At 44.0% G+C, this 72,089-nt stretch overlaps 2 protein-coding genes and 1 long non-coding RNA gene across 3 annotated transcripts; all 3 read right to left on the bottom strand.

The window, feature by feature from the left end:
- Positions 1 to 41,299: 41,299 nt before the first annotated feature.
- On the bottom strand, positions 41,300 to 43,967 carry LOC130374343 (zinc finger MYM-type protein 1-like). Its single transcript, XM_056581064.1, has 2 exons — positions 42,050 to 43,967; positions 41,300 to 41,865 (listed from the first exon to the last, which is right to left on the bottom strand). Exon 1 carries the CDS (start codon positions 43,962 to 43,964, stop codon positions 42,051 to 42,053), a length of 1,914 nt encoding a protein of 637 aa, XP_056437039.1. The 5' UTR covers positions 43,965 to 43,967; the 3' UTR covers positions 41,300 to 41,865; position 42,050.
- Positions 43,968 to 54,551: 10,584 nt separating this feature from the next.
- LOC130374352 (E3 SUMO-protein ligase ZBED1-like) lies at positions 54,552 to 58,811 on the bottom strand. Its single transcript, XM_056581074.1, has 2 exons — positions 55,784 to 58,811; positions 54,552 to 55,476 (listed from the first exon to the last, which is right to left on the bottom strand). Exons 1-2 carry the CDS (start codon positions 56,768 to 56,770, stop codon positions 54,595 to 54,597), a joined length of 1,869 nt encoding a protein of 622 aa, XP_056437049.1. The 5' UTR covers positions 56,771 to 58,811; the 3' UTR covers positions 54,552 to 54,594.
- A 2,757-nt stretch (positions 58,812 to 61,568) lies between these two features.
- LOC130374679 (uncharacterized) lies at positions 61,569 to 66,653 on the bottom strand. The gene is made up of 3 exons (XR_008893645.1): positions 64,805 to 66,653; positions 64,491 to 64,563; positions 61,569 to 64,389 (listed from the first exon to the last, which is right to left on the bottom strand). It is a non-coding gene; the product is annotated as an uncharacterized LOC130374679 (long non-coding RNA).
- Positions 66,654 to 72,089: the final 5,436 nt, after the last annotated feature.

The following is a 72,089-nucleotide window of genomic DNA, read 5'->3' as shown; positions in this document are numbered from 1 at the left end:
ATTATTTGTAACATATCACCTCTAATCCTTAGGTTGAAGATGTACTGTGACGTTAAATGTGACGTTTATATATTTATTTATAATATTTATTAACGGCGCCCGGCCGGTAGGTTATTGACACGTCATTTGATTCACGTCATCTGAGGTGGTTAAGTAAGAACGGTCTTCCGAACGTCGATTACTCAAATGGATTACTCAATCATTATTTAAGGATTCGAGTAGTAAGCCAAGTATTGAGTAGGTAGTAATTAGTAAGTCATTTCGAACAGACCCTGGGTGTTTCTGCTATTGTTTCAGGCCAGAGACAATGCGGTCCTTACAAAAGACAAGATGGCGTCTACCGACCTACAGAACAGAGTCAGAGGCACTCAAACCACAAGATGGCACTGGTGCTTTAAACACCGAAACCACGTGTTTCACCCTATGCCCACGAAACAAAACGAAGTACGTTGCAAATTGACCTAGATATTAGTCGGGCAAACGCACTGTATTGGATCCCAGTAGGAAGTATGAGATGCCGGGCAGTGTCTGTTTCCACGGCGGGTCAGTGAAGCATGCAAAGCAGTTGGGTTAAAACTGCGCAAGGCCGCCTCTACGGAAGGGAGATTACTTTAGAAAAAGATGCACAATGGTGTTACATCTACCGTGCTGGAGGGAACTGATCTCATTCGAACCCCCACCGCTTATTATAACTTGCGGTATCGCCTCTGGGGAAACAAAGCCCAAGCCAACGGGAGAATATGCAACCGATTACTAATTAACAAGACTATCCGACCAGTTGCACTGCTCCGTAACGGCGATCAACCCAAATAGTCGGTTATAAATAATACAATAGTGAGTAATCCGTCCCCTCACTATTTAATAAATAAACAAATAAACCGCTGTAATATGTCTCCAGTCGGTACAAACATTAGACCTGGCCAAGGCCTATATGGGATGGATACCGTCTATCAACATTCCCATTAATACAATTCCAGCCCTTAGCTTCTTCAATATGATTATTCGAATTACCGTATTGGTCAGAATATAAGACGACCCTGATTATAAGACGACCCCCGTTTTTCAACACAAACATTTAGAAAAAAAGATTTGCAGACCACATTTGCAGAACAAATAACTTCATTTTTTTTCTTAATAACAATATTAAAAACATAGTGAATTAAACCCTTGTTGGATTAATGACAATAATAATAATGCCAGTAAAGGCCACGGCACTTTCAAGGCAAAATATGTACAGTATGCTTCAAAATGAATATCAAGCAATAATCAAGCAACATTGTGAATATTTTTAAATAATAGAGAAAATGCAGGCCACATATTTAACTGAACTTAACTAAAATTCGCCAAATTTCTCCTCCGATGTCTCTCTATCCCTCACACACATCCTCTGCCCCGCTGTGTTCGCTCTCGCTGTCATCGCTCCCCAGCTGCTCCGCTTCCAGCGGCTCCTCCCAAAGCACGTTTTCTCTGACGTTTTCAAAAACTCTCCGGTCAACCTCACTGAAACGACCACTTTGAGGACCACGGTAGGATTTGCGCTGACTGTTGGCATCTTTGAGACGTTGTTTTGGTGCTCGCCATCTTCTTACGTTACACTCCGTGACCCCGAACTTCTTGGCAGCTTGGCAGTTGTTACTTGACTCTGCCGTAGGGCCGTTACATAGTCGACGCGAGCAACGCGCGTAAACGACGCGAGCAATGCGAGCGACGCGTGTCCTTTCATAGTCTACACAGCATACGCGAACGTCGCGGGCAATGCATGACATGCAATACACCACTCACGCCATGGGTGGCAGCAGAGTCACCGGTGTTTTCGCGGGTGACGTTCCAGGTGACGTTCCGATCAAAGTGGCTACGGAAGAAGAGTGATGAAGCGCAGAGATAGGCGGTGGTAATGGTATGTGCGCCCTTTAAATACCACACGAGATCAGGATGGGGAATTTGTTTCTCTGGTGCTTCCAATGCGAAGCATGGACGAGGAGAGGCATTTCGAGTATTTTCGGATGTCTGCGCCAAAGTTTGATGATCTCCTTTCGCGAGTCATCCGATATCTTCCCGACTCACCAAAACCGGCCCTTGTGAGGGAGCAGCTGGCAGATTATTATTGTCAGATGCTGGCGTGTTTCCCCACCAGTACAATGTGCTACGATTGGGTATGCGCACTGACCAATAAATGTATATACATTGGTCACTTGGAAACATGACTTTTGATTCATTAGTTATCATGTTACACAAGTTACCTAATTTGGTTTACGTCAAACTCATTAATTCATATCCATATAAAATGTTTATACAACGAGCTATTGCCTTGACAGACGAATATCGGGTGACAAGAAGATCATTAAAATGGCTCACAATCCCGCATCAGCTGTTTGATGTCGCGCATTAAAATAGCACTTTGTCCCTGTGGAAGGGTTCGCATAAATTGGCACAGATAATTAGTAAAAGAGACGTCAAGTAATTCTTATCATGTTCCCGCATCCTCTCATATGTTCTTCTGTAAATATAACCGATAGTGGAAATAATGTAAGATATTTGCAGTATCGCCCCCACCGACAACGCATGGTATTGCATGGATCCGCGCGTCGCAAAGATTTGAAGGACGCGTTTTGCTATGCGTCGACGCATAATGGCGGCCGAAGCGTCGCGTCGCGTTGCGTCGCGTAGCCTTTTGGACGCGTATGCGTAGCGATGCGTCGACTATGTAAGGGCCCTTATTGACGACCATTATTTAAATATTGGCATCATAGCTCCTCCGCTGTTGTTGATTGACCTGACCCACTTTTGAGCCACTTGTCTCTAAATGGCAGTCTTTAAACACCGGTAACGGTCTGGTTGTTAAGGACGCTGGACTACTTCTTCCCGGAACCAATTCCTGGCGCCACCTGCGGCCGCGAATGTGTATTGACATTTAAATGGAGAGGTGACGAAGAGAAACTGCGCTCTGAATACTTGACCCCGAATATAAGACGACCCGACTTTTTTGGACCTATTTCGAGGGGAAAAAAGGCTGTCTTATATTCGGACCAATACGGTAAATCTCCTTCAGAGTTCTCTGCGACCGTTACACGTCTTGTTATGCTTTTAAGTCGAGGTCTAGGCCTCCGGAGCATCACGACCGGACGGTGGCTAAAACAAACGTACACCTAAATGTTTCTACAACTAATCCTATTGCAGATTTAATCTTTAAGACGATGGGTTCTGCTTACCTCATACGTGTGTGGCCTGTGGAAGTTGTTTTAGTGTCACGACCCTCGGGAGTCTCGGGACTTTCTTCCAAACGTCGGGGTCTCCAATTATTGCGTTATTTCTGGAAGAAAGTGGTCCAATCCTTGGTCGCTTTTAACTCACTTTATTTGTTAAAGTAGGCATGTTTCGGTATGGTACCTATGAAGCTTAAAGGAGGGAATTGTATCTAACGCGTGTGAGGGACAATATCGTGAGCTTCAAGCCCCGGGCTTAAGCCCGGTTCTCTCCGCAGTTAGCTATAGTCTCTGTCCTCTCCACTTCGAATCACGCGCTATTGTCCGTCAAGTGGGCGTGGCCTATGTGAAGTGGGCGTTCCCCTTAATACCATACTGTGTCTTGGCAGTCTGATTCTTGGAAACTAATGAGCCGGAATGTTGATTGCCTGATGAACGTCAGGTGCTGCTCAATGTTGTGTTTCTTAAATGAGTTGCAATGACAGAATGTCATGGTCAGCATGCTCTAATCAGGATTGGAACTCTCAACCCAAGGATCACCCGTACACGGCATTATCCCGTTGAGCCACTGACATTCCTGAACTGCTTGAAGCCTCATTCACATCGTGAAGATGTTGATTGATAAGCACACATCAAGAAAACTCCAAGCACACATTTCACAAGAGAATCAAGGGCTTTCTTAAAATAGTACAGATCTTAAAATTTGCACTGTTAATGGTATCCATCTAATGATAGCCGTATGGTAGATATACAATAACAAAATGGGTTGAGACTGTGGATGTTTGGCTTTTCTATGAAATTGTGGGAAAAGTAAACATTTTGAGAGCAGAAGACCAGGGTGACAAAGATGCATCTGATTTTAGAGATTAATATGATGAAAGAATTTTGAGTCCAGGTCAATCAAGTAAGGAGAAACAAGGCTAGTTCATAATTTTTTTAAATAGCGCCGCTGTCATGCCAAATTTGTACCGGGCGCATCATCATCACCTACGTAATCCAGTCCAAACCTGCCTGGAAACAGATGATTGTGTCGATCGCGTCGTCCGTTGTCGGGCAGGTTTCAAGAAACATTCGCGCTCATGTTGCCAAAGACGAAATAACATAATATAGATCGCTAGATAACACTTGTTTTTACTTTATGTATTGCATTTAATTGTTTAATCGAATTTATCTAGTAAACTCAGTGTTTTAAAGCGTGTTTCAAAAAACATTCGCGCTCATGTTGCCAAAGACGAAATAACATAATACAGAAAACGGATCGCTAGATAACACTTGTTTTTACTTGTCTCATCTCATCTCATTTTCGTCCGCTTATCCGGGGTCGGGTCGCGGGGGGAGCAGCTCAAGCAGGGGGCCCCAGACTTCCCTTTCCCGGGCCACATTGACCAGCTCTGACGGGGGGATCCCGAGGCGTTCCCAGGCCAGTGTTGAGATATAATCTCTCCACCTCGTCCTGGGTCTTCCCCGAGGTCTCCTCCCCACTGGACGTGCCTGAAACACCTCCCAAGGAAGGCGCCCAGTGGGCATCCTTACCAGATGCCCGAACCACCTCAGCTGACTCCTTTCTGAGTAAAGGAGCAGCGGCTTTACTTGTATTGCATTTAATTGTTTAATCGAATTTGGCTTGTACACTGAGTGGGCATTTACTAACTGGTAAATGTAGGCCTGTTGGCCTATTTTTATTATTATTCATGTTATCCCCATAACATTTAGAGAAATACATTGATAATATAACTAAATACGTTTATAATATATGCATGGAAATGTAGATAACTTAAAATAATATCCTTAATATAGTGGATTTTTGTACTTAACCTTACCATTCATTCGAGTAGGGTAAAGTTGAAAATGAAAATAAAAACAGGCACAGTATGGGGAAATATATTTATTGAACTAAGTGGCAGATATTTTGTGATCTAAGAATAGGACATGTTTGTAATGAGGCTAGTTGTTATCCCATCTCAGGAGGAGTTAAAATCAATCAACACTGGGGCATAAATCATTTTCTGAACCTGTCTGTCTTCTCTATGTAGAATATATTAACACTGTTTGCACTATTGTCCACTGCACTAACACAACATACTGACACTACCTTACACATAGCATCACTTAACCCTTTCAATCTCAGTCTCATTTCAATTAATCTAACACCAGGCCACATATGAATAACATTAAATAATTTGCCTCAGATATACAACTAACATTGACAACAATCTTATATGTGATGATCATGCTTCAATATAAAATGAAAAAGGTGATAATGCAGTTTCTTGATGCCTGTCATTTATAAGCGCTGAGTGACAGGTCTAGCTTGTTCCAGGTTCAGGTTGATGCACCACACTTCCAGAAGATGCTGATTCTTGACGTCCCTGGTGTTCTTTGGCCCCTGCATGGTAAACTCTTCCTGTCACAATGTCTTTGAGATAAGGATAGACAAAGAAGGAAACAAATCCACAATGAAAAACAGAAATGGCATGGAAAAATGGTCTGTTTTAGTAGTAAGCCCACTCACCGACGTCAAGGTACAGACCTTTAGAGAGGGTTTTTCTTTTAGTTTTTTTTTTTTTAAGGCTGACGCAACTCAACTCAAATGTATTTATAGAACACATGTAAAAACAACAACGGTTGACCAAAGTGCTGTACAATCAAATAGCAAAAGTGTTGAACATATATTATTGATCCCAGAAATTAATAATTTATCAGGCTATATTATACTGTTTAGAAGATGCATTAAATATATACAATATCCACAACATACGAACAGCAATATTGACAGTAGAACTATTAAGGAAAATCTGAATATTAACAAGAACCAAATAACTCTCCAGCAAAGGGACTCATACCTACCAGTCCTACAAAGGAAAAAAACTGAGCAGAATAGTTAGAATATGATTTGACAATTTGGACAAATGTATTCATAAATATTCTGTACATGGGAAAGACAGGACTGGTGAAAGGGCCTATCACACCTCCTGCATGGGACCAGAGGTGCTTTTCCTTGCCTGATGGTCCGTCTGCAGAGGCAGTGCACATCTGTTGCACTTCTCCAGCCTGAAAACAGGAAAAGAGGTGACTGCGCATTTGTCCTTGATGGTATATGACTGCGGTGGGACCCTCACCGCTGCAGAGAGCAAAACTGTTGGCAATAGCAAACAGTCCACAATCTGAGCCACCTGCCTGCTGCTGTATGTCAGGCCACTGCAGTTGGACACTCTTCCCTGGAAAAGCAAGCAGACCTGTGACCTGTTCAATGAAGACCTCTGTCCTGGTGTGTCCTAGGGAGTCAAAAATGTTTACTGAACCTCCCTGGCAGCCAATGTCACTTACCGTAACCCAGTGATTTGCAGAAACATTGAGTATCTGTACAAACCCTTGCGCTGGCTCGGGCAAAGTGGACGGCAAGGCTAGGGAGGTGGTGGCGTAGAGCCCGTTGACGTTTGGATACTTAGCCTTAAGCAGGGCCTAAGCATGGTCCATAGCACGGTCATCCAACCAAGTACCTGGGTTGCTGAGCATGGCCCTGAAGCCCTCCACCCTATTGCTCAGTGAAGCTTGATAAGCCCGGCCTGGACACTAGTGATGACAACATCCAAGTCCTGAAACCAAAAAAACAAACATCTCACTCATTTAGCAACAATGTGAGCATGTAATAGAGCAACCAAAGTATTTATTAAGTGAAATTAAGACTGACTGAAATATTTACCTCTAGTGGGTCCTCCTCCAACTCTGAATCTGATGGCTCGGATAGATCGGACACAGTCTCCTTGGTGGGACAGGCAGCCTGGGATCCTAAAGGGGAAAGAAGCACCTTATCAAAAAGCTTCATAATCACTTCTCAGTATAGTCTAGATTTTAATAATTCAATTAACATACTTCTCTGCACAGGCTTCACTGAAGCATAGGGTGTCCTGGTCTTCAATGGCTTTCCATCCAAGTTCTCCAGCTGCACAAGGTTATTTTCCGTAACCTCAGTAACCCTGAAAATATCAAACATCAATGTGAGAGCTAGATTCTTTATTGGCAGGATAAGCCCCTTGAGGGGGTCCTCGAAACGTGATGCCTTTGATGTCTTAACCATTTTTGGGTATCTTAACGATTTACCTGTACACAGTTGGCCAATCTGGCTCCATGGTTTGACCATGCCTTCCACGCTTCCTCTCATTCTTCTTCAGGACCTCCATGCCTGTGTGATCCTGAACAATTGGTCCCCCTCTTGGTACTCCTCTTGTATGCCTCTTTCTGTATCTCCTGGGCCTTCGATATATGAATATTCTGCCCTCACAATTGCCTTTCTGTGCAAGGCAACTAGCTTAACTACTAGAGATGTCCTCAAATATAAAGCAAAAAACCATAAATACATAATGATAATAATATAAATAATGATTTGCTTCCCATTTATAAAACACTTGCCTTGTCATTGACCTTTCCATCGCTCTCAGCCCTTGCCTGGACGTACTTCTCGATGTCCTCGTTATCTGGAGAAGCAATGTCCACATCATCTGGAAGATCTCCAGTGGTCTTAAGTAACATAGGAAAGGCAAAGGACAAGCAATAAAAGTACGTTCAGCCTCATAGAAATTATTTTGACATATATACTTTTCATGTTGATTCCCCACTGTTAAGTCGTCTCCTTATACCATACAAAGTGTAACTTCCTCCCCGAAGAGTAACAATTTTGATTTAGAAATTGTTAATATGGTAACATGAAAAAGTCAACCACTACACACCTCTGAAAACAGACGTGGCTCCCGTCCATACAGACGATAGGGCGAATACCTGGAAGAGGCTTGGACACAACAGTTATTTGAAAAAACAATTTCTTTTAATTTGTCTTCCCACCTCTCCTGTTGTCCATCAAGGGTCTTGCCAATGGACCTCTTCAATGTTTGATTGGTCCTCTCATCCAGTCTGTTGGTCTGTAAAAAACAGCAAAGTACAAGCAAGGGGAATACAAATATGTATAAGTTAATAGTAACATTATTTAGAAGCTTATCGATCTTTCTTTTATGTCAATTATTTCTTTATTACACAGCTTTGTTGAAAATTCGATTCTGATTGGTCAATTAGGGCATTCTACTGTCTGTTATTTCTGTATAGCAGACCGCTGCTATGAATAACAGACTTTTGCTATGGATGCCGTTCTGATCATATCCCAGTCGGGGTCCTGCATCACCCTGTTGGGGTTAATTTCTCAATGATGACCTGTACATTATCCCATACATAATATAAACTTTACCTGAGGATGGTATGCTGATGTGATTTTGTGCTCGACACCAAACTCCTCAAACATGGACTTGTTAACCTGAATTAAGGAATTCAACAGTTATTAGGTTTCTTGTTTGCCAGTGTTAATCAATCACTGTTAAATGACACATCTATATGTGTAAATACTCCACCTTGTTCCAGAATTCACGACCCTGGTCTGTCAAGATGACCTCAGGAGCCTCATGGGAGTAGAAAATGTCCATCATAGCCTGTGGAACATCAAAAGAAGCTGAAATCATTCTCCATCCCCCCGCCAAACTTTTCTGTCAGTTGTAACAACATTCTGCATTCACAATATGTGGCTACGCTCCAAATGTTGCTATGATTTATACACCTGTGATGTGGCAATTGCAGTCTTGTCCTTGATGGGCCTGGCCTCCACCCACTTGGTGAAGAAGTCAGTTGCTGTCAGACAGAAGCGGTTCCCATTCTTTGAGGCTTTGAATGGTCCAATTAGGTCAACACCTAGAGTAGGGAGAGTAATAAACACATACCCACAGCCCATGACGTTAGAGAGGTAGAAATGGCAATACAGTACATTAAGAAAATAATACAAATTAAACTATGACTTTGAGAGGTTGTAGCCATTTCACAGAATCCAAAAGCAAGATATCTCACCAATCATATGCCATGGTGACTTTGGTTTGATGGGCTTCAACTCTGGTGCCTCCGTTTTCACTTGCTCAAACCTCTGGCATGACATACAGGTTTTCACCTTTACAACACAAGGAGATTAAACACAACAGATTTAATAATATGCTCTAGAGTAGAGGTGATGTTCTTTGCGTGTCACAGTAGTTTGAATGAACAATTACTTATATAAGGCAATCACTATAAATTATCATAGGGGTCATTTGACCCCTCTTGTGGCGCTAGCGTATCACAGGAAATATTAGAGCTGATCTGGATCAAACACAACTTGAACAAATTTATCACTTGCCCATTCCTGAACATCTCTGGTAATTCCCTTCCAGTAGAAGCGTTGGTTGATCTTGTCCAGCATCCTCTTGACTCCAAAGTGGCCAGCATGGATTTCTGTCAGCACCTCATCCTTCTCCTTCTCAGTGAGGATCACCCTCCTCATTGAAAGGCCATTCTCCCCAAGGTAGTACATACAATTCCCTAGAAAGGGGGAGAGAACATACATCAGCACTGCATCAGGTGTAGATTGCTTATAACTTAATTCAGAATGAATTATGATGGACTGCGTAAAATGTTAATTATTTAATTACAGAATACCTTTAAGAATGAATTTTTTTGCATCCCTCCGGATCTGCCGTTTCTCCGTGAGGGAGCGACCTGCTTCATACGACTGAGACGACAGATACAAGCACCATTTTCAATCAACAAGAATAACCTATAAACCTAAAATCTAATCCTAAAATCTATCAATCTATCTAAATTAAATGAACACAAGCTAGCTAGCTAGACTATGAGAACGTTAAACACGCAGTTTACTACACGTTAAACACGCAGTTTACTACACGTTAAACACTCAGTTTACTAGCTAAATACGATTAAACAATTTAATACAATACAAATATAAAGTTAGCAACGCTAATAAATGTAAATTGTAAGTGTAATCTGTCTTGTCACGGTCGATGTTATCGGTCTTGTCGCGGTCAATGAAAAATGGCGAATGAACGAGCTTGAAGGTTCGCGAATGTTCGTCAACCTTTCACGTCATTCAACGCGATCGTCTGTTGCCAGGCAACGGACGACACAATCATCTGTTTCCAGGCAGGTTTGGACTGGATTACGTATTGATGACGCGCCCGGTACAAATTTGGCAGCCGGTACAAATTTGGCATGACACCACCTTTGGGTGCAGTACAAGAATTTGGGTTTATGGGTAGTGCGGTGTATCGGTATCCACCCATTAATGGTTGTATGTTTTTTTACACAATAACAATGGTCATATAAGAAAAATTGGCAAACTGCTCCAACTTTTGTGGCAACTCGGCCGTTGCCAATTAAGAAGATGAGGAGTACCTGAGGAACCGGTGGAGAAGCAGCTTAAATAGCCTGCTTCTCCACTCATTCGGGGGCTCTCTCAGCCATGTGGCTCGTGCTGAGAGGGAGCGACGGTCGCGGGAGAAGCCGGGAGCGGGAGCCATGCTGACCTCACCGAGGGACCGGACCCGGAGATCCCTCACCCTTTTTACCCCATAAGTGGAAGAACTTTCGTTGTCTTTTGTTTTACCTTTTTTAAATGGTTATACGCAATAAAAACCGTTGACCCACACCCTATTTGGTCAGTCTCCTTCGGAAACCTCAGCCGCCGACGATCGGGGTTGCCACACTTTATTGGCCAATATTTCTCAAATGGAACCAAATAAAACAAATTTGGTTTGCTGATTTTTGTGAGGCTTGGTCTAAAGATTTTATGTGGCGATTTTGGTGAGCAGAAGACCAGGGGCCTCTACGAATAGTTAAATTTCCTAACCTTTATGCCTCCTTTCCTGGGGTCTCATTTATAAAACTGCGTGGGATTGTTACTAAAAATGTGCGTACGCCCAGAAGCCAAGTTTTGCGTGCGCCAAAAAATATTCAGATTTATAAAACACTGCGTACGCACACCTGTACGCAATCTTTGCGCGCAGCTGAATCAGCTTCACGTTCTGCCCTCTACACGCCCCTTTTTAACCATAAATGGTCAATGCAAATGACCTCATGAATGCGATCTGCATATAAAACAGACTCAGATGCCGGTATTATGTCTTGTTGGAAACAATGGCAGAAGTACTGAGAAAATCAAATAAGCAAATTTCACGGAGATTGAAGTGGAGACACTTGTGGGTGAGATGGAGGCCCGAAAGGTAGTTTTGTTCGGCGGTCACGGGATTGGAATCGCCAAGAACAAAAAGCAGAGTGAGTGGCAACATGTTGCTGCAGCAGTGAACTCTGTCAGTAGCACGGAGCGCACAGTCCCAGAATTAAAAAAGAAGTGGTCTGACATAGTTACATATTTTTATGTAGCCTACCAATAAATCGTTATGGTCCCTAAATACCCTCTCCCTCCGAATCCTGCATGGTCCGCCAGATGTGCCATATGGTGCAGCATTACCACGGCGCTCACCTCTGTATTTATAGGGTTACGGTAATAAGACTGACGAGAACGCCTTGGATAATCAGTTTGTAATTACCCACGTAAAATGTTCTTGAACATAACCCCTTTTTAATGCCTGATTTGTCATGAAAAGCATCAAGAGTAACGGACAAAGATTGTGATGAGTGTGGCTTGGTTTTTCACACTTGGGATTTAATTGACATTTGATCATGTGTTTACAGTGTCAGATAAAAATATTATGTTATTGACACATGTTGGACAGATGCTTTATTCCATGCAGTCGCGCCGGGATTAAATATAGAGAATTTATTTTTATTTCTATTCTAAGGAGATATTTCTGGAGTTATAACTGAGAAATAACGCAGTGGACTTAAATTATTCTGATTAGGATTTAACACATGATACGGGTTGAAATTAAATTGATGAAGGGCGATGATAAAACATAATCGTTCTTCTCACTCTGCAATTCTTCGGTCTGACTTCAGTTCACCACCACACCGTCTGTGTCGCCAATTCTCCTTTTCCTCCAAACCATGCGTACGCATGGGTCAGAGTTTGCTTAGGGCTGCGCACATTTTCCCGTCAAGTTGTTTTTTTATAGATCACAACCTTGGCGTGAAAAGTCACGTACGCAACTTTCAGCCCCGTTTTGTGCGTACGCAACGGTTATAAATGAGACCCCTGAACCTTTGAGGAAAACCTCATCGGGTGAAGGAGAGATGAAAGGTGCTTCCTTTCGAACATAGGGAAAGACAGCAATGTTTAAAATGAATTTGACTCCACTTTTTCTAACCAACGTCATTGCGCGACGGCAGGTATTGCCGACCTCTAGCGTCTCTAGTGTGAAACAAAAATTTTACGAAGATTGACTAAAACAAGCGCTCTTTGATCCATGCGTTCTTGTCGTATTGATTTCAATCAGGTTATCGCCAACAGTGAGAATCACTTGCGCCTCGTGCCGACTACCTCCGTCCGTTGACTGATCTCCATTGACTTTGATTGGGGACGGACGCGCAATGCATTGTGGATCCGTGCGCTGCAGGCTCCGTCAAAAAGTCGAAAAATGTTGAACTTCTTCGGCAGCGACGGATCCGTCATCCAATCAGATCACGTATGCAAATTTAAGCACTGACGCTGCTCGCGCTCTGACAACCCTGGAAACCTCCCCCATCCGTCAGCCACGCCTGATTGACGGTGCAGTGGGAACGAGGCATTAGGTCGGACTTGGCCAACGGGAATATTTTAGGCCACTTGAATTCCAATTCACATGTGAAAAAAGAAGAGGCTAAACTTTTTTTTTGTTGATGTTGAAATTAACTGCCCCCAGTAGTCTTTCTTAAATGTGAGTTGGCATTTTCTTTTCCTATGCTGTATTTTATGTGCTTACTAAGCAGCGATAAATGAATTAATTTATGTTCAAATAATTGTGTTTCTGGAATTGGTATCCATTATTATCAATTGTATTTTCTTCTCTTCTATTCTTCTGCCTTACCGCGTCTCTCATGCGTCTTTGCGTAGTGTCTGTAAACTTCATTGGTGGCATGTTGCTTTAAATATTGCCGCCACAAAGGATTATGGGATACCACTATCTCCTTTCTGTTCGCAAAGGAGGCTCAGGGGTAACCTATGCTAAAGGAGGGTTAAAGGAAGCATCGAGGCTCCTTTCCAAAGCATTTTTAGAATTCAAACCACCTTTCCTCAAAGCAATTCCGGCTCATCTCTATAGCAAAGGAAATTTCCTATGCAAAAGAGAATTTGTAGAGGCCCCAGGGTTTTATAGATGCATCTGATTCTAGAGATTAATATTATGAAATAATTTTGAGTCCAGGTCAATCTGGTGAGGAGAAATAAGACTAATTTATGATTTTTTACATAGCGCCACCTTTGGGTGCAGTACCATAAATTTCGGTTTAAGGGTAGCGGGGGTTATTGGTAAGCATATCTGAAAAAGAGTTTGACTTACGGTATAAGCTGCAGTATGACTTTTACAGAATTTGAGGGGAAAAAAAACGTTACAGAAACAATAGGGGACCAAGCAGCTTCGCTGCTCGGACATCAACTGTTCATCTTATTAATTTACTTATTCATTAGGGAAAACTTCAAGAAAATATGTTTTGTTTTTTTATATATATATATATATATATATGAACATTTTGCATATAGTACCCCATATCAGAAACAGTAGTCTTAATGGTAGAATAAATACTTAATTAATAACAATAAATGTAATAAATAACAATGTTTTCACATCAACATCTTTTCATCTTATTAATTTACTTATTCATTGATGGGGAACTTTAAAAAACGTTTTTATATATATATATGTACATTTTGCATAGTACCCCATATGAAATTGTCTATATATAAATATATATCAATTGTATTACATTTATAAATTGTAAACATACTGCACCAAACTATAGATACATAGATTGTATATATAAATTATAAAATATAATAATATATAGTATATTAAATGGTATTTATGTATGGATTGAATAGATATATAAATCTAAATATAGTATAGCAAAGTGTATATAGATTGTAACATAACTTATTTATGAAATAATTAGAATATGTTCATTGTTTTTCAATCTTTTCATGTTCCTTTGTATTTTTGATATGTTTGAATTTTATTGATATGTCTGAAATAAATGTAATCAATCACTTTGCACAACAACTTGTGGTCAGAAAATGGGCTGAATTTTGGAGCCTGGTGAGTTGTTTGGGAAAGCAAAGACCTGAGGCCCTCAAATAGCTGCCCTACCAAATGCTCGGTCAAACAAACACTTTCTTCCAAAAATCTAGACATGACCCTTTCCTCACGCTCTTCAGTCGCTGCGGTTTGTTCAAGCTTACCGGTGCGCTCCTCGCCGGTAAATTTGTCGTAGGTTTTATGATTGGTATCATAATGGCGTTTTATGTTGAAGTCCTTCAGCATTGCATTAACCTGCTTGCAGATCAGGCACATGACTTTATCCGACCCGTGAGGTACGGCAAAGTAAGCGATTGTCCACTTATCTTGAAACCGCCTTTTCTCATCGCCAAAGTTACGTTTTTTTCGCAAGGGGCCCGGCTCCCGCTCCGACTCCCGCTCCAACTCCATTATCCCAGCTGCAGTCACGGTGTGACTGAGGCGGGAAACGCCGTAACCATCGCAGTGGTGAAAAAAAACATTGCACCGTGGTCGTGGACCTCTGGGAGTGAGGTCTAAATCACGAAACTGAGGTTCATCCTTTCAAAGTAATGTACGGATTAAAACTAACAAATGTAACAGGATTTAATTGAAAGCTAGAGAGTCGACTTCTCTCCTTATATTTATTTATTTTTGTTTAAATTAATATAAAAAATATATATAATAAAAATATTTTTATTTCTTTACTTATATCTGCATGTCATTGCGGGCCGCCACTGGCCCGCGGGCCGCACTTTGAGAACCAATGCTCTATACCAAGCACGATACATACACCTGTATTGTATATGGACAAAGCAGGCTAATTAAACCACAAACTATACATTTTCTAAAAGACTTTGCCCTCTGCAGACAGGTAGTGCATCCCAAATCTTCAATGTTAACATTCAAATTCATGTTCAGCATGACCAGGGGTCTCATTTATAACCGTTGCGTACGCACAAAACGGGGCTGAAAGTTGCGTACGTGACCTTCCACGCCAAGGTTGTGATCTATAAAAAACTAACTTGGCGGGAGAATGTGCACAGCCCTAAGCAAACTCTGACCCATGCGTACTCATGGTTTGGAGGAAAAGGAGATTTGGCGACACAGATGGTGTGGCGGTGAACTGAAGTCAGACTGAAGAAATGTAGAGGGAGTAGAACGATTATGTTTTATCATCCCCCTTCATAAGTTTAATTTCAACCCGTATCATGCGTTAAATCTATGTAGGGCCTAATCAGAATAATTTAAGCCAACTGCGTTATTTCTCAGTTATAACTCCAGAAACATCTCCTTAGAATCGAAATTAAAATTAAAATTCTCTATATTTAATCCCGTCACTCCATACTGTCCACTCCCGGATTGCAGGAGGAGGAGAGGACGGCGCGACTGCATGGAATAAAGCATCCGTCCAACATGTGTCAATAACATAATATTTTTATGTGACACTGTAAACACATAATCAAATGTCAAGTGTGGAAAACCAAGCTACATCCTCATCACAATCGTTATATTATAGTCCGTTCCTCTTGATGCTTTTCATGACAAATCAGGCATTAAATAGGGGTTATGTTGAAGAACATTTTACGTGGTTGATTACAAACTGATTAACTAAGGTGTTCTCGAGAGGGTGAGAGGGAGAGGGTCTTCAGGGACCATAAAGATTTATTGGCCCATGATGATGACTGGCTAATGAGCCATTTTAGATTCCCTAGAGCTATACTCTTGGATCTATGTGCTGAACTGGGTCCAGCATTGGAAAGGGCAACACATAGGAACCACGCTATCCCCGTGCAGACGCAGGTCCTCACCACTTTGGGGTTCCTGACAACCGGCTGTTTCCAACGGGAATTGGCAGACAGGTAAGTGTTTCATATAGCTGCATCTTACAAGTGTTTTTTCACATTTAAGCATAATTGCCTCAATTTTGTTTGTTTTCCACCCTGTAGATCCGGTATATCACAGCCATCCCTCAGTGCCCTAATGCCCAGCGTTTTGAATGGCATGATACATATGGGCAGTCGATACATAAGGTTTCCCTACACAGTGGAAGAACAGGCCGAGATTAAAAGGCAATTTGCAGCAATGTCCGATTTCCCAAACGTAATCGGCGCAATTGACTGCACTCATATTGCTATACGGGCTCCGTCTGAACATGAGTTTGCTTACGTCAACCGAAAGCACATGCACACTATTAATGTTCAAGTTATATGTGATGCCCATATCAACTTAACAAACATAGTGGCACGTTGGCCTGGTGCAACACATGATTACTTTATTCTGACGCATAGTAGTGCAGGGAACAGACTACAGGCAGGCGTGGGGCGGGATGGCTGGCTTCTAGGTGAGTTTTTTTAAAGAGGAATGTAACATTGTGGTTCTTGACATAACTAATGATTTTCTGCATTGCAGGGGACAGTGGATACCCCCTGAGGCGCTGGCTCCTCACCCCGGTTTTGAACGCGCAAAGCGCAGAGGAACAAAGATACAATGAGGTCCATGGCCGTGCTCGTTCAGTGGTGGAGCGCGCCATCGGCCTCCTGAAGTGCCGGTGGCGCGCTCTAGATGCGTCGCGGGGGAGGCTTTTATACCAGCCTGCCAAAGTGTGCCGCATTATAAGGGCTTGCGGCGTGCTGCGCAATTTGTCCCAGAGGAACGGCATCCCTCTCCCCCCCAACCTCCCTCCCCCCGAGCTTGACCCGGAGGCCCAGCCCCCTTCGAGGCAAGTCGGAGTTCAACAGGGTGCAAGAGTACGTGCGGATATCATGCAGCGTTTATGTAATGAAGACGACTCAAGGTTCATTTTTTCACAGTATCTTTTAATATCGTGGCAATTTCGGTGATAACATTTCGAATCTGCCTCATCTCCTCAGTCAAGTTGTTGACTGCATCTATCGTTTCCCTCTTTAGCTGCAGAACTGCGTCTGTGAGCACCCGACCAGCGGACTGACGCTTGGTGCTGGGGGTGGGGGCAGCCGGATGACCTGCGGCCGAGGGCCCCCTCGCCGGCATCATCGTCCTCCTCCCCACCGACCGCTGACTCTGGAGGACGCACAAGCGAAATAGCTTGCACCAGGCCTATATGATCGATTATAATAAATCTATAAAAAACGGAAATCAGCTTCTGTGTTGTCAGTGTCTCCTTCCCTTTCGGACACGATGCCGCTCACGCTTGCGTTGCCTATTATGGATGTATGGATGAGTACTGAGTCCCCCTCCAGTTGCAGTCACGCTCTGGCGGTGTGAGGACAGCCTCTGCTTTGCACCCACCTGCAATTACTTATAAACATGTGCTGTGCGTGAGGAAATAAAAATATGTACCTTTATGTCAGACCACTTCTTTTTCAATTCTGGGACTGTGCGCTCCGTTCCACTGACAGAGTTCACTGCCGCAGCAACATGTTGCCACTCTGCTTTTTAATGTTGGTGATCCCAGTTCTGTGACCGCCGAACAAAATTTATTTTCGGGCCTCCACCTCACCCACAAGTGTCTCCACTTTAACCTCCGTGAAGTTTCGCTTTTTGGCTTTTCTCTGTCCTGCCATTGTTTCCAACAAGACATAATACCTGCATCTGAGTCTGTTTTATATGCAGATCGCATTCATGAGGTCATTTGCATTGACCATTTATGGTGAAAAAGGGGGCGTGTAGAGGGCGGAACGTGAAGCGGGCAGAACGTGAAACTTGGCTTCTGGGCGTACGCACATTTTTAGTAACGATCCCACACACAGTTTTATAATGAGACCCCAGACCTTTCACAGAGTTGGCTTTGTGTGTGTGTGTGTGTGTGTGTGGGGTGAGATGGGACTAGGCTCGTATCCTAGCTCACATCACCGTTAACTTTATCTACATCCCACATTTAACAGGAAGGGCAATGTTGGAGGTCTCCTCTGCTATTGACTCCTGAGCGTTGCCAACCGTGTCATTGCAGTCACTGTCATCATCTACCACAGAATACATACGTGTTAAGACCTAACGTGGGGGTATGTGATACTTGCAATAACATTAAGTAAGCTACTCTCATGTATTACCATCAGCCAACCTCAAACCATCGCTAAAAAGCAAGCAATAAGTTATGTGTACCCATGAATTTATCCTAAACCTTATAACAACCGTTCCATTCAAGTCCTCGTCCGTTCTAACACCAACATCAAGTCCATTTTCCTCCACATTGAATATTGGCCGTCCACCGATGGAACTGTTGATCTTTTCAAAGAATGAACAATTTGTTGGAGCCGCACCACTCCTGTCAACTGCTTGTTTGGCCTTGTTGTAAGATGCCTTCAATACCTTCCAACGGTTTTTCATTTGCTCAACTGAGCGACTACAGCCCGCATTCGTAAACTTTTCATGAACATCCTTTGAAAGGTCGCTATGTCTGACCTTTCTCTGGTCCATCCTTCGGAAGATATCTTGGAGGACAGTTGTCTCCTCAAAGGTCCAATTGCGAACTACTGCAGCTGCCATCTCTCCAAGTTAAAAAAGTAGCCTAGTTTAACGTTCAGCCTGCAAAAGTACTAGTATTAGTAGTACTCTTGCAAAGTTGTCTCGGACGCGTGCGGACACGACGATAGTGATAACAAATACATGAATCAGGCAATAAATCCACTTTCCCTGACAGCGGTCAAGTTCGTCGTACATAAAAGTACCAACGGAGTGGACCAATTGCAAACTACTGCAGCTGCTCTAAGTTAAACCCCAAACTAATTGTAATAAGTGTATACATGTTGATTATAGCAGACTAAACCACCTCTTCCATTCCGCATAGAATTCTATTCCGAACAGATAATTGTATTCTGATTGAGGCGTATACAGAGCTGCCAACATACACGATTTTGGCGTAGCAGATACGATTTCCAGACCCCAATTACGCTGCTACGCTTGACTTGAATATCCTACGCATTTCCCAACAAATCGATGTCAATCTTTTAGCAGGCAGCCACGTCCATGTGTTGACATCCAACCAGCCGTAAAGCTCACATATAAGCCCTCTTATGATTCGTTCATTGCGTCGGAAAAGAGTCAATACAATGGCCGTTTTTTTTTTTTGTTTTTTTTAATGCCGTCTCTATTTTTACCAAGATGCTATGCTGTTTGTAGTCTGAGGATTCCCGCTGTTGATGAGCATTTATATAATACAATTGGCATCTTGTACATTGACTACTGGTTGTTTTTCATATTTCATATCTGCATTCTTTACACACACATAGGTAAGGTACATACATTTGGCAGCTGCTAGCTTGTGATGAGAACTCTTGTTAATATCTGTGAATACAAACTCTTTCATACGAAGTTGCACAGGTACCCTGAGGGTTTCTATAAATGTAATCTCGGAGATTACAATTAAAATTTTTCGCCTCACTACGCTCGGCTTGCTACTATTTTATGAAACACAATGTTGGCAGCTGTGCGTATATATGATCCTTTTCTATTCCGATTGAGCTGTTCTTCAACATCTATTCAGATCTGATGTGTTCATGTAAACGTGGCTACTGTATTTCTACCCTGTAATGTATGCTTCATTTTTCTCAGACATCCAAACGGCGTGCTTTTTGGCGTGAGTCGCTTTTTTATCATACATTTTGGGGACCTGTGTGGTTCGTGTGCAGATCCGAGGAAATTTAGTGTGCACGCGTTGTGGTATCCCGGTGCTCGGTTGAGCCGGAATCCACGTTCAAAACTCGCTCGGCATTGGGGTTAAAGCCATTTCAGGCATTTATTTAACAATCAACTTAACTCAAACAATCAAAGAAGGAGACGTGGTCTCTAGGGCCTCCGTGGGCCTCTAGGCTCTCTCACTGCCACGAGCCCTTCCTTCCTGCTCCCGACCCGTGCCGTGCTGTGCTGGTCCTCCTCTTAAAATGGCTCCTCCGCTTTCGGCCAGGTGTCCCCCAATCACCCTGATTGGGGAGCCGAAAGGGCTGCTCTCCATCGCCGGCTGGTGGGTGGGGGTGGTATACCCAGTCCTTTACGGTACCCCGGGCCTGTCCAGGCCGAGGCTTCCGTGGCGGGATGCCACAGCGTGCAGGTGTCAATAATCCGTAATCTGACTCCGTAACCACGGAGACCCCTCGAGCCTTCGAAGTAAGGAAAAGTGATTCCGGAAATGATTTTGTTAGGGGACCCATCACAATTTTAGCCTGAATACATACGTAAAAGCACCAGACCCAGTTGCTAGTACCATGGACAGTATCAGAGCGATAACTTGTTGAACTAATTGGATGTGCTTGGGCGGCTACACCACGGGATGCATCTGCAGACCAGATAAATAAAGGTAAGGCGCAACCTTTTTGCTTAAGATTTGCTGGTGCTGTGGCGAGGTTTTTTCCAAAAACTATTTAATTCATCGTTCGGATCTACTTTATTTTATGATCATAATACTTAACAATATATAGTTTGTTTCCGTCGCCCTCAATCGCTCGTTTCAACAATACATTTTGGCACTTTTTATGACTCCTGGATAAGACCGCAGCAAAAGCCTTGGACTTTGCCAATCGCCAACATGCCTCTGTACTCAGATATCTCAGGCACGGAGACTGGCTGCACCAAACTGCGCAGACAGTGGCTTTATTTGAAACAAGATTAGCATCATTAGAAAATTGCAAAGGACTCCTACAGGATACAGTGTCGATGGGTGAGTTTGCTGAGCTAACTCAGAGAAATACACACCAAGATGATGAAAGCTACACTGTATCCTTCCCGAAGCTGGACAAGAGAGACATTTCCAGCTGCGTCTCACTGGCACAGAGTCGGCGCTAAGCCAAAACAACATACCAAAGTGAATCAAGAAGTTCACTCAACGCCAAATGCTAAGCTGCCAAAAGCTAAAGTTGCATGTATCAGCCGGATTAGCCCGTCACTGAAGTTAACCCTGCCGCTGAGGAACCAGTTCCTGCCACTTCAAGAGTCTACGAACACGCCTGCCACCCATGACCCCCGAGATGCGTCCAGACAAAAAGTGCGGACGGAGACCGACCATGATCCCGTCGCCAGAGAGGCGAGCAGTGCATGCGTCGGCCAACCGTGCACTCCTGAGCCCTGAGATGCGTCCGGACGGACGGTGCGGACAGAGACGGAACAAGAACCAGTCGCCATGGAGGCGAGCTGCGCATGCATCGGCCACCCGTGCAACCCTGAGCCCCAAAATGTGTCCAGAAACTACATGACCACAATCATATTGGAAAACCCTAAAATCCAACATATTATTGTGCATGCAGGACTTAATGATATTCAAAGAGAACAGTCAGAAATTCTGAAGAGGGATTACACTGATCAATTGGATACACTGGACAAAATACACATTGTCATTCATCAGTGGACCCATACCAGCACTTGACAGGGTAATAAACAGATTCAGTCGTCTACTTGCACTTAATACATGGCTTTCCATGGTATGCAATGAAAGAGGAAGGGGCTTTATTGACCATTTAAACTTATATTATATTTTAAACGCAAATATATTTTCAGAGCAGACGGCCTACACCCAAAACAGGTTAGGCTCAAAGCTGTTAAGGGACAATCTTCTCTTCTCGCTCTCCCACAAATCTACCCTGCCATGGTCTGATGCACAGGCCACAGTCAGAGCACAGGTTGAGAAGAAGTGAGACTACAGCCTCCCCCACACATCTACTCTGCCACTATCTGACACACAGATAGCAGACAGCCCACAGACCTTGAAGAGAGACAACAGCCTGCCCGACGCCATGGACACCGTGCCTTCCCCCATCGCTGATGCTGGCTTGGCGAGGAACGGCCGCCCCCCTCCTCTGCACTCCCCCATCGACGATGACCTCCAGCCTCATCTGTCCTATAGCCACAACAACAACTCCACTGTCTCCTCCCTTTGCGATTTTCCAGCTGAATTTAAGAAACTGGAATATGTTGGCATCAAACTTGCATCTGTGTCAATGATAGCATCGCCACGTCATCGCCACAGGCTGATAACACCCAAGTGGAGGGAGCCCCGCCCCCCCCGTACTGATAGTAGTCCTGAGTATTACTGAGACAAAAAAGGGTTCATCCGTAGACACTTTATAAATGAAGTTTCGCATAATCTGCTGAACCCAAGGTTGCCTATGTTAAAACATGGCCATTTTTTCATTCCTGCTGTAACCACTAAGAGTAAACAAAGGGAAACTTAGACACACTGCTATCCTCACAAATCTCATAACTATTGCTTCCAAACCAAAAACAACCTTAAAGCCTATCAACAACACCATCAGGATGGGTCTACTTAATGTTTGGTCTATTAATAACAAATAATTTTAAGTCAATGATTTTATAACCAGTTCTTAACTGGATATTATGTTTTTAACTGAAATATGGCTGGAATAAAAAATAACAGTGCAACAGTTCTGATAGAGACAGCTCCTCCCAACTATAACATTTTTGATGCATGTAGATCTGGAAAAAGAGGTGGAGGGGTTTCTGCTATATTTAAAAATGTATTTTCTGGGGAAACATGTTATTTGGTTATTTTCCATCACCATGTATTGAAATGCTCCTCCAGAGTTCTATCAATTATTTACAGGCCACCCACATCATTTTTTTCAATGACTTCACAGAATTATTGTCTAGCATCTCCACTTTGACTGTACTGATGATTTCAATGACAAGTGTGCAAAAAAACTTTTTACCATTTTGGACACATTTGAACCGTCTCAACATGTGAAAGAGGCTACTCGTTGTAAGGGGCATACTCTAGACCTGGTTATCACAAAAGGCCTCAATGTTTCTGATCTCTCTGTGACTGATCCTTCCTTGTCTGAAAATGTTTGTGTTTTCTTTAACATATTTTTTATTCCCGAACTACAGACAAAATCAAATACTGTCAAACGGTATATCAATGAAGATTCCAATGTACTTTTTAAAAAGGCCATCTCCTTGCTACCACCTCTCAACCCATGTTCTGCTGATGATGTTGTAGAAATCTTTAATTAGAAAAATTTGAAAGTCATAGCTATGACTTTCAAAATGTTCATGTGTTTTAGCTGAAACAATGCTTTATTGAAAAATGTGTTGTTTTTTTTGTTAATAGCTATGGAAAAATGAGTCATGGTGAAAAGCTTAAAATGTAGTATTTAATAATAATAATAATAATGCATTTTATTTAGAAAAGCGCCTTTCAGGTCACTCAAGGACACTGTACATCACACACAATAAAACACACAATGAAATATACAAAAAACGTGATAAAATAGACATAGAAAGGACAACATAATAAGTTAAAATACATAGGGCAGAATGGCAGGAAGCATGGAGGTTAGAGAGAGTAGGCAGTCCGAAACAGGTGGGTTTTTAGTTGTGCTTTGAAAATGGGGAGAGAGTCACAGTTTCGGAGGTCGGGTGGTAGAGAGTTCCAGAGCTGGGGAGCAGAGCGACTGAAGGCTCTGCCCCCCATAGTGCTGAGGCGGGCAGGGGGCACAGAGAGGTGGATGGAGGAGGAGGATCGAAGGGAACGGGTGGGGGGATGTTAATGTGCAGGAGATCAGAGAGGTAGGGAGGGGCGAGGTTATGGATGGCCATGAATGTAAACACTAGGAGTTTGTAGTTAATGCGGTGGGTTACGGGGAGCCAGTGGAGCTGCTGGAGGACAGGGGTGATGTGATGGTATGAGGGGGTCTTTGTGATGATGCGGGCGGCAGAGTTTTGGACCAGTTGTAGTTTGCGGAGGGACTTGTGGGGGAGGCCGAAGAGGAGAGAATTGCAGTAGTCCAGACGGGAGGTGACGAGGCTGTGAACAAGGATGGCGGTGGTGTGGGGGGTGAGGGAGGGGCGGAGTCTGTTGATGTTGCGGAGATGGAAATATGCAGTGCGGGTAATGGTGTTGATGTGAGAATGGAAGGAAAGTGTGCTATCGAGGATGACACCCAAGCTCTTAACCTGAGGGGAGGGGGAAACTGAGGAGCTGTCGATGGTGAGAGAAGGTATTGACTTTCGCTAGTGTGGATTTAGTGCCGAGGAGGAGCATTTCAGTTTTATTGCAGTTTAGTTTAAGGAAGTTTGAGGTGAACCAGGTTTTTATTTCGGAGAGACAGTCGGTGAGGGAGGGGGGTGGGAGTGAGGAATTGGGTTTGCAGGAAAGGTAGAGCTGGGTGTCATCCGCGAAGCAGTGGAACTGGATATTGTATTTGCGGGGGATGTGGCCGAGGGGGAGGAGATAGATGATGAATAGAAGAGGCCCCAGGACAGATCCCTGGGGCACACCAGTAGTGACTGGGGAGGGATTGGAGGTGAAGGATTTAAGCTGGATGAACTGGGTGCGGCCTGTGAGGTAGGAGTGGAACCAACTGAGGGGGGTGTGGGAGAGGCCAATCGAGGAGTGTCTACTGAGAAGGATGGGGTGTGAGATGGTGTCGAACGCTGCACTCAGATCGAGGAGGATGAGGATGGAGAAGGAACCAGAGTCAGCTGCAATGAGGAGATCGTTAGTGATTTTGATGAGGGCGGTCTCTGTGCTGTGACGGGGGCGGAAACCGGACTGGAAAGGCTCCTAGAGTGAGTGGAGGGATAAGTGGGAGTGAAGTTGGGAGGCGACAATCTTTTCTAGGGTTTTGGAAATGAATGGTAGGTTAGAGATGGGGCGGAGGTTACTGAAGTTGTTGGGGTCTGAACCGGGTTTCTTTAATATGGGGGTGACGGCGGCAGTTTTGAAAAGTGAGGGGACTATTCCAGATGAGAGTGAGGAGTGAATGATGGCGGTGATGAGAGGGAGGAGGGAGGGGAGGCAGGATTTGACTAGGGTTGTGGGGAGGGGATCAAGCTGGCAGGTGGTGGGCTTAGATTTGAGAATGAGAACGGAGAGGTCTGAGGCAGTGGGGAGAAGAAAACTGGCGAAGAGATGGCAAGTAGGGGGAAGTGCAGGTGGGGAGAGAGGGGGGGAATTGGGATGTAGGTGCTGATGAATGGTGTGGATTTTCAGATTGAAATAGTCCAAGATGGAATTGCAGGATTCAGTGGAGTACAAGTGGGGGGGGAGAGAATTGGGTGGGTGGAGGATTTTTTTGAGAACCGAGAAGAGGGTTTTTGAGTTACCTTCATTGGTTAAAATGAGGCCGGAGTAGTAGGTGGATTTGGTCAGGGATATGAGGTCCTTATATTGTGCAATGTGGGAGGTGTACATGTCATTGTGGATGGTGAGACCGGTTCGTTTATAAAGTCGCTCAAGTTGACGGTTTTTAGCTTTCATGGACCTGAGCTCGGGGGTAAACCAGGGGGCAGATGTGGAAAAGGAAACAGACTGGGTTTTTAGGGGGGCGATAGAGGTGAGAGTGTTTGTGAGGCAGGTGTTGTAAAGAGTGACGAGTTCATCAGGGTTTGAGGTAGAGTCGGTGGTCGGAAAACTGTCAATGAGGGAGCAGAGGGTGGCAATGTTAATGTTCTTGATATCGCGAAATGAAATGAGGCGGGGCAACTTGATTGTGGAGAGGCGGAGTACAGCTTTGAAAGTGAGGAGGGAGTGATCTGTGGCGGGGAAAACATCAGCAGTGGGCTTGGAGGGGGTGAGACCGGAGCAGCAGACTAGGTCAAGAGAGTGGCCTTTGATATGGGTGGGGAAATCAATCAGATTATGTAGTCCAAAGCTGTCAAGACAGGATGCAAAGTCTCTGGTGAGAGGCAGGTTGATATTGTCCATGTGAAAATTGAAGTCCCCCAGCAGAATTACGTTGGGTGAGAGAGTGGATACATGAGTGAGCAGAGTAGAGAATTCACTGATAAAATCACTGTGTGGCTTGGGGGGGCGGTAAAATGTAGCAATGATGGTAGGTGAGGGGACAGGAAGCTTAAAAACAAGGCATTCAAAAGAGCTGAATGCAGGCACAGAGACGGGCAGGACTTTCCACTTCTCACGGTGAATTACCGCGAGACCTCCCCCGCGGCCGTTGCCACGGGGACGGCAGATGTAAACAAAACCGGGAGGAGTGGAGTCGTTGAGTGTGGAAAAGTCATTGGGCTGTTGCCAAGTTTCAGTTAAAAAGAAAAAGTCAAGCTTACGGTCAGTGAGGACGTCTTGGATGAGATGACCTTTGCCGGTGAGAGAGCGGATGTTGAGGAGACCGAAGTTGACAGCGGAGGAGTCGAGTTTGACGGTAGCATTAGCCGACCTAGCTAGGCTGGGTAATACATGATGGTTGACGGTGCGGCCGGAGTTGATGGGAGAGCGACGAGAAGTGGACCAGGTGGAGTTGATTGTACTGGAGTTGTCGCTGGGCTGGACATGTCTGCGGGACCCGCGGTGGATGTAGCGCCGACGAGGGGGGGGTGATGGTGCAGCTCCGGAGGTGGGGGCTCCAATACATCCAAGCGGGTCGCGAGAGGGTCTGTGATGGAGTAGTGGAGTAGTCCTGCCACAGGATGATGGCAGAACAACAGGAATATCCAGACCAGTCCAAAGCAGGTGAGAGAGTTGTTGGGCCGCATGATGAGGCAGGAACCATGGAGGTAGCAGAGCTTGGCAGTAGGACCACACACATCGGATGGAGACTGGCGACATTGACGTGGTAAAACCTTGTGAAGATGCCCGGCGACGTCCATGATGCCGCGGCACAGATCGACTCTAGGGGTACACCTCTTAGTGCAGCCCACGATGTCGAAACGCTTCTGGTGGAGTGGCACCTCAACCCAGATGGCGGGGGGCAGCCACTGGCCACATAGGCATGTTTAATGGTGTCGACGACCCAGTGGGACAGCCTCTGTTTGGACAAGGCACAACCTCTGTTAGGGCCACTGTGACACACGAACAGTTGCTCAGACTGCCGTATACCGGCAGTAGCAGTAATGTAAGCCCTAAGCGCCCGTACCGGGCACATCATCTCAGACCCCTCAGATGGGGAGTTAAAACGTGCAAGCTGGATAGGCTGGTTAAAATAGGTGCGTGAAAGCACCTTGGGCAGGAACGCCAAATCGGGCCATAAAACCACACCTGAGCCATCAGGGTTCCACCGCAGGCATGTATCTGCCACGGATAGGGCGTGCAGCTCCCCGACCCGGTTCGCAGTGGTAATGGCGAGCGGAAAAGCTACCTTCATGGACAGCCACTTCAACCCTATCTGGGTCAGAGGCTCAATAGGAGGTGACGACATGGCCTCCAGCACCAGGGGCAGGTCCCAAGCTGGAGTCCTCAGACGCAGCCTAAGGGCCCCCCCTAAGGAAGAGGGACACCAAGCGGTTGCATCCCACTGTGGCTCCGTCAACCATCTCATGCTGGGAAGAAATAGCAGCCACATAGACCCTCAAGGTAGAATGAGAGCGACCACCATCCAGGAGGGACTCCAGAACAGTGGCCACGGAGCAACATACTGGGTCTACTGCCTTACCCCTTACACCAGTCAGAGAACAACTTCCATCTGTTGGCATACTGTGCTCTGGTAGATGGTGCCCTGGCACTCAAAATAGTATTTCTGACAGTCGCAGTGAAAACATTCAGCAGTGAGTCGGGCCCTGCAGCGGCCAAGCCCAGAACTGGAGGCGACGGGGATCTGGGTGCCAAATCTGACCCCCGAGCTGCGAAAGGAGGTCCTTCCTGCAGGGCAGGCACCATGGAGAGCTGCAGCAGAGCTTGCGCAGCACTGGAAACCAGTCTCCCTGGCCAGTAGGGGGCCATCAGAAGTAGCCTGTGGCCCCGCAGAAACACCCTCTGGAGTATGGGAAGAATCAGGGGCAGTGGTGGGAAGGCATTGTTGCGTTTTTTTGAAGAAAGTTATCCAATCCTTCTATCCAATCGCTTTTAACTCACTTTATTTGTTAAAGTAGGCTTATTTCGGTATGGTAACTGTGAAGCAAAAGGGAGGGAATTGTATCTAATGCGTATTGAGAATAATATCGTGCACTACTTCGAGTCCCGGGCTTTGGCCCGGTCCTCTCGGCGGGGCTACCTATTGAGTTTCGATCCTGCTTCCTAGTGGCTATCTGGGGGCAGCTTATGTGCTTAAAATACGTAACCACATACAGAGGACTCTGTGGCCAGTCGTGTGCTAAGGCATCCGAGGGCCCCGGTCACCTCCGTCCAGGAGAACCAGAGGGGGCAATGTGCGGATTCCTCTGACGCAAAGAGGTCCACTTCCGCCCTGCCAAAGAGACCCCAGATCGTCTCCACCACCTCCGGATGAAGCCGCCACTCCCCTGGTGAGGGCTTCTGCCGTGATAGAAAATCTGCGACCTGGTTCCGTTCCCCAGGTATGAAGACCGCCCGTACGCTGGCCAGGCGGGGATATGCCCAGGTAAACAGGTTCCGAGATACCCGGAGTAGCAGTGAAGACTGGGTTCCCCCTTGGTAGTTGATCTGGGCAACAGCTGACCTGTTGTCTAATCGAAATGCACATGCTTCTTGCGGGAGCGTGTCTATGTTCCCCGGGTCCTATGTTCCCCGGGTCCTATGTTCCCCTCTTTGTATGAGACTGGGGAACATAGGACCCTTTTTTTTTAAAAAGGGTCCTATGATAATGTTCCCCGCTTTTCCCAAAAAGGGTCCTATGTTCCCCGTGTGTGACCGGGGAACATAGGACCCTTTTTAAAAAAAAAAGGGTTCTACCCAGATAGCAAGCACACGTTGGCCCAACTGCGGCATTGGTTGGCGACTGGTTGGAAAGGTTGGCGGTGGAATTCCAACGTTGGGCCGCCCTCATGCCAACCTCGGCTTCCGCAGCAGCAAGCGTTGGCGTATGGTTGGAAAGCCGACGTAAAAAATCACGAGTTAGAAGATTAAAAAGAAAATCACAGGCTGATCAATTCCTATACATTTTAACTCAGCGCTGTCAAATTAAACATTTCCCTTTACTATTTAGTCGGTCTGAATGTATTTTTTAATCCCCGACTTCCAACGTCAAAACATTGTCGGGCCATCGTTGGCCCAACACCAAGCTTTGGCGTCAAACCACCCTCGGGCCATCGTTGGCCCAACCTCAAGCAGCAGCAAGCGTTGGCGTTTGGTCAGAAAGCCGACGTAAAAAAATCACGAGTTAGAGGAATCTTTTTGTAAGTCACAGGCTCATCACTTTCTAAACATTTTAACTCAGCACTGTGGAATTGAACCTTTTTTTTAATCCATGGACTTCCAACGTCAACCCACTTTTGGTCCATCGTTGGCCCAACACCAAGCTTTTGGCGTCAAACAACTGACCTCAAGCTTGGCATGAATTATAACCCTCACAGTAGGGTGGGCCTACATGTTTTTCCTTTAGCCTACTTTGAACTCTTTATGCTGGCAAAACAGTTATGAACACCTTTAGGCACACACAGTGGTACACTTTCCAACAAGCTCTCAGGCTGCTTACATGTGTGATAGATGGATTGAGGTTGAATTTGACCTGGCTCAGTTGAATATAGAGCAGGCAATGCTCTATATCAGGGGTTTTCAAAGTGTGAGAGAGTGAGCCCCCCCTCAGAGAAAAAAATTCAGCTGAGCCCCCCCCCCCCCAATTTTTTTTTCAAAATACCTGTGTTTTGAAAGCTATTTTAATTATTTTACACATTTTAAACATCTCGGATCATAATTTTGGAACATGTTTTTGAAACATTTGAAACAAATTTTTTAACATATTTTTTAAACATATTTCTGAAACATTACAACATCTTTTTGCGCTTTTAAACAACACAATTTAACAACTTTATCTAAGCATGTTTTAGCTTAACCTTTTTTAAATACATTTGAACATCTTAATCTGTGTAAACTGCCAGTTTACAGATTCATTCAGGGTCCCCGACTCTGAATTTTCTGAGTCGAATCAGATCTGCCTTTTCAGTCCAGAGATTCGACTATTCGGCGGGGTTTGTTTACCGGCGTTGCTATGGTGACCTAAATTATTACAAGCAACTGAAAACGACGCCGGTTTGAAACTAAAACTGATTCTGAAAAAAGTATAAATGCTATCCAAATTCCGTTTAGATAGTATTGAAGATACAAGTGTGTAGATTTGTTTAATGGTTTGAACGATGGCAAACGGTTGAAAAAGGAATGAGTTACGATGTCTAGAAGTAGAATGGGCTGACGTCTTCAAAGAAAACAGCTGAAAACGAAGCGGTATGAAACTAAAAATGTGATTCTGAATAAATTTTAAATGATATCGAAATTCTGTTTAGATATTATTGAAGATACAAGTGTGTAGATTTGTTAAATGGTTTGCACTAAGATAAACGGTCGAAAATTGTTTTTAGTTATGTATGTTACTTCTAAAGTTGAAGTAGGACTGATGATTTGAATTATCGTCTTTCAGGGTTTTTTTCGGGTTTATTTTTTTCTCCCGTCGCGCCCCCCCTGAAGAACTCTGGCGCCCCCCAGGGGGGGCGCGCCCCACAGTTTGAAAACCACTGCTCTATATTGTAACAGAAGCAATGATTGTAAACACAGCCTGAACCAATAGGTACAGCAGTTCCCAGAAAAAAAAGCACATTTGTGTGAAAGCCCATTGGGAAACTCCAATTGTCATTGTGACACAGCACTCCACAGCACACAAGTGAACACTGCACACAACGAAATTGCATTTATGCCTCTGGCATACAAGTCTGACACCCTAACCGCTTACCCATGACTGCCCGTTTGAGCTGTACCATTGTAGTTTTTTTTTACTTTTCAGAAATGTTATACATTTTCATCTGAAAAAGAAGATTTTCCCCTTTCCCTTTCATTTAGGCAGACGTGCAAGTTAATGAACATGGAGCAATTGATCTTAAAATCTTAAATATGTAAAACCCAATAGGTACAGCGGGCTGCCCCCCCCCCCCCCCCCCCCAAAAAAAAACAGCCATTTCAGCAATAGCATGCTGTATGTTGAGCACACATGATGCAAGACCCCCCCCCCCCCTCCAACACCTTTGTTTTTAATGCCTAGGCCTATTGTATGCTACAGTAGAACAGAAACCACCATCACAACAGTGTAGCTGAAGTTTGAGGGCTCAAAGCAGTCAGGCTGTTCACTTACCTGCAAAACCAATCTAACGATTTTAATTTAACAAATTGATACAAAAATTGATACATTATTGTCAAAAGAATTATAAACACCTTTGTTGGCCCTCTTCACAATGGGACCCTTTCCCCCCAAGCATTAATCTCAGGTGTTTTCGTATGGATTTAAATGGTGAGGTTAATGGCTTATATGGAGAGATTGCATTTGACCTGGTTGGGAACAGTGGAATAAAGAGCAAAGAACCCCATTGAAACACAACGATTGATCGACCCTGCTCACTGCAGGCTAAGATGTTTCATTAGCAAGAAAAAAAGGCAAAACACTGATGTATAAAATTGTACAACGTAAGTTTTAATTGTCATGTGTATGTCAGTGCAAACAACTGATGAAAATGAAAGGCAATATATAAATACAATCTTACCATTGCAATTTGACTGAACAGACAAAATAAATAAATGAGAAACTATGTACAGAAAATGAGTTTGGGTGTAAGGGAAGGTACCTCCGCAAGGGCTTGAAGGATAACTTGTTTTACCGCTTAAAGGGATATGCCCCCAGGTCACTTTTCTCCCCTTAGGCTTTAAAAGCGGACAGTCCATTACAACACCTAGATGTAGGCTTGGTGACCCAATTTGTGCTGGACTTTGCACCTGGTGTGCCTAGGAGTGATAAGGGAGGGAGGAAGGGAGGGAGGGAGAGAGGTGGGGAGGGAGAGAGGGAGACCACCTTACAATGACACATTTAGGTAGATGCGCTTCAAACAGCTGAGCCAGACGAGATCTTTTGTGGAGCTCAACCAGACATATGGTGATACCCTCCCTGAGTAAAAACAGACACAGTACACAACATGGAATAAGGAGAGATTAATATCAATGCATGCTCATCAACAGTCAAACACAGTCATGGGCGCACATGAGGGCTTGACATTGGCACCTGCCAACCGGCAAAGCGCCGGTAAAACTTGGTTGTGGCTAGAAACAATTTCGGTCTCAGTGTTCACTTTGACAGGTAAGTCTTTGGAAAGAAAAGTCACAACAGTTGCTAAAAAGCTAATGTCAAACCCTGGAGCGCACATCATTCTCAGGGATGCAAACAGGTGAAGGGTCAAAAAAGTGAGTACATCGCGGCGACTTGCCGATCCCACATGAGACCATGGAAGGGGCGCAATGATGAAAAGGGCCAAAGATTTCTACTCCATTCTTTATTGAATTGTAAACATATTAGCAATAGCTAGAGTAACGGATTAATACAACAAACAAAACAACATTTTCATTGTCATTTTGACAGAATTACTTCTTTTTTTTTGCCACCAGGATCTCGAGTGCCCGACGCCTTTGTTTGGCCGCATGCTTCATTCTTGCCCTCTTTTCGGCTTTGAGTGCAGCCCTTTTACTGTCCTCTGCAGTTTGTGCTTTCTCGTACCCATATTCTTTAGCCCTCTCCATTGCTGAAATCCGGTTCTTTTGGCGTCTAGCCGCATCCCTTGCCCCAGCAGACTTGATGTTTTGACACAGCCTTTGATCCAATTTCCCATATTTTGGATCGTCCCTCTTAAAAATTTGAGTGGCGGACATGTTGCCTGATTTTAGTGTGTATTAAACAGTTTGGAATGCATTAAATGTAGGGATAGCCATGTTGCTGCTCTTTGGGTCAATAATGTCCCCCATAAGGTTGAAGGAGGCCTCCACCAATGGGCCATGAAAGATGGAGAGGGCGGCTTTCACGACTTTGCTCAATGCAGGGAACTTTTGAGAATTGAAGACCTTGACCAACCAAGTGACCATGTCCTCTCCCTCACTGAATGAGGCCAATTCTGGAGACACACTTACCCCACTATTTCGAGGTGGACATCACTTTCAGGGTCTGTGAAGTGTTGAAGGTTGGTGGCCAGCTTCTTCAAATGGATCACAGCTTGCGAGTGACCTCTGAGGATGGGGTCTACAGCAGAGAAGGATTGTAGGATGGGGTTCTCCAAAGGTAGTTTCTTTTGTAGATATAGGCCAGGTCTGAAACATGTGGGCCTAGTCCATGGTGAACCAAATTGCAAATTTTAAGTCCTAGTTAATTTCATTCAACATTTACTACCTGAATGGTTTTTACTTTACCTCCCTACATTAGATAGAATCTGACTAAAAGAGTCACTAAACAATAAAGCTTAATGCACAACAGTTTCGACCGCCTGTTTCATTCATCATGTAACACATAAGACCGGAAACCATAGCAACGCCGGGAAACAAACCCCGAGAAGCCCAATCCCTGTGAGCTCCCCGCGCTACGGCCATCCGGAGGCGCAGAGCTTTTGGCTGTGAAATTACATATACAATTATATCATATTATATACTACTATATATAGAGCTCCGGGAGTCGCATACGGCAACAATCACTTTCTCCTCCATGCTGCAGTTCACCCCGGACTGCACTGCACTGAGTTTGACGGTTAAACGCTGATTGCCTGTTACGTTACACATGTCACTCAGTGGCCACGCTGTTGAACGCTGATTGGCTGTCATCACATGAAATTTGTGTCAAAGTTTAAATATTTCAAGTCGAGCGAATTTGTCGCGCCACAAATCCTCATGAACGCGCTCGCCTGTGCACGGCGAAAGTATGGTGTGACAAATCAAAACTTATCGCCGGTTTTCCCTCGCAAAAAAATTGCCCGATACGCCTCACTTTGTATGGGATCCTGTCGCCCCGTCGCGTTTGGTGCGAACGCACACATCGCAAGCTTTCACGTTCCCTAGGCCTAGATTACCTACGCCACACTTAATTGGTAACAGTGTTATCTCTAACTATGCAGGTCTATACGCTAGCTAACATCAGCTCAAGTTAACTGATATCATGGATAAAAATGACCAGTCGTCCGATGTTCAATACCAGGACATAAATCCCAAAAAGGCGGAGAGAAACGGGGAGATTTCCTGTGTGGCCATCAGTTTGATTGATATCGGCCTTCCTTAATTTTTTATCTTAAAAAAAACGGGGACAGAGTTTTATTTTTATTTTCCCGGGGATAGGCAACCAAAAGCTGCGACTGTCCCCTGAAAACGGGAACGTCTGGTCACTCCATCATGGATACTTCCAAGACAAATAACATTCATGTTAAACTTTCAGTAAAAGACTGCAACCTTACCTTAAGCTCTCATTCTTTACTTTCAGAAACCGGTCGAAATTTTTGAAATTCCTCAACCATTCAGGAGTTACGGTACATAGAAGCTCACGTTACAAATACTTCAGGTGCTGGTGAATCTTGTCTCTGTGATTTGACGGAAGTGGTGTGGGCTACCGTAATGATTAATATACGGGCGCAAGCTCTATTTCTCCGCTTGATCGTTTTTGAACGATCTAGATATCAGAAACGGTTAGTTACGGGAATGAGGAGTGCGCATGCGCACGAAAGTAAAATAGCAAATTAGACCCCCCCCCCCAAACAAAAACTCCTTGGATCTGCATGAACCACACAAGTGACCCATTTGGCCGTCAAAAAAGTGAGTCTCACTTAAAAAGTGAGCTGTTTGCATACCTGCATTCTCTCACACACACACACACACACACACACACACACACACACACACACACAGCTTACTATTAAGTGTGCTGCAACTATAGAAGATTAACCGAGATATAAAACACTTAGACTAATTTAAGAGAGAGAGAGTAAAATAAAACGAGGGGTCCGGAGCAAGAATTGACAAAAGACTTTATCGTGCAGAAAAACAACAACGACAACAGCCTGAGTGGGTCTGCAGAGTCACTGCTCGAACATCAATTCCAGCTTCTCTCTTATACATGCATACATACAAGAATTCCTTTGTCCAATGGGGGTTTCCGCCCACGTCAATCTTCATCAATCATCAGTCTCAGAATATTGTCAACAAAAGTGATTTTGGACACCAGTCTGAGGCCAGCATGCATTAACTCTGTAGTCAAAATAATCATAGGGCTGAAGGCTGAGGTCAACATGGCTTGACCCCGTCTTCCTGCTCATTTCTGTGCCCCACCATCTGTTCTGAATCCAGGCTCCAGTATCATGTGTCTTCTACCATTAACATATATAAACCATAATAATAATCATGGTCTACCATAGAATATACTCATTAAATTCTACCACACATCCCCCCTTTTTTTGTAAGATAAGATCATAACAAAAACATAACAGTCGTTTAGGTCATATTTTGCACTACATTTGATCATCATTAAAAACCTTTAAACATGTTCAGGAATCTCAATCTGATTAAGGCAAAAAAGATCTATCAAATGTCTAACATGTCTAACTAGAATTCACACATAACATAGTATTTTCAGCATGCATTGAAAATTAGCATTTCAGAATATATGACATAAAAATATGAAACTCAAAAAATGACATTTCAAAAAATAAGTAAATAATAGAAATTAAAAACTAAGATTGTCAACAAGCTTGCATAGATTTGAATAGCTCTGATTATCGTCATGTACCGGTATACTATACAACGTGGGGGGTTTGGGCATCGTAGTTGCTGCCGTTCGCAGCCACCATGCCCTGGAACCCATTAGTCCAATGTCCATTTGTTTTCACTGTCTGCAATGGTTGTGGTTCACAAGGAGAGATGTCTGATTCTCACATTCCGGTCTCCTCTCTAGTTTCACTCCAATCTATCTCCCCATAGAGCATCCTCTCCCACTCCCCCGACTCCTCTATGCCAGTCACCATGAGGGCCATCTCTTTAGAAAGCCTGGATGCTATTACGGATCTGAATATGGGAATGCAGCAGCAGAAGATCAGACCCATCACTGTTAGTACTATTAAGACATGGTTCTTGCACCATTTTTAAAGTCAAATTTAAGACTTTTTAAGACCTTTTTAAGACCAAGACATATATAAATTAAGACCAAAAAAAAAAAAAGTCAGAAAGATTATTTGATAGAAAGGGAATTTATTGAGTCACTTATAAGACACAACCTAATTGAAACTTCACATCTTTAACAGCGTACTTGCATACTAAGAAACGGGAATGAATGGGACACACACACACACACACACACACACACACACACACACACACACACACACACACACACACACACACACACACACACACACACACACACACACACACACACACACACGGGCTTTGACTCCGAACTTGAATCAAAATTCAGAATGGGAACCTTTTATGTAGTTCTGAACATGACCTAGCTTGCTGAACTTGATTTGATTCCACTGAAAAGAAAACAATGTGAACATAGCGGATTTCTTTTATATTTTAAGATATTATTATTGTCTTTGATTTATTCGTTTCTTTTTTCCAACCCATTTAAATGTATGAAAGTGATAAATGAGTAAAATAATAAATAATTGAAAAAATAAATAACTGTCCGTGTCAAATAGCAAAGGTTAACTTGGAAAGTTGGAAAAAGAAAACATCAAACAAATTTGAATGGATGACATAACAAGAGCCTTGGTCAACAGACCAAAGACATTCAACATCCCCTGCCAGACACAACTCCCGAACTCTTTAAGCTATGTGGCGTAGTTCTTCTCCTTTCTTCTCAAGTTCTCGTTCTAGGTCCGCCAACTCTCCTCTCTTCTCCTTGCATCTTTTTCTCATCATATTGGATTTTGTGATAAGTGCGGCCATCTTGGTGCCTGCTGTATTCTCAGCCTTTTCTGCCATGCTGTCTGCATCTTTTCCAGTGTTTCGCATACATTTGCAATGGTCTTTCTTTTCTTGCGCAGTTCCTCAAGCTCATCTTCAGCCCGTTTTCTTTTTCCCCTATCTTCCGCCTTCTGCTTTTTGTTCCTCTCCTCCTCCAAGTGCATCCTGTATCTCCTGCGTGCTGTTCCACACGAAGTGAGCAGCTCTCCACCACACACCCTCACATAGTCACAAATTAGTCTCTGAGAGACTACAGTGTCCTCCTCCATATTGCTCATCTCCACCTCCTTGTTTAAGGAGAACCCACGCTCCACAGTAGCTTGTCCATGGGACAGCAGCAGCAACTTTTCAACAAAGCTCCAAAGTTTTGAAAAACCCTTCATGGCCTTGTGCAGGAACCTGTCCACTGTTGCTTTTCCATCAGACACACTGAAGGCCAGGAATTCCTCTCCTCTGGCCTCACTGAATAGGAACTTCTGAAACTGCTGAGCAATCTCATCACCTGTGTTTAGAACAAGAAAAGCACATTATTTCCAACTAATACTATAGCTTGTTAAAATCACAAGATATAAGATTTTATTCAATGCAAAATTAACATATTAGGCCGCAGGACATTTGTTATATATTTAATTATATAACGCAACACAATAAACAAACAATATTTATCAAAGATACTGAGAACAGGTTAATAACATTTAGAGAAGGTGCCCAAATATTATCCAAGTTGTACACAAGGTAGTTATTAATTCCTTATGTCTACTCCTCCTGGCAACTTCTTGTCCTGCACAAATTTCAGGATGAGGGCCTTCATTTTTTGGAGGCACATGTCAGGCTCTGAGTACATCTTGAAGGGGTCCAGACATGTCATGTTTCTGACAGTGGGGTACTTGAGAGGGCACTTCAACAGAATGTTCTTACAGATCTTCGAAAGAACAGTCTGGCTGTCTCGCATGAACAGTAATGCATCACGCTCACTTCCACCACCACTCTGACTGCCTGCCATTCCCTAACAAAAGCACCAAAGCCATGAGTGTCACATGAAACACCAAATAAACTTTCCCTGTGTCTAACACAAAATAAGATAAATGCAATATGGCAACAGCTTGATCAACTCACTTTGTTGAGGACAAGGAAAGTAATATGTTACCTTGAGGACAGCTGTGGCTCCCATCCCAATGTCCACATTCTTCTGAACGACCCAAAGCTTTTGGTCAGAAACGTCAAGTTCCTCTCGCTTCATGAAGCGTCTTAGAAGGCTCTGAAAAAGGAGAAGCAAAAGTAATGAATAATTTGAAAAAGGTATTAGCATTTAAAATACTGACTACAAAACCAATTCAACATGCTGCAAACACATTACCTTATTTAATAATTTTTCCCTCAATATTAACAGTGCTTTAATTATTACTACCCCAATGATACATTTGTTGTGCCTACCCGAGTTAGGTCCTCCAAATCTTTTCCAAGAAATGGAATCATTGGGGCATCGGTCTGGTACTTGGTCAGAAATGTCTGGAAACCTCTTGAAACACTCATAAAAAAGTGCAGCTTTGCAAGTATAATGGGATCCATCCGGGCCTCTGAAATTGTGTCGTATGAGGAAGACCTTGGGCTCGGGAGCTTCTTTGTTTTAACATGATCCACGTACGTCACAATATTTGGCCAAATTTCAATTGCTCGCTCCACTGCTGGCAGGTTTTCCAGCCAACGATGCCCACAAAATGGCTTAGGGAACTTTGCAGATTTGGTCACCATTAGAAAGTCCTCTCGCCTGGCAGGTGCGCAGTGGAATAGGTAGTGCAGAGCTCTCAGGACTTTCTCGATCTCCCAAATGATAAAGCCGTTCTTAAAGGAGTTGTGCAGGGTGTGAAGGCCACAACTCCCGACAATCTCTAGTTGGGCTCCACCAAACTGGTCCCGATGTTCGTCCTGCAGCAATTCCACGAACTTCCAGTTCACATTAGGCCCATCCATTGACACGGAAAGCAAATTGCCCCGATTAAGCTCCTTTGTTCCTTCCTACATTTGAAAAAAAGCAAGAAATGATACATATATTGTGTCAAATAATCACCATTTGGTTAAAACAAAATGTAATTAACCACTATTAATTACCACTATTAGTAGTAAAATAATAATTTAAATATACAGTATCAAAAATAAACATTTTCAATAATCTGGAAAGGTCATCAGTGGGTGTTTGTGTTTGCAACCTCTGATTATTGCGCACTTCCACTTTGACTCTAACTTGTTTATTATGTGTAACTGCAGGCAGTGATCTCCTGTTCTGTACAGTATGTGTGTAATTTAAATCTTTGACCACAAGGGGCCCTCAAGCAATATCTTTTACTGTAGCCTTACAGGGTATCTGCAGGTTTCAGCAAGTCAAATTTAAGACTTTTTAAGACCTTTTTAATACCACCTTGAATGAAATTTAAGACCTTAAACCCGCGATGGTGGGGGGGATCCCGCTGTATTACAACCCAAGCATAGCATGTATGTCACTCAATGAGACTCATTCAAGTTTACTTTCTGTCTGTTTATTGAACATAAAGTGATACTCCAGGGCTCCAGACTAACTTTTTCCTTGGGTGCACTGGTGCGCCTAAATTTTAAATTTGGGTGCACCAGCACGTATTTATGGTGCACCCAAGTTGTGAGTTGTTGAGAGGGGGGTGACAGCGTCTGGGCCCCCGGGCAGCTGCACCGGTTGCACCGTCGATATTTACGCCACTGATTAATAATATTTTCACCATTAAATAAATGCCTTCAGTAAGACCTGGGGGGTATACCACGAACCTCGTTGAACATACCCAGGCTTTCTTGGGAAAACCTGGCTCGACAGAGCCGCAACTCGCAATCACAGTTAAATGGTACCACGACGCTCACTTTAGATTCAATTAGTTGAACCAGGTTTTCCGCTTTAGGTTCAATGCGCGTTCACATAAAAGGGGCGTTTCTCGCGTCATTTGACTCACCCTTATGCAAAATAAATCGCGCAAGAGCGGTGTATTTCATCCAAGGCGAGCAATGTATTATTATGAACTCCTACGAGGAATTCAAAGTTCAAATCACAGCCAAGGGGAACACGGTTGCCCATAATATGGCTAGGGTGGCGTGCTGGCAAAAATAGCCGACCGTGTTAATTCGTAAGTGAAAAGATTCTACATATTGTCTAAAAAATATTATTTATCATCATCCCTTTTGCCCCCATATATGTGGGGCCCCATGAATTGCGAGCCCAAGTACCGGGAATGCACTCTATCTCCGACCCAATATCGGACGTGCACGTCAAGTTGCTTGCTTTTAGTGGCGTGGTTCAACGTCTCAAATATCAGAACAAAATCAGCCTTGTTGACGCTGCAGATAAGCTCGTTTCGGATGAAAGGCGCTGGTCCGAAGCGAGTTATATACGCCGTTTTGTCCCTTCCAGCAGTAAAGGTGCTCGCGATTTGAGAGTCGGGGAACATCAAACCGAAGAGATCTCCTATCGCCTCATTCGAGTTGTAGGACTGGTGCTTGACCACTGTGTTTAGATTCCACAACACCTCCGCTTTCAGTGTTGGTGTCGCACCAAATGCTACACTCAGGTCAGTGCTAGCAGCGCGGACCGTCTGCGGCGGTGGCGCCGGGGCAGAGATGCAAAAAGTAGAAATGGCTGGGGTCTGTGTGCGGCTCCTGGCAGAGGTTTTATGTTTTTGGCTCTGCATATGGCTGACGACAGCCTTAATCCCCATGGTGCCGAGCTTGAATGTAGGCTACTTTTGCACGGAATGCATCTGGCCTGTTCTGGGTTGGCAACGGACGCTAGCCAACCTCGGAAACGGACGTCTTCCAGCCAACTGACGTTGAACTTGCATTTACCCATTGTTGCAGACTAGCTAGCAAGCGCGCAGATATCCGTTTATCTATGCAGCTAGCAAGAAAGTAGCCTCTCGTACATCTCCTTCCCGAAAAGTCCCGCGAGAAAAAAAAAAAATTAAATAACCCTGCCCCGACAAATTTAAGACCTCTGAGTTATAAATTTAAGACCAGCATGTGACATTTTTGACGAATTTAAGACTTTTTAAGGCCTTACATTTAGAAAAATGAATTTAAGACTTTTTAAGACTTTTAAGACCTCCGCGGACACCCTGCCTTATTTCAAATTGCACATACTCTACAGAACAGGAGATCAATGCCTTGTTTATTACACATAATAAACAAGTTAGAGTCAAAGTGGAAGTGAACAGATAATTGTATTCCGATTGAGGCGTATATATGATCCTTTTCTATTCCGATTGAGCTGTTTTTCCACATCTATGCGGATCAGATGTGTCCATTTAAACGCGGCTGACAGTGATCACCACACACACACACACACACACACACACACACACACACACACACACACACACACACACACACACACACACACACACGGGCTCCGAACTTGAATCAAAATTCAAACGAATATTAGGCAGCCCTTAATATTCGAACCTGTTATGGGCAGACCAAGAGGGAGAGATGTCGGAGAACCCGACGTAGTCTATTCATAATATTGTAATGACCACGGTTGAGGCAGTGAATGAAGTATTGATTAGACAGCAATTTATTAGATACCTAATAAACCGTTGGAACGCACAAGACCAGGGACGCTGGAAGTAATTCACAGTTGGGGGGGCTGAGAAACGTTCCGATGACGTCATAATGCGAAAGGTCAAACATAAATAAATAACGTTCTCGATAGGGTGTTACACTTGGTTATTTATATGCCTAGTAATCATGTGATAAAGGCTATAATGAGATGTCATCACAACCAACCTGTATTAGACCAGAGGTTTTAGAAATACACCATAAGGCCAACTTGTGAATGTGCTTCATTGAATCACACATGAAATGCAAGTATTTCTCAGAATGTCTTTAATTAAGACCTCAAATATTTAATTACACGCACAAGGTACTGATAGTATGCATTACAGTGTTATGAACAAATAACAGCCTAGATGAGGCTAACTGATTTTGATTTAACGTTAAGAAAAAAAACTCCTTCCTCCGAACTCCGAAGCAAACGCACGCATGCAAGCACGCACACAGTGGTGAACTACAAACCATCCTCCTCTTGCTCCCATTCAAAGAACTACAGAAGAACACACACAAAAAATAAGTAAATTAGTACTATTAGCCAAAAGGTCTAACAACAACATTTTTTTTTCCCAACTAATCCAGCTGCACGGCCACTACATAATGAGAACACAAACCAACCATCTGATATCGCTAATCAAGGGCCCACACCGATATGCAGTTAAAAGACATTTTCTTACCTTAAGTAGATGGTATGACTCCAAAGGTGGTCTTTCGTTCTGGGGTGGTGCTGATGAATTCCGTCATCAGAGCAGGGACGTCCAGTGTATCCAGAATATCCTGGTGCATATGTAGAAGGGCCAGGTGAGTGAGTCTTCTCTGTACGACGGTGTTGCGCAGCCAGGTCTTCAAGCGGCGCAGTGCAGAGAATGACCTCTCTGATGAGGCCACGGAGATGGGCAAGGAAAGAGCGAGATGGAGTAGATTTCCTACGTCCTTGAAAAGACCTCTTGTTTGGGCGTGCAGGGAAGACATGAAAGTGGCGAGGTCATAGAGCGTTCCAAATTTCTCCTGCCGTGTAAGCCCCACCAGCATCCGAAGTTGCATATGCAGACCAGGCACATCAATATTACCCGGCAGCTTGAGAGAGACCAGGTCTTCTTCTGTTCCAACCATCCCGTTTGTGGCAGAAAGCAAAGTTGCTTCCCTTAGTGCGGCAGTTGTCATGCCACTCTGGTCAAATCGGCGCTCTATTTCAGCATGGACAAGGTCCAGTGCCTCAAAAAACTGCATTTTCCATGATGCCGCTCCCTTTGAAGTAACAGCATCTTCAGTCTGCCTTGTGTCACGGTATCTGGATGGAGTTTTCGTGATCCGGTTGGTGGTTGGGTCAGGCATCTTCAGATCGTATTTAGCTGCTGATGCGTTGGTCTTATTCAGCAGCTCCTCCATAGCATTATCGTTGCGCAGGGCCTGTATGCGCTCTCTCAGCGTTTTTATGCATTCCAGCGCTCCAGCAGCTGTGGCCTTCTCAGCTTGAAGCACTTTAGCCACAGCTTCGCAAGGAGTGAAGAGGGCCTCGGAGCAAAGAAGACCAAACATGGTCTTTCCCTTTTTGGCTTGTTTCAGTAGCCCCGATATCTTTGCCTTCATTTCGCCGCGAACATCTTGCTGGAGTGTTTGTAGGGTTTTGAGAAGTGGGCCAAATGCACGGATTATCCTGGATACTGCAAGGGCTCTCACGCACCACCTCGTAGGACACAGTCCAAGGATGTTACATCTCGCATCCTCATCACCGAAACAGGACTCAAAAGTTGTCCGTCGCTTGTTGGATTTCCTGATTATGTTGGCTGCGCTCTGGACGAACTGAAGAGTCTCCGATATAAGCGGCACCTCTCTTGCAACCTCCTGGAGTGCCAGGTCAAGGGAGTGATTGCAGCAATGCACAAACAACGATCCCTGACATACCTCTCCAAGTCTTGCTTGCACTCCAGAAAATCGTCCGGACATATTGCTTGCGCCATCAAAACAATATCCCTTCAGCTTCTCTAACGGAAGGTTGAGACGCAAAAACACGTCTTTGATGCACACAAAAAGAGTTTCTGCTGTGGTGTCGGGCGCGTTATAGTAACCAAGAAACCGACTGTGCTGGATAAAATTGTCATCTGTGTAAAACAAGTGACAAGAGAACTGTTCTTTCGCTGTTATATCAGTGGTTCCATCAGCAATTAGCCCATAGTATGGGGAACCAAAAGCCTCTCTCACCACAACGCGCTGAACGGCATGGGCAAGACGCTCAATGATTTCATTTTGGATGTTGTCCCCCATCCAGTTGTCCCTCCGGAGAAGCCACTCACGAGCAGCAGGCAGGTCGTACGTCCTCTCTAACATCATCTGCCAAAATGTGCCATCCCGATGTTCTTGTCCTCTCAGCGGCAACCCCTGACGAGCTAGAAACTTGATGGAACGAAACGCCAGCTCCAGAACAGTCTGGGCAGTCACCTGGTCCTTGGCGATAGCCTGTGAGAGGAGCGCGTTGATAGGCGTTTGTTTTAACGCTGACAGCTTGCTGACTACCTCCAAGTGGAAACTGGATTTCTCATGTTCCCGAAATTTGTCCCCTGCTTTTCGCCAATTGCCAAACCCCCCCTTCATAAACACCCCCTCCCTCATTCTTTCTGCACTTATCAGTTTCTTCTCCATCGCCGAACAGCACACAAAACACACAGCTCTGTCAGTGTCTTTCAGATAATGAATCCATGGCCATTTCGAAAACCACCCTGCCTTGAAAGATCTGGAGAAGTTTTCATTGGCAAAACGCCTGGCTGGGAACGAAAAATCTTTTGGCTGAAAAGGCTCCTCTATCAGACTGTAGCTAGTGCTAGCTTCCCCGCCGCTAGTAGCAGCAACAGAATCAACCGACGGCGCCGCAGCAGTTAGCATCGCCGGCTCATCCAAGCTCTCCTCCTCCGGTCTGATTGGGGGGTGATGATCCTTTGATGGTAAAGACACTTGAATGCTGACACATTCTACATTCGTAGTAGTGTTTTGCCTTTTGGTGGAACCATGACCCACAGGATCTTTGAAAAAATCCGAAATTCTTTTCTGACTCATTTGACTATCGGACTATTTATTTATTTCCGCGGGGGTTTTTGAATTTCACATTCAGCCTCTTGCCGGGGGCTGGGGGGGCTGCAGCCCCCCCAGCCCCCCCACTTCCAGCGTCCCTGCACAAGACCGGTAACCATAGCAACGCCGGTAAACAAACCCCGCAAAACCCAATCCAGGTCTTACTGACGAATTTAATGGTCAAAGTATTATTAATAAATATTCGAATATTTATATCAATAAACAAACAAACTTCGAATATGATTTTTGGGCAAAAGTCAAAGCCCAAGGAATACTTACATTAAAATGATCCAGCATGTCTTCCGCTCTGGAGTGGCCCATGAACTGTGATGCATAGTAACGGGATATGACATGGCTGTCGGTGTCGTCCTTGGTCCAGTACCTCACATGTATATCCATCTGTTTACTTCTCGTCGTCTTGTTCATGCTCTCGTCGAACATGAGGACGTACGGTTCATCCTGCACGCTGCGTGATAGCTCGCTTTTGATAAAAGATGCGATGCCGTATTTGGCGAGATAGGCCGTTTTGTTTTCCCCACAGGTGAACGACTTCGCAAGCTCCGAATCCGGGAACATAGCAGCAAAGACGCCGCTAATGTCCTCATTGGATTTGAATGAATTGTGTCTGCTCACCGTTTGGAGAACCCACAATACCTCCGCCTTGTGGGTTTCTGGTGGCGACACGAAGCTGGTTAACGCCGTCTGATTTGACGTACTAGCAACGGAATCTGAACTTTTCGGTCCAGTTCTTTCCAATAATAGGGGAATTGGTGTTGTCCCGCTAGCTGCCGCGGAGTATCGCGTATGCTTTTTTGACTTCATGTGGGACTCTAGAGCTTTTGCTCCCATTGTCCCTATTATAAATGACTTTCGGCATAAACGGCACCTTGCCTCGAAGTCCCCTGCCTTCTCCAACCACCCCCGAAATCTATCCTCCTCGAACCATTTTTCATTAAATTTGCACCATCCCATCCTGAAGTAGCGTAGGTTGGCCAATGAGGTCAACCGTCACTAGCTAAAAGTAGCGCCAGCCAGTTTACTGATGACTGATGACGTTAACGAAACGTAAAACTCCTGAAAATGCCGTAATTAAAATACACACTTTGATTTATTGTGTGCGACAATTTCCCGTATAGTCTTAAAAAAAAATCGGAACAATTTAATACCTAGAGCAAATTCACAGTAAATTTAAGACAATTTATGGCCTTAATTTCACAAAAAAATAAATAAGACTTTTTAAGGACCCGCGGCAACCATGTAAGAGCACTACTCCTATCTTTGCGAACATCATTCCCCACATACCAAACTTTGTTTCAAGCCATCCAAACATTCCCTGATCATGGCCTGCGTTTTCCTTTAACTCTTTTCTTAAACGTTTTAAATTGTTCATCGCAAGTGTAAATGATCCATCTGGGGCAGTATTATTTGGAATGAAGGTACAACACATTTCACCTATAAGATCACAAACTCCCCCCCTTTCTGCTAAAAGCCAATCTAAAGCATGTCTGTTCTGCCAAGCCACAGCTTTAAGAAGTATATATTCTCTCATATTTAATTTATACTTTCTGTTATAGCCCCATGCATTCCTGACGTTACTGTTAAACACCATTTCATTGGATTAAATTGGATATTTACTTCACACCGATTCTTCCTATGCATATGTTCATAATTCTGGCGGAAGGTTAATGCACATAACGGTTGGTTATCCGACATAACAGTAAACACATTCATTAACTCTGTTCTGCGGTGGTATCTGAGCATATAGGACTATTTTCCCTTTCTTGTTGAATGTTCCTGAGTGAGCTGGGGCCGGGTTGTCCTGTGTTTCTCTCTGGCTTCTTTCAGTACCACCCCCTAATTCCTGGCCCTTCCAGGTTTGTGTTGTCCCCGTGGTTTCATCCTTCCTCGGGGTCTGTGCTTGTGCCAGCGAAATCTGGCACAACCCGTAAAGGATCAGAAACAGGCTCCCCGTTTTCAGCATCATCATGCTGCTGTATCTCTTGGCTCGACTGGATCTGGTCCTGGGGCAGCTGGTCAGCCCCACGTGTGTCTGCGTCTGGCTCCTCCTCCTCACGGTCGTCTCTGGCTTTGGGTTGAGCAGCTTTTGTGCAGTGGTTGAGATGATACCACGTGGCACTTCCTTCCACTTGGATGGCTGTTGGTGTTGCGCTGGTGACTTTGTATGGTCCTTCTCTCCTAGGTTCGTTCCACTTTCTCCTGAAGACTCTGAGGTACACGTGGTCACCCGGCTCCACCCCCCTTGGTGGCTCCTTCTCCAACTCTGGAACTCTGCCTTTCTCTTGTTGAAAAATAAGCCTGTGTATGCCAGTTAGTTGTCCCATATAACGTCTTAATTCAGTTTCCAATTGTTGTAATGGAGGTCCTTTATGAGGCCCTCGAATGACAGGTGAAGGCATGGGTCGACCCGTAAACATTTCATGCGGGGTTAGATGCATCGTTCTGTTAGTTTTCAGGCGATAACTCATTAGTGTCAGTCGTAGTGCATTAGTCCAATTCAAGTTAGTTAGCACAAATTGTTAATTTTTGTCTTAAGCGTCCCATTCCTCTCCACCATACCTTGTGGTTTGAGGAATGTAGACACAGCCTAATCTTTGTTTGACATGCAGATGTTAAATCACTTGTTTGCTGCCCTATCATCTGAGCTAATTTGTGACGGAATTCCAAACCTTGGCATGACTTCTCTAGTCAGGAACTTGATTACCGTAGCCGCACTTTGGTCTTCTGATGGGACTGCTTCTACCCATCTGTTGAACACTGTTTTTTCAAATACTTCACACTCATTTAGCTGGATGTCAATCATTGTTTGCAAGTATGGTGAAGAAAAACCTTGATTTCAAAAAATTTCCTAATTCTCCTCAATACCTCCCCCCTTGAGCAATGGTCAAAACCATGCGCATTAAATGATAAGCAAATCTAAGAACGTCGTTGGTGCAACTAACGTCGAAACATCTAACCGTAAGCATCAGTAAACCGAAACCAATCTTTTGGGAAGGGAAATCGAAACCAGTATGTCCAAATCCTAAACCCAATATGGGTGGGTTTACCATCAGCCGCCTGAAACCACGCTGTTCCAAAGTCATGCACTAAACCGAAAAAACGTACATGCGTTAGTGGCCTTCTATACCACAAAGGTAAAATAAAATGAAATAAAACGCGACATGCCCCGTTTCAAGACGACCTCTGCTGCCAGAGCTGACATATCTGACTCCTGTTGTTCCCCCTCCACCTTTCATCAGCCGGCTTTCCCTTGCAGTTCGTCACTACATGTTCAAGTGAGCCAGTGCTCACAGTGACTGCCAAGTAATCGTGACTGTGCCTGAATTAGGTTGTCCCGGGCTTCAAGGTGGGATCTTACCCGTCGTTGGCTAACCAGCCTTCCATACTGGCTTATTGCAGGATGCCGTACCTGGGATACGATCAATCCCCACCTATATGGTGGTATAGATCGCAAAGTGGAGGGATGGAGACAGAGTCTTCAGCCGCATCTGCCTTATGCAGCCATATGTGTGCGTCATGAATACACATCAGGGCGACTATAATTTAAAAGATAATTTATCAGAGTTAAAATTATTAAAGTGTTGCAGCAGCAGTAGTGGCATTTGAAAAGTAAACCCACTACTTCCGAATCCAATTTGACAACATAGCATGTATGACTCCATCCCAGCAGATGTGGCGTCAATCCATCTATTGTCTTTAACTAGAGAGATGTGAAAAGAAAACAAAAATCACAATATTAAAACTTGCATTTTCAATATTGGGCGACTCATTTTTGTCTTAACCGTTACTCAAAATCACAATTCTCTTCATAATCCTACCCGATTGCCCTCCACTATCTATTTAAATTGGACGACCTAATTAAACCTTTTATTCTACCTATTGATTGCATTTAGTGTTTTCCACATTTTGATTCACTACTATACCAAACCCAAACCCTCTATGTTGATCTTAACTAGTTTATTCAACACTGAATTGATACATTGTTTCTATTTACTAATTAACCATATTGTTTTATCTGAAGTGTGCTTGGGTATCCCCTTGTGTACTCACTCGGAGTAGGAGAGGATTCTCCCCTACCTCGGTAGCCCTGACACACACACGAGAACAGTGTGTGTCAGTACTTATTTATTTTAAATGACATTTGTCATTGTGGATAACCTAAATTAGAAATTTGGATAATGTTTTATCATACTTATTTGGTCTAATTTTTAAGTATTGCCGATTGTTTTTTCTAAATTATAAGATCACTTTTAATAAATTGTCTATTACTTATCATAATCTCGAAGGAAATATTTTATTTGTGTTGTTATCTTTGCACCTAGACCTCGTCAGGTCCAAGCACCAAAATAACATCCACCTATCCACGCAGAGTCCATGGGTTGGGTCTGCTCCTCCTTTGATGAGTCACTTTACCCAGGCGCCATTGAACCCATTGACTCCTGTGGAGTGTGGTGTGCAGACAATTTTTTAACGCTAATTGCTCATGTTTTGGAGTCTAAATAATTATTCCTAAATCCTGTAATCACCATTTAACTTGCTCAGGGACACATCAACACTCAGCTAGGAGAGATGGGGATCGAACCAGCAACCCTTCGGTTACTAAACTGCTCTACCTCCTGAGCTAAACGACCCCAGCCACCTCTGCACTGATTTATTACCTCCGGCTCGGTCCTCATCCGCCCTTTTTGCTTTCTATACATTCCTCTCCCTTCTCCAAACACCTTCTCTCTCCGATCCAACCCGTTGTCTCACCAGTGCTCTGTGTACCAAGATGTAATGATATATACCATATGGTGTTCGGACGCGTTGGAGAGTCTCCAAGAACCACAGAATCACCAATCCCAGTGGTGGTTCTATGTTTTTTCTTAAACAGTGGACAAGGGTTACATTCAGGAACCAATTACAGAGTACATCCAAACGCACAAATAATCGATTAAGCACAATGCAAATTCAATCTCTTTCTCTCCGTTGTCTCTCTGTCCAGCCCCCACCGGCGGGTTTTCCTTACTTACGTTCCTTCTCTCTAACTCTCTTTACCTCTCTTTATCTACTTCCTTTGCTTTCACAAATCTCCATAACCATTCTCACTTTCAGTAATCCTTTCCTTTCCTTTCTGGTTTCTTCGTTTTTGGACACACTCCAAAACTAGATTATTAATCTTAAAAGACCATCGAAAGATATCATTCTCCCAAAGAAAATTCTAACCGGAAAGCCTTCTCCAATCTCATCGCCACTTCTCGTTGCCAATCCACACACTCTTCCTCTTCTCTGTCTCACTCTTCACAAATCACTTCATCTGACCCCTCTAACTTAACTCAATATAACTCTTTCTCACTCACACACTCACTCACTCACATATACAATTTAAAATAAGAATGGAGCTATACCTATGACTTGGAGCTGTCATAGGTATTAACTGCGTGTGTTCCGAGAATCCCAAAGTTTTGGTGAATTTTCCTGCCATGGGGAGGTGAGAGGCATAGTGTGTAAGTGGCTCCAGTGTGGGCCATCATTGGCGTGCCTCTATAATTTATCAGAACCTGCAGTATTGGTTCCTCATCGGCTTGTTTTGTGATTGCTACAAGCTGACCCTCCCCCTGTGGATTCTCTGGGCACCCCTAGTATCCCCGACTCATAAAGGGACCCGCCTGTCCCTGGTCGCTGTTACCCTGTGTTTGCTGTGGTGGAAAAGGGTTAGTTAAACAATCCTTCTTAGAATGTCCTTCCTGGTTGCACCCAAAATATATTAAAGGACCTCTGCGTTGTTCTTGGGATCCTGGTTGTTGATTGTTTCTAAACTGTCCTTGGGGCCCCTTGAACTGATTCTGTCTATTTTTATTTGTGGGGTTCCCATAATTATGGATGTGTACATGTGTAACAGGTGGAGTAGGTGACAGTTGGCTTTGAGGATGTTGTACTGGAAGAGAAAATGCCAATCGTGGATTAGTAATGCGCGATATAAACGATATACGATATAAACGATAAAAAATGGCCTACGATAGAGATCTTAGTTATATTGCTCTATCGCGATATTGCATGTTTGACGCGATCTATCCATGATCCGCGAAATATAAAGTGCCACGAGCTGCAACCGTCTGCAACGTATCGTCCGCGACCCGCGAAATATAAAGTGCCACGAGCTGCAACCGTTTGCAACGCATCGTCCGCGACCCGCGAAATATAAAGTGCCACGAGCTGCAACCGTTGAAGTAATTATGGCTGAAGGCAAAACGGAGGAGCTGGTGAAAAAGAAAGGTGCAACTTCCATCATTTGGAATTGGTTCGGATTTAAGCGGACCGACGAGCAGCAGCAAGCGATACTCTGTAGACTAGTGTGTGGGGCAACAATTCTGGCTAAGAGCGGTAACACGACTAACCTGTTTTACCACCTCAAAACGAAACATATCGTTGAATACCATGAGTGCCAGGCAATGCAGCCAACCCCAAGCGCAAGTCTGAAGAACGCAGGAAAGAAAAAACAGGAACCGATCCAGTCCTCCATCCAACAATCATTTTCAAAGGGAACACCTTACATTAGGAAGAGCCCGCGATGGATGGAAATTACAAGGGCCATAATTGTTTACTTGTGTAAGGACATGGTCCCCTTTCAAGCGGTAGAGAGGCGCGGCTTTAACGCCATGATCAGAGCTATTGATCCACGATACGAGGTGCCTAGCCGCAAATACTTTACAGAAACAGAGATGCCAAAATTGTATGCCGAGCTCCGCGAAAAGGTTGAAAAAGAGCTGTGTGACTTGAAATACTTTGCCACTACAACAGACCTGTGGTCGAGCCGTACCATGGAGCCTTACCTCAGCCTGACCATTCACTATATAACGGACGATTGGAATCTTGGCAGCCGGTGTTTGCAGACGTCGTACTTCCCCTCTGAACATACGGCCGAGGAGATAGCACAAGGACTCAAGGATGCGCTTGAGTCATGGGGTTTTAAAGAAGAACGCCAAGTGTGCATCACTACAGATAATGGATCGAACGTGGTCAAGGCCGCGTCTCTGAATGATTGGACCAGGCTGCAATGCTTCGGACACAGGTTGCACCTTGCCATCGGTAGGTTAAAACATTTTGTCCATAATATAATCATATTTTAACATGATAGCAACATTTAAATGGACCCTTCTGATCCGATTATATTTCTAATCGGAATAGATCTATTCCTATCATGCAATCTTAATGTAGGCTACTGTAAGCCTATGGCATTTACAAAAGTGGTGAGCGTACGTTCGTATGTCTCTCGCGCTGTTATGTTGGTCTTGACTTATATGATATATGTAAGTGATAATGTTGTACAGAACACCGGTCATTATCGGGAAAATAAGCACCGACAGGGCGAACCGGACCCCGACGCGCAGCGGAGGTATTATTTTCGATAAAGACCGGCGACGTTCTATATATTATCCCGCTTATTATAAGGCTAATTGCCAAAACGAAAAAATATCTTCACACGGTGTGTCTTTTTACAATTACCATTCGTAGTGTTGATCAGCAGAGAAATAGTCCGCAAATAGCGCGCGTTCTCCACCGCAGCTAACATCATGAATAAAAAAAGAGAGCCGCAATTTTTCTCAAAAGTTATAGCCCTAATAGTAATGTTGCATTTGCGTTGAGAGATGTAGATTATGCCTCTGTTCAGTTGTATATAGCCAATGCTATTTTAATGTTGCATTTGTGTTAAGTAATGTTCATTCAATCCTAATCGAGCATTACTGTGTGTGTGTGTGTGTGTGTGTGTGTGTGTGTGTGTGTGTGTGTGTGTGTGTGTGTCAGGGCTCCAGAGTGCGCCTAGAATTCGGGGTAGTGCGACTGAAAATGTATCTGGTATAATTATTATTATTTATTTTTTTACAGAGCAATCTATTCATAATATTGTAATAACCACGGAAGAGGCAGTGAATGAAGTATTGATTAGACGGCGATTTATTACCGTTGGAACACGCAAGACCGGTAACAATAGCAACGCCGGTAAACAAACCCACGAAGCCCAATCCAGGGGCCTGTACTACGAAGCTCGATTAGAGGGTTAGCGAGGTATGTTGAGCTGAAAGCCTGGGTTAGCTGTACCATGAAAGTCGATCTCTTTAATCGTCGCTGTATTACCATGGTGACTTACGCTCGCAACCAAACCTGGTCGGGAGCAGCTTTTCAGCGAGTCTACCCGGAGATCGGCTACTTATATCGGCGTGCGCAGCTTCCTAGCCCCTCCTCCGATAATGGCGTCACCATTTGTGGGTGTTCCCATGGACCTCGGCGCACTTATCGTACAGGCGTCTCTCCGGAGACAGAGGGTTTTTCGGGACAGAACCGATCCCTTGGCATTGTCTGACGATATTTTTTATGAGAGATACAGATTTGGCATTTATTGAAGGCATTTATTTAATGGTCAAAATATTATTAATCAGTGGCGTAAATATCGACCGTGCAACCGGTGCAGCTGCCCGGGTTGCCCCCCCCCCCTCCGTCAACAACTCAGCGCAAGGCAGGCACGGTCCAACCCCCCCCCCCCCCCCCCCCCCCTCAACAACTCAAAACTTGGGTGCACCATAAATACGTGCTAGTGCACCCAAATTAAAAATTCAAGGAAAAAGTTAGTCTGGAGCCCTGTGTGTGTGTGTGTGTGTGTGTGTGTGTGTGTGTGTGTGTGTGTGTGTGTGTGTGTGTGTGTGTGTGTGTGTGTGTGTGTGTGTGTGTGTGGATTTCAAGATTATAGATTAAATTAACTAATAATATCTTACAAATTTGTCAACAGAAAAAAGCGTGAAAGACCCCCGAATCGACCGTGCGGTATCCCTGTGCAAGAAGATTGTGAGTTCCTTTTCACACTCTTGGAATAGAAGAAAAGAGTTGAAGAAAGCCCAGGCAGAGCACAATCTTCCCTTTCATCGACTCATCACAGAAACACCAACAAGGTGGGGTTCACGCCAGATGATGATCCAGAGGGTGCTTGAACAAGAGAAGGCCCTATCACAGGTACTGAGGGCAAACAGGAAAACCAGGCACCTGGTACCCACTTGGCAAGATACAGATGTCTTGGAATCTGTAAGCAAGACCCTCGGCCCACTGCTGGAATTCACAGACGCGCTGTCTGGGGAACAGTATGTCAGTGTGTCCTACATCAAACCTGTTCTCCATCTTTTTAACAACACTGTTCTTGCTGCAGCTGATGATGACACTGAGCTGACCAAGGACATGAAAAAAATCATCCTGGAGTACCTCAACGAGAAGTACTCGGACCCAGAAACGGTTGACCTTCTGGATATGGCCTCCTTGGTCGACCCACGGTTCAAAGATACATATATAGCTGATGACCGCCAGGAGTTCATGAAGACCAGAGCGGTGGCAGAAATTCTGTCACTGTTGGAGGTGCAAGCTCCGATGGTCACAGAGCCACACACAAACACAGAAGTTGCAGCTGACGGTGCTGAAGCTGCTGATGTACCTGTTGAGAGGCAAGCCAAGAGGGTGAAACGGAGCCTGGGAAGCTCTTTCAAAAAGGCCTCCGATGGCACAGCCGCTCTCGCTGACAGAAAGGCCATCGAAGTGGAGCTTAAAAGTTACCTGCAGACAATGCAGGTTGATGGAGAGACTGACCCACTGGACTGGTGGCGGCTGTACCAAACTAATTTTCCGAGGTTGGCAAGACTAGCCCAGAAATATCTCTGTATCCCGGCTAGGGCTGTCACGGTTGAGGAATTTTCACCGCGGTGAAGACAGGGGGCGCAATATCGCGGTATGCGATAATATTGCACAAAAAAAAATCCCCGCAAAGCACGGCCTCTTGGGGCTTATTGCTTAATTTAAAAAAGGTTATTAAAAAAAAGACGAGGCAATTTTATAACACTTCTTATTTATTGAATGCAGATCAAAGGGCGGTAACGGCACAGATGCAAGTTGTTTCTCCTGATTGAACTTAAAAACTAAATTCAGGAGAAGGCTGAACGTTTAAATGCATAAAATAAAATAAATAATAAATAAAGTAAAAAATTAAGTAGCCTATACAAAATAAGAGAAACCAGGCACTACAATTTCACTCACACACACACACACACACACACACACACACACACACACACACACACACACACACACACACACACACACACACACACACACACGCGATGATTTATAACTCGGTCATGTCCTTGTTACGAGCAAGGAAAACCAGCATGTTAACCTTATGCGGTTTGAGACAGGATCTGAGAGGGGTGACAACATTTCCAGCGACACTGAAAACCCTCTCGGATGGTGTGCTTGTTGCGCAAATACACATGTACTTGCGTGCCACTTTGGAGAGCAAGGGAAATCTCTCCTGGTTGTTGCACCACCATGCCAGGGGGTTGTCATTAGAGTCGATGGGTTCCTCCTGCAGGTAGCGAGTGAGCTCCAGGTCGGCTCTGGCTCTCTTCGGGACGGTTGCAGACGTGCTTGTCCGTGACTTCAGCAGGTCTCCGAGCGTTCTTTTTTTGGTGGGTGGTGGCACCGCTGTCTGCACCAAGGACTCTGGCTGGTCAGCAGCTGACGCACTGGCACCGCTCTCTCTGTCTTCCGTGTCCAACATTTCATTGATCAGCGCGCACTTTGTCTCCTCCTCCGCATACTCATCAAAATTGTTGCCCCGATATCTTGGGTCCAGCAAGCAGGACTTTGCCAAAGTTGCTTGTAGAGCAGCTGGTCTGTACTTCTCCTCGAGAACACTGCACATCTTCCGCTTGATGTCTGAGGTCAGAGTGGTGTCCTCGTCTGATGGTTTTAAGACATCTTCCGTGAGGAGTTTCAGGACAGGTTTAATTGATGAGACCGTGACGTAGTTCTCGCCAGACAGCAGATCCGTAAAATCAGCCGCTGGCTTTAACGCCGCGTTCACCGACTCCAAAACGGCAATGTCCTGCCAGCTGGGGATGAGATGCTGATGCCGCCGATCATCCAAAACTCGTTTTATGGCGGGGATTTGCTCCAAGACTCGGTCCACCATTTTTTGTTTGGAGCCCCATCTTGTTGGACAGTCCTGCATGGACGGATTAATATAATTTTTGAACTGAAATAACACCAGCTTATTATTATTTCTAAATAAAAGTCAACATTTACCATTATATTTCGTTTCAGTGTATTTTTTTCTAAACGAAAAATATTTTTTCAGCATCTCAAAAAGCAAATAATCACAGCAAGACGGGAAAATAGCCTGTCGGCTGCAAGTGCGTCAACTAGGTGTTTATTTTGACAAATCATAATATGGAGGCTCAATGATAGGCCAATTGTGTTATTAAGTGGACTTACAGTGGGTTACAATTAAAAATAACTTCTGAAAGCCTTACCATTATGAGTACGTGCTGCGGGGTTTGAAGCTCCGCTTGCGCTTTCGCCAGATCCCTCCTCTTCAGCCAGCTCTGGGAGAACGCACCCACTAAGGTATGGCACTGGCCCATTGCTCGCGATGTGCGATCTTTAACGCTTGCCATTGCGTTTGTCACTGCCAAGTGTAGATTGTGTCCGAAGCAGTTCAGCCACGTCCAGCCCAATTGTTTCACTGCTGCCACGATGTTTGCCCCGTTATCTGTCGTTACGCACGCCAGCTTCTTCTCATCCAGGGACCACTCATCAAATGCGCTGCGTAGAGCCTCTGCGATGTTGTCAGATGTGTGATTCAGGGGCATAAACACTGTTTCGAGGCAGCGTGATTTTAGAGTCCAGTCTGTGGTCAGGTAATGAACAGTAAGACTCATGTAAGGAGTCATGTTCACACTTGACCACATGTCAGTGGTGGCAGAGAAAAAGTCCACACTTCTGAGCTCACTCTGAACTGATGCTCTTACTGAATTGTACATTTTAGGCACAGTAGTTTCTGAGAAGTAGGTTTTTCCTGGCAACTCATATTGCTTATCAAATTTCTCGAGCAGTGACTTGAAAGAAGGTTTCTGTACAGTGGAAAACGGCACCATCTCCTCAACTAGATACCTTGTAACAGCGCCTGTTAGGCGTTTATGTCTGTCACTGTCTCTGCTGTATTTGCCGACTCGAGAAAAGGCTTCGGCGACTCCAAGCTGTCGGCTAGCACCGACATGAGCTGCTCCGCTACCCTGTGTGGCAATCCGCGCCGCAATAGATGGATGGTAGCTTGATAGGTGAGCCCTTAAATTTGTTGTATTTCCACGTTTAACTTGAACCGATTTGCGGCAGATTTTACAGATGGCCACATCTAAATTGGCTGGTTCCCCCTTTTCATTTGGCTGAAAGCCGAAATGCTCCCAAAGGGACGAGGTACAATTTTTTTTTGATACGAGTGCTGCCATTCTTTCATTCATTCACTTTTTTTTAGACGTTTGCTTTGGCGGGAGCAGGTTACTACTAACTAAATGAAGTAAGGAATAATCACAGAGAGGCCGGGCAATCGTCTCGGGCGGTAACCTTCCGCGAGCCGGGCATATCAAACTGTTTATTGCCCTGCCTTGAGGTGATTATTCCGTTTATTCGCGCCGGCCAACATAATAAAACAATTCATATACTTTAATAATTAGCCTTTTTCTTATTCGTATTGCATGCTTATTAAATGTATGCTCTGTTTAAGTTCATCTCCCTCGAAAAGTAGTTCCCTTTAGAACTACGGTGAATAACGTTAGCTCAACTGTAGGTAACGCGTTTCTATAGCAACCAACCACACAAGGTTGTGCTCAGTCAGCAGCAAGTAGAACCGACAAGTCAGCGGGCAATATGCCGGATTAATGCACCCCTCCCAGCCAATCAGAATCGAGCATTCTTAAATGAAGTAGAGTAATGAACGTTAATGAATGGGTATCATGGCAACGCACGTTTCATTCTAGAATTCCACGGTCAGTTTCATGAACGCGCAACCCGCACCAGGTCATATGCGGTGATCGCGGTGGCCCATTATCTACCGCGGTGTGCTCTAAATATCGCGATATTTCATTTTTGCGATTATTGCGACAGCCCTAATCCCGGCCACAAGTGCTCCTTCTGAAAGGGCATTTAGCACTGGTGGTAACATAGTTACATGCCATCGGTCTCTGTTGAAGCCAGAGACTGTGGACAAGCTTGTGTTCCTGGCGAATAATCTTTAGACCTGTAACAACTGACAAATGGTGTAAACACAAAATCTCAGTGAGTTCCCATTCCTAAGATTTGTTGTTGTGTTGCTTTTCTAACTGAGAAGACACCAGTTTTTCTGTTCATTTTTTTACCTACATTTGGTGCGTTCTGCACGGTTTTTGCACTTTTTACTGTCTATGGCACTACTGTTAAGAAACTTTTATACTTGAAACTAAACATGTTCTTAAGTTGACATATATGTGCCTTATACTGGAAGTGTATTCTTTATTCAAAAAATGTATTGCACTAATTTCATGTTAATTTCAAAATTGTATGTGTGCACAATAAATGTTCTCAAAACAACATACTAAGTTTCTTTCTTCTTTTGTTTTATACATTTAGCAGTTTGGCTTTCCTTAGAGTCTATGTAAACTGTTCTGAAATGGTTCTATTATGATTTACAGTATATATCGTGATATATATCGTTATCGCAATAGGTTGCAATGTATATCGCAATATGGATTTTAGGCCATATCGCCCATCCCTATCGTGGATATTGGTTTTGAAGTGCGCCCTTCTGGGCGGCTTGCGAATTTACTGCAGCTGGTTCTAAAACACCTGCCTGTCTCTTATCTCTTTCCTTCCTTGTGAGATCTTCCAGCTGAAGCTGATATAGCTTCCTCTGGACCTCTTTGCTTTGTTCCTGTATTCTTTGTTTATTCTGACGATATTCATCCACTGCATGAACTAAATGGTCATTAAAATCTTTATGAGATCCTGATGTAAACAGTCCAACCACATCCTCTAGCTTGGCTTTGATTTGGCTGGGAAGTGTCTCTATCACAGAGTTTCTAAACAAAACAGAGAACACCGGATGAATCTCAGGATCCTCATCCGTCTCCATACGCCATCTGTCTACTTGGGCCTGCAGGTAGGATGCAGGGTTCTCTGTGTCACCAATAGAGAGACCTCTCATGTTTTTAGGATCCATGCGGACCGGGAACTCCCTCCTGAGTGTGGCCCACATCGCCCCTCTGTAATGATCAAGTGTAGTCTCATCATACTTTCCATCCAGTATATCCAACCCTCCATTCCTCAGTACAAACTCCATCTTGGATAACTCCAACACTCTTGCCAACAGAGCTTTCAGGTCCCCCACTGCAATTAGCTTTCCCACTGTGAGCTCCTCACATGTTCTAATCCATTTGGACGCCCCGTTAATTATGTTAGGGAGTTTAGAAATGACTCCCTCTAAGTCCTGTGAACCCCACGGTTGAAAATGGACCTGTTGATTTCCTTAGTTTCTCATCTAACTCGAGTGGTGTGGGGGTTAGTACTGATGTACTGCAGCCAGGCTCCTCTGTCGCTGGGCTCCCACTATACCCCTCCCCCTTGAGTTTAGTACTCTTTTTTGTCTGCCTCCTCTGAGACTTCGTCCTTTTCTTTCCAGGAGAAGGCCCTTCGCAAATTCGCTAATTATCACCTTTCACATCTTTATTACTGTGCTCATCACCACTTGTCTCATCTTCGTCCTCATCTTCACTCTCACTAGAACTAGTGTCAGCATTGCTGCACTCTTCCCTTGCTTTCCTGATCCCCTCATAACAATCCATGTGTATGGGTGCGCCCCTCCTCCCCTGTGTGTTACATTTATTATCTCCTTCATCTAGTGTGACTTCCCCTTTCGATTCTACGTTGCCTTTTAGCAATGGGTGCAATGATACTAGTTTTTGCAGCGGTGGCTCAACCTTCAGAGGCAATGGTTGAGCCTTGTTGTTATTAGCTATTATTTCTCCCGCCACTCTCTGTAATGTTCGCCATCTCTCTCCTTCCTCTAAGAACAAAGCTAGTACTAACTTTTCCCTCTCCCTCTTTGCTGACGCCGTTTTTCCACTTCTGTTATCTATGTAATTCCTTATCACTACCTCCATGTCCCGATACATTATTGGATCAAAAGTCCCTCCCATGGGCCATATAGTACCTGCTGCTTCTGTCCTTTCTTCCCAATTCTCAGAGATCTTTTTCATCTCAACTTTGAGCAATAGACGGTCTCTACTCAAAATCTCTACCGCTGTTGGTGCCATTTTTAATTATTACTTTATTACTTTATTTATCTATTCTGAAGTACACTATTTATTAATAAAATGTATTTGAGTTTATTCTACTAGTTAGTTTCAATACTTTATTATCTCTAAGCTACAAACGTGAACTCCCCCCCGGCGCTCGTCTCCCTCCCTGCTTTGCAGGCTCCTGCTCGTCCCCTGTGTGATTGCTCGTGCACGTGCAGTTTGTCAGCGCGATGATGTCAAAGAAGATTTACACATTTATTCAGTACTTTAACAAATTAACTATTCTCTATCCGTCTAATTTATTTATGATTATCAACTACTTTAAACAAATTAACTATTCTCTGTCCGCCTAATTTATTTATGACAGAATCAACAAAAAAAAAAAATGAACCGGGTCGTAAAAACCTCCGAGGTAACTTAATCCTAATACGACTTAAATACAGACAATAAGCCGGTTCATACAATTTCTTTATCTTATATTGAAAAATTTCCGAATTGTTTGTAATTAATTACAAATAAAAAGTTGACCGAGCGTAGGAACTGGCCTTTTGATTAAAATATGAACGGTCGGATGGTACTCCAAACAACAAGCCTATTCTTCCAAAACAATGGCTGAATACATAAACACTCGACCAGATCAAAAACAGACAAGAAACTTCTCAAAATACCAACTCAAACGGTACCCCAACCAAGAACCTTATCTATTCAAAAGTGTGAGAAGCCTCCTTTCTCAAAAATGCCAAAATCAGAACTAGAAATTCACCATCAATTGGTGCAAGATTTGCAGTTCAACAGCTCCAAGATTAGAATTGAAAATTCACCAGTCGGCATCCCAAGGAAACCTCTCTAAAATAAAAATGAATTCATCAACGGCAATGAATTCCAACTCAACTCTCTGTGATACTCTCAAACATCCAACAGGCACTTCAATCGACCTGCGGACCTGTTACTGTCCTATTGGAACTTTCCCACTAATTCGATCCTCTAGAATACAGCCACAGGACTTTATAATAGGTCTATTTGACCAAAACCTCAAAACTCAAAATAACAACAACTCGTATCAAAAATAGGGAGCCACACAGCGTCTTGGTCACTTAGAACCACAGCGCCTAGGGCTTATGTGCGCGCGCACGTCAATCTCTTCCGGAGCTCCCGTCTCTCTCTCTCTCTCTCTCTCTTTAGGTTTGTTTGACTGAAGAGACACTTTTACCCGTTCACCAAGCGTTCAGACGGGGCAAAAACAGATCAACCAACCATTCAATTAGTGGTAAGCCAACTTACCGGGAATAGTTTTGTGCGCTTGGTTGTGTGATTCGTCCGCGCCCCGCCTTGCAGCCCGGCAGTTGGGCTGTCTCTTTCCAGTCCTGGTCGCGACGCCAATGTATAGAAGATTAACCGAGATATAAAACACTTAGACTTATTTAAGAGAGAGAGAGTAAAATAAAACGAGGGGTCCGGAGCAAGAATTGACAAAAGACTTTATCGTGCAGAAAAACAACAACGACAACAGCCTGAGTGGGTCTGCAGAGTCACTGCTCGAACATCGATTCCAGCTTCTCTCTTATACATGCATACATACAAGAATTCCTTTGTCCAATGGGGGTTTCCGCCCACGTCAATCTTCATCAATCATCAGTCTCAGAATATTGTCAACAAAAGTGATTTTGGACACCAGTCTGAGGCCAGCATGCATTAACTCTGTAGTCAAAATAATCATAGGGCTGAAGGCTGAGGTCAACATGGCTTGACCCCGTCTTCCTGCTCATTTCTGTGCCCCACCATCTGTTCTGAATCCAGGCTCCAGTAGCATGTGTTTTCTACCATTAACATATATAAACCATAATAATAATCATGGTCTACCATAGAATATACTCATTCAATTCTACCACACAACAAGCCTTCCTGTGCTCTTCACATGGACTGGACAGCATGGATTAACATCAGAGTTTGGATGGAGGATCAGGTAAGTGAGCGATGGGAACTGAAAAGTATTGGTAGATGGGGAGGTTAAGGGATTGGGGGAGTAGGGACAGATAAACCAGGGGGGGATAAACCACATATTAGGGAAATGAGTACAAGATAGCACTGGTGCTACCCTGATAACACTACTTTATTGCTTCATCAGTACAGGACCCCTGATGTAGCATGTTTTCTTTTTAGAGAAACGGGTCCAAACTGATATGATATGCAACAATAACAGCAATAAGCTCGCGACCATATAACATCAAAAAATAACCGTCAGCTGCCTGCCAACAAAGCTTGCGACCATATAACAACAAAAAATAACCGTCAGCTGCCTGCCAACAACCAAATTTGATGCCCACAACTTCACATCGTCCAGTAAACACGGCATTCAATACCAAAAAACAAAACAAGTAAACCGGTTCACTTAGCCAAGGTAAGGCAAACCCCACCCGTTTGACAAAGTACCGGCTAAATTGCAAGAGCTAGTCGTAATGTTGTACACAAATTCGCTAACAACTGTAGCTAGCCGCCAGCCGGGTTACCGTCTAGCCGCTACAAAATAATTCAATTATAGCCTACCTCTTACGACAGCAAAATTACAAAAAATGGCAGAGAGTAAAATAATTTTATCAAAGAGGTCGCTGCGAAGGCATGTTAAAAGAGGAACGGATGCTGCGTTGGCAGCGCTTCATGCTAGCGGGCCCACTCACTTTAACCTGGCCGCTGGCGCAGACACATTAGATACACCACCAAGTGTCCCAGCTTACACCGAAATAGACAACGACGACGCAATTGAAAGCGGAGATGGGGATTGGGTAATGGCATCAGAGGAGAGCACCTCCTCTGGCGAGGATGACTGGGAGTTCAATGATTTGTCGAGCTCTAGCAGTGGCTCAGATTCAGAGGAGGGGGGCAGTTTTCAAAGGGACTTAAGACATGAGCTCAAGGAATGGGCAATCACAACAAATACACAAATTTCCCACATTTTCAGCCTGCTCTCCGTGCTTCGCAAGCACTTCCCAGATTCCAAACTGCCAAAAGACGGCCGCACTCTCCTGTCAACCCCTACTTATGCGGAGATAGTACCAAAAGCTGGGGGGAACATGCACTATTTTGGTGTGGCAAAAGGGATCTTGGGCCGAATGCAAGAACAGGACTTAGCTAAAAACCAAACACTAAAACTACAAATAAATGTGGATGGCCTGCCCCTTTTTAAAAGCAGCAGCCAGCAATTTTGGCCAATTCTTGCACTAATTGAAGAGGACCCCATTAGATCCCCATTTCTAATTGGTTTATATTGTGGATACTCCAAGCCAACCGATGCAAGCGAGTAACTCTCTGACTTTATGGCAGAGATGGGGAAGCTTGCATCTGATGGCTTGGAGTATCAGTCCAAAAAAATTAAATTCGAAATTTCCTGTTTTGTCTGTGATGCACCGGCAAGGGCATTTCTAAAAAACATAAAAGCACACAATTCCTATTACGGCTGCGAAAGGTGCATGCAAGAGGGCTCATGGGCGAACCAACGCCTAAATTACTCCGAAACAGATGCGGTTCTCAGAACCGATGACAGTTTTGCCACAAAAGTCAACCAGGAACATCACAAAGAGGGCGACAGTCCATTACAATACCTAGATGTAGGCTTGGTGACCCAATTTGTGCTGGACTTTATGCACCTGGTGTCCCTAGGAGTGATGAGAAAGTTGATCTGGCTGTGGCAGAGAGGGCCCCTTCCAACCCGCATTGGGAGTCAATCCATCTGCATTATTTCAGAGAACTTAATCAAATTGGGCAAGAGGCTGCAAAAGGAGTTTGAACACAAGGGAAGGTCCCTCCGTGAGGTTGATCGGTGGAAGGCCACTGAATTTAGGACTTTTTTACTATACACTGGCACCATTGCATTAAAAAAAAAACTACCAAAACACATGTATCAACATTTTCTGTTACTCCACGTAGCAATTACAATTTTATGTTCCCCCCGTCTCCATCACCGTTATTGTGACTATGCGGAAAATCTCCTGGTAGTGTTCGTTCAGAATTTTCACGCCATCTATGGGGACTTTCTGGTGTATAACGTCCACAGCTTTATCCACCTGGCAAGTGATGTTAGAAAATATGGCCCACTACCCCAAATTTCAGCCTTTCCCTTCGAAAATGTCTTGTATAAATTAAAGAAACTAATTAGAAAGCCAAACCAGACATTACAACAAATTGTTAAACGATTAACGGAAAAATCAAGCATCAACCCAGTCTGTCCATCTTCCCATAACCAAAGTTCACCCTCAACAACACAGTACGCCACTGATAGAATTACCCTGTCCACAAAGGATGGGAACAACACAGTTTCGTGTGGTGGTGCCACTTTTAAAATAGAGGCAATTAGCAGGACACTTGGTGGTACGTCTTTTGTGGCGAGGCAATATTTAGACCAACGTCCATTTTTCAACCACCCTGTTGATTCAACTGCACTGGGGACAGCTGTGGTTGGGAACCTGGCAGAAGGGACCACGTCAATTGCCGTTAAAGATATTGACTTTAAGATGGTCACGTTAGAATACAAGAACAAACTTGTGGCATTTCCACTCAACCACAACTAAATTAATTTAAAAATTATTCATATTTCAATCAATTAAATCGGTTATCTAAATTCAATGTGTTCAACTTTTTCAAAACTTATTTTCTGTTTAGATGTATGCGGTAGTGCATTTTACCGAGTCAAACGAGGTGGAGGTTGTGCCTTGCTCGTGGCTAAGTTTGGATGGCAAGGTGTCTTTTTGGCCACCGTATAAAGACACCAAGTGGACGAAAGTTGCAGTCATCCAAAGCGCTATGCCAGATGAGACCTGGGGAGAGTTTTTTGTGGAGGTGGTGAAAACCTTTGGTGAGACAGACAAAAGTAGGATGTACCACTTTTCTCCCCTTAGGCTTTAAAAGCTTTACTCACTTCATTGTTGTCTTCAACAGCCAATTATGATGCAGCGCGTATGAACCTGAAAAAAGCCCAAACCAGGAGCACCCTGACATCAGATGATGAAGGGGGTAAAAGAAGGAGAATGTAGGCAATGCGTTTTCAGGTTCGAACCTGAAGACGCATTGGGCGAAACGCGTTGTTCGCTCCTAAAAATAAAGAGAAAAAAAAACAATATCCAGTGTGCGGTGTTTAATGAACTTTTCGCATTACCAAAGATGTTCATTTTGAACGGTATGCTGACTATAAGCCATAATAAGTTATTCTAAAACATTACTTTCCATTCTTACCTGCAGGCAGCACACCTTAGTGCGCTTGGGGGCTGCAATCCTGGTGACGCGGTTCGAAGAATCCTTCGCCACATCCTCACCAACCACTTCGCGCTGAAATTCAACTGGCTTGGCAGAGGAGGGAAGAAGCTGGCTTTTGCCTCCTACAAGGTGTGCAATGCAGTAAGAGGTATGTAAACAAATCACTCATTGAGCTATGAATTATGAAATGGATTCATTTCTTTTGAATAACCATGGAGTGTACTGCATGCATCTTGTCATTAAACACTTGTAATGCACTTTGTACCTTTGTATTATTGGCCAGGACATGAAAAACGGATTACTAATCTCAAAGGATCTTTCCTCCTCAATAAATCAATGTTAAATAAACTAAATAAATACACTTTCTCTGTTTAGGTGCATCGGCTAGCCAGAACATTTCGGCCAGCGACTGCGAGGCAGTTATTAAAAACTGGCTGAAGTGCAGCAAGAAAGAGGAGAGAAAGCAGAGTGCATGAAGGTATGCATGAACAGCAAACCATCAAATACTGGAAATGAGACTTACATAGCTTTCTCTTGAAGCGTTTGAGGGGCAAGAGGGATGTGCTGAACCTTTTACAGTTTGATGGAGCTTTACCTAACATGGAATTTAAAAGTTATTCTTCAAGGTGTTTGATTTCCTGTTGAACCAGACCCTGAAATCCACCATCCTAGTGCACCTTTAAGTAATACTACTAGTAAATAAATCCAGATAGACTATTTACAACACCATGGAGAATCAAATTACTCTAACAGAGTCAAAAATCTGTGTAAATTCTGAAGGTGGCCAGTTTCAACTTTACAGCTCTTAATAGGTTACACAATAAGTACATTTAACTCTGAGAATGTTACTGACCAAAGAGTACAATTAACACTATTTTGAGTGGGATGTGAGCATGTGGCATGTGAGAACAAAGAGAGGAGGTGAAACTACTTTAAGAAAAGTATGTGAAAGTTTTAGAGGTGGACTTCAGCGTGTGGTTCAATAGGCAATTGTAGTAGAGTATCATTTTGGAGTCAATGGTGGGTACATGCAGTGGTGTAGTCCAGGGTATACGCGGGTATACGGCGTATACCCACTTATTTTTCAGTCAGCATTGCGTATACCCACTTCTAAACCCCCCCAGATGCGCACCATTCAGTAGTATCTGCAAGCGAAATCGCGCACTTTTACCCGGTGAAGCCATGACCCACGCTACTCTGCAACTTATTGGCCAATACTCGCTGCCTTTACTGATTAGATTGGTTAACTGTAGGCATGACGACGAATGAGCCAATCGGAGGGAGAGAAAGGCGGGTCATGCCGAAGTAAATATCGCGAAAGACAAATTTACTTTTACAAGTTTACTTGAAATGATTTTCTATAATAATCCGGTAAAATGAAGCGAGCTATCCAAACAAAAATTTCATTTGACAATTTCAAACGTCCTCGCGAATCAATATCAGCCAGCAGCTCAGCAGTTAATGTTAGCGATCGTACACCGGTACAGTTACCGTCGACGCCCGCTCTGCCCCCCGCCCCCGTCGGAGAGGAGGCTGTTTGAGACCTGGTTGAAGAGCCATCGGGCTGCCTCTTCTGTGCGTTCTAGACAGTGCAGTGTGAAAACTCCTGCAGAAAGCAAGTCTGTCTGGAATATACTGTAGTATGATCATGGTTAGAAACCCAGTACTGGGCTCAGAGAGCATATCACAGTTGATGTGTTGTAAATGCATTTATTTAAAAAATTGAATTGAATTGAATTAAATATTGTTGTTTTGTTACATATTGTTTTGTTGAATAATTTGAATGATGATGTACAATCATCATATGATATTTATATATATATTGATATTATACATATCTAACGAGATGATTGTTGTGGAAGAGAAATAATCTAATGTTTAATCTAAGGTGAAATATGAATAAGGATGCAGTATCACTGAAATGACTTTAGTATGTTATTTATTTAAATAACATACTACATAAGTAGTATGTTATTTAAATAAATGTTCAAAAAATTACTGAAACACCATGTTTGCCTCATCTATATTTTACATTCATGCTGGCTGCCTGTGTGACCAGTAATACCTACTGCTCCTGATCAAGTCATGTTAATTTCATAATAGTGGCACACTCGGGCCCATGCTATGTGTTGCGAATCAGCTGTTCAAAGACACCGTTTACAAAAGAAATTACTGATTTGCCATGTGAGAGAATAAGTGTCATTCCAGGAATAAGGAATAGTTGTCTCTCACTAGTCTGTGGGCCAGTATTTGTTTAGTCATTTCATAATCCTTCCTCCCTGAGATCAAGCAGCAGAAATTATGTGCCAATGTAAGTAAACTAAAAAGAGTAGTCTCAAATATCACTGTTTCTAAAAAAAGGGTGTTTTTCTGGGCTGCGTTAAAAAAAGGGCAAACATTTAGAGTATACCCACTTCTCCAGGGACCACTACACCACTGGGTACATGTACTATATGACTTGTATTTCTTTAACATTTGCCCTCTAATATAAGCCCATATAGCCATATTCCTTGCATCTTATGGAAAGACAAGACATAAAGTCAATTCTAAACGTAATGACAAAAAAAATAAACTCCCCAAAAGGCAAATTGACACAATATCCTATCCACACGTTTTTTACATTCCCCACTTGCAATTGGTAGTTCTTAAAATCGGTAAGTAATGTTTGGATTTCACCATAAAATGTAGAAAGCACGTTTCCCGTTATCGCCAAAAGCATGGTTGCAAAATAGCATAACTAGGCTACTGTACGACGTCGGTCTCAGGGATGTTATTTTCCCCTCAAACTTGCCTTCTTTGCTCAACACTATTTCTTTAATTTTAGAACAATGATGAGCGAATTTGAACGAATTTAGTACGGAAGTGGGAAAGTCTCCCACTAACTAGCACTAGAGATTAAAAAAGCTAGTTAGCACATCAATCAGTAGCCACGTGTTGAGAGAAAATGCTGCTAAAACTATCACAGGGCTTCATCATTGATATTGAACAGAATAATATTCAAGTCAATGGCATTAATACAAAAAGCTTGATTTAGAAAGCAAGAAAGCCAAACATTACCCATGTCACCAAATTGTACGCTTAACGATGATCTTCTACATTCCAGGTCCCCAGCAGTTCAGTCTTCCTCCTCCGAGTCCTTCACCGGTCATCCTGGATGATACAACTAGCAGCGACAGTGACGACGACTGCAGCAGCCTGGAGTGACCCGCCTTCCGCCTGCACACCGACTCGGATTTTAATTCATTTTTAATTAATTTCTTCTTCTTATTATTATTATTATTATTATTATTATTATTATCATTACAAGTATTTAATAAATGTTAACACTTTCCGGTTTAATTCCATGATGTTTGAATGGTTTTTGAACTCAAAACTCTTGTTGCTAGGTTTAATTAAAAGGAAATTCAAATTATTTGGTCAAGGCAAATTAATACAATTTGGCTACCTTAGTTATAAGTTGGCAATTGGCCAACGGTGGCCATCGGGGATAATGCACGTTGGTCAAACTGTGGCCCTACGGCCGAAATGACGCGGTTACGTCGCTATGCCAACGGTGTGCCAACGTTAGGCCAGCGGCCAAAATGTCGTAGGGCCAGCTTTGGCTCACACCGTCAGGCCAACGATATGCACCGTTGGCTCACAACGTTTTGCCAACGTAGGGCCAACGTATGCTTGCTATCTGGGTATGTTCCCCGGTCTGTTACTTTTTCAACCATTACTGCCAAATTCCGGCGGCGATAACAACCATTGCATGTCTTTACCTTTTGTGGAAGAGGGAGAGACGTCGGAGAACCTGACGAAGTCTATTCATACGCCGGTAAACAAACCCCGAAAAGCCCAATCCTTACGAGAGCTCCCCGCGCTACGGCCATCTGGAGGCGCACAGAGCTTTTGGCCGTGATATTATTATACAATTATATTATATTATATACTATTATATAAAGAGCTCCGGGAGTTGCAAACGGCAACAATCACTTTCTCCTCCATGCTGCAGTTCACCTCGGACTGCCCTGCACTGAGTTGGCCGGTTGAACGCTGATTGGCTGTTACGTTACACATGTCACTCAGTGGCCACGCTGTTGAACGCCGATTGGCTGTCATCACGCGAATGTCGCGTCAAAGTTTAAATATTTTTAAAGATTGATAGATTGCGGGGAACATAGGACCCTTTTCCCAGAAATGGGTCCTATGTTCCCCGCTTTTCCCAAAAAGGGGCCTATGCACCCCGGTATGTATGGCTACAGGGGAACATAGGACCCTTTTTGGGAAAAACGGGGAACATAGGACCTTTTTAAAAAAAATAGGACCCGGGGAACATAGGGATGACCCCCTTCTTGCCATCTTTCCATTTGGCCCAGCCTGCCCCTGCATTTGCTCCATGTCGGCCGCCAATCCGTCCACCTTGGAAAGTAGCCCGCCCCTTGCTTTCTTTTTGGGGGAGGTCACCCATAGCCGCCGCCCCATCATGCCGATGCCGCCAACAACGACCGGGCTGTTTGGGAGGGAGGCCCATTAAGGCAGAGGGGTCGTTGGCTGTTCGCCCCGATTCTCCATCACTGCCAGCCTAGCCACTCTGAGCGCCCAAGGCAGGAGGCTGCAGTTCATGCTGTTACATAAGCTGCCCCCACATAGCCACTAGGAAGCAGGATCGAACACACAAGCAGCATTACCCTCACATAGCCACTAGGAAGCAGGATTGAACATAAAAGCTGCAATAAATACTCCAGCCACAGATGGCAGCTACTTTAGACAGGTGAGGAGGGTGGAGCCAATACGTCACACCGACCACGCCTACTTCACATAAGCCACGCCCACTTGACCCTAACCAGCGCAGGAGAGGGAAGGGGACCCCTAAAGAGACCCGGGCCTAAGCCCGGGGCTCGACGTTGCTCCTCAGTATTTCTCCACACGCGTGTTAGACACAATTCCCTCTATTTTGCTTCATAGTTACCATACCGAAATACTTTAACAAATAAAGTGAGTTATAAGCGACCAAGGATTGGACTACTTTCTTCAGAAACGCGACAATGCAGGCGCTGTCCACCAGGCTCTCCCTCAAATGCTCGAGACCGAGCCAAGGAGAGCGAGAGGGGTCTGGCTGCAGACATCCACCCAAACGCTCCAGACATCCACCCACACGCACTTCCACTGCAGACAGAAACATCCACCAGCACGCCGGAAATTGCAAAAGAAAATTAAATGTCGTTTTGCACTGCGCAAGCGCGACTTGCACATTATTCAACAGCGCCCCCTCGGGTCGGTGCCATGCCATAATTCCGACGCGTCATTGTTCCGACGTCTCAATGTTCCGAAAAATTTCCCATTAGATCGACATGCCACTATTCCGACGGTTCAATGTTCCGAAAACGAAACCCATTGGTCCGAAGGTCCGTTAGTCCGACTTTTCAAAAAGGAGGCGCATTAGGCCGACGGTTCAATATGCCGAATAGGAAAAAGAGTTTTATACCTCGCTCGCTCCCTATCTCTCTCACTCTCACTCTCACTCTCACTCTCTCTCTACAAAATACAACCTAGGCCTACATATCACGTTCACGATGAATTTTGGAGGGCAAAAAGACAACGCTTCACTTCATTTCGACGCGGTGTTGCAGCACCATGGACAGAGAGCGGAGGTCTAATTCTCAACACGAGCACACACACACACACACACACACACACACTTGACTAAGTACACGGTATGACACGGTATATCAATGCCAGTGAAATTATTTAGGCTAAAAGCCGCACTGCAAACACAGTAAACAACACATAGGCCTATAGCCCCACACACAGCTACTAAAGACAAAAATTTTATTTGTTTTTCACTCACCATTTGACTTCTTTAAGGGAAAAGTATTAGTCCTTGTATAACGTGCGCTTCATAAATTCACCTCTTGTGACAGTTCAAGCCCACAGCAACAGTCTGGCTTGGTGAAGTGCACTGCTGGAACTTAGCCTACATCGTCTTTTATTTTTGGTTTCATAATCCCACATGTGTTTCGTTATCCGTTTGGTTGGGTTGGTCTCTCGGAGTTTCGTGATCCCAGTTATGCTACTTTATGAGGAAGGCCGGGCGAGATGCGCGACAGCAAATGCAACATACAACTCCTCGGAAAACTTTGTTTAAAGAAACTGCGTCCTGCGGCTGCTTTTTTCTCTATAGTTGCCCAAATTTTCTTACGTAAATGGCAATAGCTGCTGCTGTTAAATCATGATAACCTTTGTATAATGTGGTTGTTCTTTAAAATCCACTAGCAGCATGTCTCAGGTGTCCTGCTTAGGCTATGACCACAATACGACTCAACCAGGCGCGTGCCGTCCATATGGGCAGGTGGGGCGGCGAACTCCCTGCAAAAGTAAATGCTCCCAAAAAAAAAAGTTCCTCAGTAAATCATTGCTCCAAGTTAATTTTTAATAATGTGATTGTCACATTTACTATCTATAGTTTCTGTAGGCTTTCCGACTATTTTTGGTCTGTTGATATCAAATTGATGGTGGCGATTCTAGTTCGGCAGACTGTATTAAAATTGTATTCCTGATTTAAACAGCTGTTATTGAGAAATATCTGATTTCAAAAGTGTTGTTATTGAGAGATTTGCACACATCGTCGGGCCAAGTTACAATCGAAAAGTTCCCTGATAAACTGGATCTTGAGAAAATGATCAGAAACTTTGGTAACACTTAACATGTAGGGTCACAAAAAGTGTAGGCTATTGTTACTAAGGAACCAATGGTAGGCCTATAGGATAAGTTAATAAGTAGAGTGACTGTTGCTCAAGCAATAATGATTAGAAAGCTCAGACTGGGTGGTAGGCCTACTGTATTAATGAATCATCAAGTAGGCTACAGGTAAATAATCATTAGTTAAAGATAAGTTACTGATTGAGTGAAATGCAAATAAGATAAAGTAGCCTGATTACCGACCAAAGGAAAACATGTAGCCAAGCATACATATAGCCTAGTAGGTTATCTTAGTTACCTACATGAGATACCTTTTTATCTCCACTTATTTACTTAATTATGGATAGATAGATAAGACGAAAAAAAAGTTTTTAGTTCTTACCTTCAACAAAGTTGTTGGTCCGGATGTCTGACGTCCTGCCGAACACGTTCCACAGTTGTGGTGTAAACTGACAACCATCAACAATGTAGTTCTGCTCAAGATACTGGATGAAATTAGCCAGCATAGGGAAGCGCTGTACAAGGCGAACTGTAGCTATTTCCGTTGACAGAATCCTGTAATTTTGCTTAACTAAAGCGACCG

This window comes from Gadus chalcogrammus, chromosome 2 (assembly GCF_026213295.1).
Source record: "Gadus chalcogrammus isolate NIFS_2021 chromosome 2, NIFS_Gcha_1.0, whole genome shotgun sequence".
Classification (NCBI taxonomy): Eukaryota; Metazoa; Chordata; class Actinopteri; order Gadiformes; family Gadidae; genus Gadus; species Gadus chalcogrammus.
This window is presented reverse-complemented; position numbering and strand designations above follow the sequence as displayed.

Coding starts and splice junctions, on each gene's coding strand:
- LOC130374343 (XM_056581064.1), bottom strand. CDS start 43,964: ATGAAGGGGGGGTTTGGCAATTGGCGAAAAGCAGGGGACAAATTTCGG.
- LOC130374352 (XM_056581074.1), bottom strand. CDS start 56,770: ATGAATGAAAGAATGGCAGCACTCGTATCAAAAAAAAATTGTACCTCG. Junction 55,477..55,783: donor CGCAGCACGTACTCATAATG/GTAAGGCTTTCA, acceptor CCGTCCATGCAG/GACTGTCCAACAAGATGGGG.